General features: G+C 46.5%; 5 protein-coding genes and 2 pseudogenes across 10 annotated transcripts in view; 3 read left to right on the forward strand and 4 right to left on the reverse strand.

Moving 5' to 3' along the window:
* The first annotated feature begins 4,366 nt into the window (after positions 1-4,366).
* Positions 4,367-10,309, forward strand: SELENOV (selenoprotein V). 2 transcript variants are annotated; one of them, XM_054462705.2, is made up of 6 exons: positions 4,367-5,294; positions 7,863-7,887; positions 7,995-8,048; positions 8,158-8,232; positions 8,326-8,425; positions 9,437-10,309. In XM_054462705.2, the coding sequence occupies exons 1-5, from the start codon at positions 4,474-4,476 to the stop codon at positions 8,401-8,403; spliced, it is 1,053 nt and encodes a 350-aa protein (XP_054318680.2). In that variant the 5' UTR covers positions 4,367-4,473; the 3' UTR covers positions 8,404-8,425; positions 9,437-10,309. The 2 variants fall into 2 exon arrangements, with proteins under 2 accessions (XP_054318680.2, XP_063513835.1); XM_063657765.1 differs by having other exon boundaries at positions 4,405-5,294; positions 8,158-8,425.
* Positions 10,310-21,540: 11,231 nt separating this feature from the next.
* On the reverse strand, positions 21,541-23,403 carry EID2B (EP300 interacting inhibitor of differentiation 2B). The gene has a single exon (XM_054462706.2). The coding sequence runs from the start codon at positions 23,342-23,344 to the stop codon at positions 22,862-22,864; it is 483 nt and encodes a 160-aa protein (XP_054318681.1). The 5' UTR covers positions 23,345-23,403; the 3' UTR covers positions 21,541-22,861.
* Positions 23,404-32,995: 9,592 nt separating this feature from the next.
* Positions 32,996-33,619, forward strand: LOC129019668 (putative protein CRIPTO3; annotated as a pseudogene).
* A 3,711-nt stretch (positions 33,620-37,330) lies between these two features.
* Positions 37,331-38,769, reverse strand: EID2 (EP300 interacting inhibitor of differentiation 2). The gene has a single exon (XM_054462707.2). It carries the CDS (start codon positions 38,603-38,605, stop codon positions 37,895-37,897), a length of 711 nt encoding a protein of 236 aa, XP_054318682.2. The 5' UTR covers positions 38,606-38,769; the 3' UTR covers positions 37,331-37,894.
* Positions 38,770-51,668: 12,899 nt separating this feature from the next.
* LOC129021061 (galectin-10-like) lies at positions 51,669-53,819 on the forward strand. The gene is made up of 2 exons (XM_054466138.2): positions 51,669-51,796; positions 53,685-53,819. The coding sequence occupies exons 1-2, from the start codon at positions 51,683-51,685 to the stop codon at positions 53,793-53,795; spliced, it is 225 nt and encodes a 74-aa protein (XP_054322113.2). The 5' UTR covers positions 51,669-51,682; the 3' UTR covers positions 53,796-53,819.
* Positions 53,820-61,913: 8,094 nt separating this feature from the next.
* LOC129019670 (stress-induced-phosphoprotein 1-like) lies at positions 61,914-64,265 on the reverse strand (annotated as a pseudogene).
* Positions 64,266-67,322: 3,057 nt separating this feature from the next.
* LOC129019672 (galectin-16-like) overlaps positions 67,323-70,180 on the reverse strand; it is a 5,837-nt gene continuing 2,979 nt past the window's right edge. For 3 of the 5 annotated variants that reach the window (XR_010124884.1, XR_010124882.1, XR_010124880.1), the window contains 2 exons: positions 69,233-69,362; positions 67,323-68,440 (listed from right to left, as the gene is read on the reverse strand). Coding sequence is in view for 1 of the 5 variants with exons in the window: in XM_063657488.1 (XP_063513558.1) it covers positions 68,324-68,440 (117 nt within the window). In the remaining 4 variants the exon portion in view is untranslated. The remainder of the gene's footprint in view (positions 68,441-69,232; positions 69,363-70,180) is intronic. The other 2 variants (XR_010124881.1, XM_063657488.1) reach the window with 1 other exon arrangement.

Below are 70,180 nucleotides of genomic sequence, written 5' to 3' on the forward strand. Positions count from 1 at the left end.
AGCTGGGATTACAGGCATGCGCCACCACACCCAGCTAATTTTGTATTTTTAGTAGGATGGGGTTTCTCCATGTTGGTCAGCCTGGTCTTGAACTCCTGACCTCAGGTGATCCGCCTGCCTCGGTCTCTCAAAGTGCTGGGATTACAGGCGTGAGCTACAAAGCCTGGCCTAGAAGATTCATCTTAAGGCCAGGCATGGTGGCTCATACCTGTAATTCCAGAATTTTGGGAAGTTGAGGCAGGAGACTCGCTTGAGCCCAGGAGTTCGAGACCAGCATGGGCAACATGGCAAAACCCTGTCTCTACAAAAAAAATTGAAAAAATCAGCCAAGTGTGGTGTCATTCACCCGTATCCCAGCTACTTGGGAGGCTGAGCTGGGAGGATTGCTTGAGCCTAGGTGGTTGAGGCTGCAGTGAGCTGTGGTGGTGCCACTGCACTCCACCCTGGGTGGCAGAGTGAGACTCTGTCTCAAAAAAAATAAAAAGGGCTGGTCACGATGGCTCACGCCTGTAATCCCAGCACTTTTGGAGGCCAAGGTGTGTGGATCACCTGAGGTCAAGAGTTTGAGACCAGCATGACCAATATGGTGAAACCCTGTCTCTACTAAAAATACAAAAACTAGCTGGGCATGGTGGCAGGCACCTGTAGTCCCAGTTACTTGGGAGGCTGAGACAGGAGAATCGCTTGAACCTGGGAGGTGGAGGTTGCAGTGAGCCGAGATCATGCCGCTGCACTCCAGCCTGGGTGACAGAGCGAGACTCCATCTCAAAAAAAAAAAAAGAAATACCTGAGGCTTCTGAGGCTTTGTAATTTATAAAGAAAAGAGGTTTATTTTGGCGCATGGCTCTGTAGACTATACAGGAAGCACAGTGCTGGCATCTGCTTCTGCTGAGGCCTCAGGAAGCTTCCAATCATGATACAAGGTGAAGGGGGAGCAAGCATATCACATGGCAAGGGAGGGAGTGAGAGAGGGGTGCCAGGCTCCTTTATTTATTTATTTGATAGAGAGCCTCCCTCTGTTGCTCAGGCTGGAGTGCAGTGGCACAATCTCGGCTCACTGCAACCTCCGCCTCCCAGATTCAAGCGATTCCCGTTTCGGCCCCCAAGTAGCTGGGACTACAGGTGTGCACCACCATACCAGCTAAGCTTTTTTGGTATTTTTAGTAGAGACGGGGTTTCACCACTTTGGCCAGGCTGGTCTCGAACTCCTGACCTCAAGCAATTTGCCTGCCTTGGCTTTCCGAAGTTCTGGGATTATAGAAGTGAGCTACCACGCCCAGTCTCAGGCTCCTTTTTTTTTTTTTTTTTTTTTTCCGGAGACAGAGTCTCGCTCTGTCGCCCAAGCTGGAGTGCAGTGGCGCGATCTCGGCTCACTGCAAGCTCCGCCTCCCGGATTCATGCCATTCTACGTCTCAGGCTCTTTTAAACAACCAGCTCTCGAGGGAACGAGGGAACTCACAGAGCGAGAACTCACTCATTACTGTGGGGAGGGCACCAAGACCTTCATGAGGGTTTCGCTTCCAAACACCTCCCACCAGGCCCACTTCCAACATTGGTGGTCATTTCAACATGAGATTTGGAGGGGAAAAATATCCACACCAAATCAATACCCGTATAAGAAGCCAGACGCTGGGCACAGTGGCTCATGCCTGTAATCTCAACACTTTGGGAGGCTGAGGCGGGTGGATCACTTGAGGCCAGGAATTTGAGACCAGCCTGACCGACATGGCGAAACCAACCCCGTCTCTACAAAAACATACAAAAATTAGCCAGACATAGTGGCGCTCACCTGTAATCCCAGTTACTTGGGTGGTGGAGGCACAAAAATCACTTGACCCCAGGAGGCAGAGGTTGAAGTTAGCCGAGATCGTGCCAATGCACTCCAGCATGGGTGACAGAGCAAGACTCCGTCTCAAAAAAAAAAAAAAAGGCTGGGTGCGGTGGCTCACAGTGGTGGACCACCTGAGGTCAGGAGTTCAAGACCAGCCTGGCCAATGTGCTGAAACCCCGTCTCTACAAAAATACAAAAATTAGCTGGGCATGATGGCAGTGCCTGTAATCCCAGCTACTCAGGAGGCTGAGGTGGGAGAATTGCTTGAACCTGGGAGGTGGAGGTTGCAGTGAGCTGAGATTGTGCCATTGCACTCCAGCCTGGGTGACAGAGCAAGACTCCGTCTCAAAAAAAAAAAAAAGGCAGAGTGCTAGCTGGCTCTGTTCCTGCCATGTGAGCATGCAAGAAGTTGGTGGTCTGCAACTTGCAAGAGGTCCCTCCCTAGAACCCAACCTTCTGGCACCGTGATCACAGACTTCCAATCTCCAGACCTATGAGAAATAAATATTTAAGCCAGTTTATGGTATTTTTTTTAATAGCAGCCTGAGCCAACTAAGAGAGTTGGGTTTTGCTGCAATAACAAATGTCCCTCAAATCTTACTGACTTACACAATCACAGGTTTCTTTTTTGTTCATGGCACACATCCAGGCCACCAGGCTTTTCGTTTCGTTTAAGAGACATAGTCTTGCTCTTGTTCTGTCACCCAGTCTAGAGTGCAGTGGTGTGATCATAGCTCATGGCAGCCTCAATCTTCTGGGCTCAAGTGACTCTCCTGCCTCACCCTCCTGAGTAGCTGGAACTGCGGGTGCATACCACCATACCTAGCTAAGTTTCAAGTTTTTTGTAGAGAGGGGTTCCTGGTATGTTGTCCAGTCTGGTCTTGAACCCCTGGGCTCAAGCAGTCCTCTTGGTTTGGTCTCCAGAAGTGCTGCAATTACAGGCGGGGTTTCACCATGTTGGCCAGGCTGATCTTGAACTCCTGACCTCAGGTGATCCACCACCTTGCTCTCCCAAAGTGTTGGAAGTACCGGCGTGAGCCACTGCTCCTGATCAGGGGCTTTTTTTTTTTTTTTTTAATCAGTCTCTAACACTGGAACACTTTTCTGCTTCGCAAGTAAAACCATCCAGGCTGTTAGACACAGACACCCCTCTCTTGGCTTCCTTCAAATTACTGAAAACAAGTGTCTCCACCCCCCACCGTACCAACCAACCAACCAAAGACTGGCCAGCACATGCTGTAGTCTCAGAACTTTGGGAGGCCAAGGTGGGAAGATTGCTTGAGCCTAGGAGGTTGAGGCTGCAGTGAGCTGTGATTGTACCACTGTGCTCCAGCCTGGGTGACAGAGTGACAGCCTGTCCTCCCAAAAAATAAAAAAATTTTGTAAAAAGTACATGTCTGATGTACTCATAAAAAATAAAAGGAGATCCTTGGTTAATGGCCCTGCCCCTCACTCCAAGGCCGTATTTGCTGTGCTGTCTGGGCTCTAGTCCTGCTGCCTCCAGCTAACTCCTCCTTTACCTGGCTAACTCCTTTGTCTCTTTATTAATGCCATAAACATTTATTGAGCACCTACTGCATGCCAGATCTTATTCTGGGAGCTGGGAATACAGCAGTAAACAAGACGGACAAGGCCCCATCCTTGAGGAGCTCACAGCTTGACATTCTTTCTCAAAGTGGTTAAGCCCCAGGATGCTGGAGCCTGATGGGTTGAGTTTGAATCCCAGCTCTGCCATTTAACTAGCTGTGGGCAAATGTTTAGCACTTAGTACTGTAATAAATGTAAACTCTCAGCCGGGCGCAGTGGCTCACTCATGTAATCCTCCCAGCAGTTTGGGAGGCTGAGGCGGGTGGGTCACTTGAGGCCAGGAGTTCGAGATCAGCCTGGCCAACATAGTGAAACCCCATCTCTACTGAAAACACAAACATTAGCTGGGTGTGGTGGCGGGCACCACAGTGTAATTCCAGCTACTTGGGAGGATGAGGCAGGAGAATCTCTTGAATCCAGAAGGCTGAGGTTGCAGTGAGCTGAGATCACACCACTGCACAACAGCCTGGGCCACAGAGTGACTGTCTCCGTGGTGCTCATCATCATTCTCCAGATGTCAGTTGTCCCCTTTTCTAGGGAGCCGTCTCTGATTGCCGCAGACTGACTGAACCTATTCTGGGATCCCACAGCTCCTGGGCTCCCTCATTCTGGCCTTGAACGCTCTGGGCTGTAGCTCTTTGGTGATGGGTATGTGTCCCCACTGGACAGGGAGCCTGGTGAGGGCAGGGACCAGGGCTTTCCTGATCCCTGCTCTGTCCCCAAATTCACCCAGCAGAGAAGTGTGCACGCAGCAGGCACTCAGTACACATATGCTGAATACCTGAGTGTCACCGACAGCTGCGGAGGCACTGGGGCAATCTGTGTGTTTCTCAGCCTGGCGTCGGGGGTTAAGGGGGCGGGAGTTACTCGGCGAGGTCCGGAGGTCGCGCGCCCTTCGAGCAGTGGAACCCGGGGGCCAGGTGGAACTCGGTGTAACAGAGCCCCCCAGTGGTCCCGCCCAGTCTCAGAACCCGGTGCGGGAGACGCTCTCCCCGCCCAAAGAGGGAAGGCGGGCGGGACTCCCCAACCGGCTTGCCCGGGTCCCCCTGGGCCCCATGAATAACCAGGCGCGGACCCCAGCCCCCTCCTCGGCGCGGACTTCAACCTCAGTCCGGGCTTCTACCCCGACCCGGACACCGACTCCACTCCGGACCCCGACTCCGGTCCGTACTCGGACCCCCATCCGGACCATGACTCCAGTCCTGACTCCGTCTCCAGCCGGGACTCCCCCTCTGGTCCTGACTCCCGCTCCGGCCCAGATCCCCACTCTGGTCCCCACTCCCGCTCTGGCCCGGATCCCCCGTCTGGTTCCGCCTCCAGCTCCAGCCTGGATCCCTACTCCGGTCCCGACTCCCGTTCCCGTCCGGAACCCAACTCCGGTCCCTACTCCGGCTCGGACCCTGACTACTCCAGTCCGGGTCCCAGCCCCAGCCCCAGCCCCACCCCCAGCCCAGGTCCTGGCAGGGATTCGGGCCGCGCTCCCCATCTTGGACTCCTACCTGGCCCCGGCCCTACCTTTGCATCCGCCCCCGGAACCTGCTCCGGAGCTGCCTTTGTCGCCCGAGGAGGACCCTGAGCCGGCGCCGAGCCTGAAGCTCATCCCGTCGGTCTCCAGCGAGGCCGGACCCGCCCCGGGGCCCCTTCCCGCGCGCACCCCGCAGGCCGCGAACTCACCCGGGCCCACCCTGGACTTCACCTTCAGGGCAGACCTGTCGGCCACCGGGCTGGCGGATCCCCCCATTCCCAGTCCTGTCCCCTCGCCCATCCTGGGGACCACCCCGTCGGCCGTCTCCTTACAGAATTCTACGGAAAACTTCGCCTCCTCCAGCGAGAACTTCGCGCTGGACAAAAGGGTCCTGATTCGAGTGACCTACTGGTGAGGACCTCACACATGCCTCTCCCAACCGCCGAGGACAGGGCCGGCGGTGGGGGCTGGGTCTCCGGGGACGTGGAGGTCAGGGTTGAGGTAGGACGAGGGGAGGGATTCAGGTAGAGCCCCAGAGTTCCAGTTCCCAGATTGGAAACCCGCTCTTGTCTCTCATTCTCTTTGGGGCAGGAGAGCTTCAGGTTCAAATCCCTGCTTTGGATCTGAGCTTCATTCATTCATTCATTCGTTTCTGAGTGCCCCGCGGGCCAAGTGCCAGGCCTGTGCTAGGGATGGGGTGCTGAGCAGAGCAGATCGACCTGCTTTGTTCCCCAGCAAGACCAACCCAAAGACACTGCACATGATGGGGGCTCTGGCTTCCCTTCCCAGCCTCTCTCCTGCCCTGGAAGCCTCTCTGGCCCCTTGTCTCTCTCTCTCTCTCTCTCACTTTCTCCTCTTCTGTCTCTGCCCACAGGCGGTCTCTCCCACTCTCTGTCTCCCCACCTCACTCTCTCTCTCTTTTTTGTTTTTGTTTGTGTTTCGGACAGGTCTTGCTTTACTGCCCAGGCTGGAGTGCAATGGTGCAATCACTGCTCACTGCAGCCTCGACCTCCAGGGCTCAAGTGATCCTCCCACCTCAGCCTCCTGAGTAGCTGGGACTAGAGGTGTGCACCACCATGCCTGCCTAATTTTTTTTTTTTTTTGAGACGGAGTTTCACTCTTGTTGCCCAGGCTGGAGTGCAATGGCGCGATCTCTGCTCACTGCAACCTCTGCCTCCCGGGTTCAAGCAATTCTCCTGCCTCAGCCTCCCAAATAGCTGGAACCACAAGCATGTGTCACCATGCCCGGCTAATTTTGTATTTTTTTTTTTTTTAGTAGAGACGGGGTTTCACCATGTTGGCCAGGCTGGTCTTGATCTTCTGACCTCGTGATCCATCCGCCTTGGCCTCACAAAGTGCTGGGATTACAGGCGTGAGCCACCGCCCCAGCCACCGCGCCTGGCCCCTAATTTTTTAATTTTTTGTAGAGACTAGGTCGGGGATGGGGTGCGGGGGCAGTATCACTATGTTGCCCAGGCTGTTCTTCAACTTCTACATTCAAGTAGTCCTCCTGCCTCAGCCTCCCAAAGATCCGGGATTACATGTGTGAGCCACTGTGCCCAGCCTGTGTCTTTCCTTTCCCAGAGTGTTGTGTGTTTCTCCTTCTCCCTATCTCGGTTCCCTCACCTCTGGCCTCTTTCTCTCCATCTTCTCTTTTCTGTCTCTTTCTCTGACTCCATGTATTCATGTATTCATTCCTTCATTCAACAACTACTTCTTCACCACCCACCATGTTCCAGGCCCTATTGGCATCAGAGACACAGCAGTGAACAAGACCGAGATCCCCGTCCTTGTGGCTCCCATGGGCTGGTGTGGAGGGGCAAGCAAAAAAACAGTAATATGACCCGTAGAGAATGATCTCACATGTGAGGAGGTGATCCGTACTGTGAACAAAAGGCATTTTGGGGGGTTGCAGTTTTAGCTGGGGTGGTCAGGAAGGCCTCACTGAGAAGGGGGTATATGAGCGAAGCCCTGAAGGAAGGAGAGAAGTTGTGTGGATGCTGTGGGGAGAGCATTCGGCTGAGGGAACTGCCAGTGCAAAGGCCCTGAGGCAGGGCGTACCTGAGGTGTTGAAAGATGAGCTAGGGGCCGGGCCTGTAATCCCAGCACTTTGGGAGGCCAAGGTGGGTGGATCACTTGAGGCCAGGTGTTCAAGACCAGCCTGGACAACATGGCAACATGGTGAAACCCTGTCTCTATAAAAAATTTCAAAAATTAGCTGGGTGTGATGGTGCACGCCTGTAATCCCAGCTACTTGGGAAGCTGAAGTGGGAGAATTGCTGGAACCCAGGAGGTGGAAGGTTGCAGTGAGCTGAGATCGCACCACTGCTCTCCAGCCTGGGTGACAGAGCAAGACTCTGTCTCAAAAAAAAAAAAAAAAAAAAAGCCTGGCACGGTGGCTCATGCCTGTAATCCCAGCACTTTGGGAGGCCGAGGTGGGTGGATCACGAGGTCAGGAAATCAAAACCATCCTGGCCAACATGGTGAAACCCTGTCTCCACAAAAATATAAAAAATTAGCTGGGCGTGGTGGCGGCTGCCTATAGTCCCAGCTACTCGGGAGGCTGAAGCAGGAGAATGGTGTGAACCTGGGAGGCGGAGCTTGCAGTGAGCCGAGATCTCGCCATTGCACTCCAGCCTGGGCGACAGAGCGAGACTCCATCTCAAAAAAAAAAAAAGAGAGAGAGAAAGAAAGAAAGATGAGCTAGGGGCTTCTGTGGCTGGCTCAGGGTGAATGAGTTGGGGAGAAATGGGAGAAGATGGGGACAGAGAGGTGAGAAGGCAGATCCTGTAGTGGCTTGCAGGCCACGGGAAGGACTGGTTTTTCCCCTGCGTGAGATGGCACTACTTCGGGATTCTGAACAGGGGAGGAACATGATCTAACTCAGGTGTTCATAGGGTGCCCTGAGCTGGGGAAGATACTGATGCCGTGTTTTCCCTGGTGTCTCTCTAACTTTCTCCTCCTGCTGTTGGCCTCCAGTGGCCTCTGAAGCTATAGCCTTCGGGTGAGTAGTTTTGGCTTTGGAGGTAGGGCGAGCCTGAGGCAGGAAGACTGGGAGGAGTCCCTGTTTCCCCTCCCCTGCGACCCCATGACCCCATCTCCTCCCCTCAGTACATTCTACTGAAAAAGAGCCTGGAGCAGCAATTTCCAAATCACCTACTCTTTGTAAGTGTGTGGGGGTCCTGGGGAAGAGGGGGGTGGTCAGGGATCTGAGATCCCCAAGGGGCTTGGAGGGGAGAGCTTAGCCTCCCCTACCCTCACCATTTCCTCCCAGGAGGAGGACAGAGCTGCCCAGGCTACAGGGGAGTTTGAGGTGTTTGTGAACGGGAGACTGGTCCATTCCAAGAAGGTGATTCTGAGTAAGAGTCCGGGACAGGGAGGTGGGGTGGCGCTAAGTTCCTGGGGTTGGGAGACCTGTGTGCTTTCTCTCCTCTGTGCCCAGAGGGGTGATGGCTTTGTGAACGAGTCCACCCTGCAGAAAATCGTGAGTGTTATCGATGAGGAGATCAAGAAAAGGTAGCCGGCAAGGGGTGGAGCTGGAGGTGAGCGTGGAGCTCCCAAGGCTGCGGTGGGAGGGCTGGGGGCCGGGTAGGAGGATGGGGCAGGGTTCTGTCTCGGTCTTGATCCTAGCTCAGCCGGTCCTCACTGTTAGAATCATGACAAGTCACCTACATCCTTTTCTGAGCCTCAGTTTCCTCAACTGTAAGACCCTGGGGTAGGACTGTGTTCAGTGAGTTTGAAAAATAGCAAGGAGGCAGGGCACAATCCTAGCACTTTGGGTGGCTAAAATGGCAGATCACTTGAGCCCAGGAGTTCGAGACCAGCCAGGGCAACATAATGAGACTGTCTCTACAAAAAAAAAGAAAAATAATAATAAATAAATAAATAAATAAATAAATTAGCCAGGCGCAGTGGCTCACGCCTGTAATCCCAGCACTTTGAAAGCCTGAGGTGGGTGGATTGCTTGAGCCTAGGAGTTAGAGGCTGCAGTGAGCTCTGACCGGGCCACTGCACTCTAGCTTGGGCGACAGAGCAAGACCCTGTCTCTACAAGAAAAAAAAAGTACAAGAAAAAAAAAAGTGACGGGCGCGATGGCTCACCCCTGTAATCCCAGCACTTTGGGAGGCCAAGGCGGGCGGATCACGAGGTCAGAAGATCGAGACCATCCTGGCTAACACAGTGAAACCTCGTCTCTACTAAAAATACAAAAAAATTAGCTGGGCGTGGTGGCAGGGGCCTGTAGTCCCAGCTACTCGGAAGGCTGAGGCAGGAGAATGGTGTGAACCTGAGAGGCGGAGCTTGCAGTGAGCTGAGATTGTGCCACTGCACTCCAGTCTGGGCGACAGAGCGAGACTCTGTCTCAAAAAAAAAAAAAAAAAAAAAAAAGGAAAAGAAAAAATAGTGAGGAAACTAGAATGGGCATTGGGCATTGTAGTCCATGGAAAACAGTATAACAGTGCCTGAGGCATGGTAGACCCTATATAAACACTTATTTTTATGGAGCTGTCATTGTTATTGTTATTTTAAATGTTTTTCTTTCTCTCCCATCTTAGGAGTCTCAGCGGGATGATGAGAAGGGCTGAAATGTTGCCAAGTCAGGTCCTTTTCTGATGGTGGCTGGGGCTGGGGTGAGCTCAGGGAGGGGAAGAGGAGAATACATGCAGAGTCTGCCCCCCTGTGTCCAGTCTGACTGTGTCTGCTGTCGCCACACTCACCTCTGAGGTCTGTGGAAGTCACCTGCTGCACTGCTCCCAGCATCTCTGATATTCTGGCCCCAGGGTGGGAGGGAGGGGAGCTTGGAAGGCTAGTCCTGTGGCTCCAGTCCTCTGTCTGGCCTCCACTCCTCTTGCTCCTGAGGGCAGTTTGTTTCTTTTGTGGCTTCCTCGTTTCCCATGCCCTGGTTCTAGATACATTTTGAAAACCTTCCATCTTACTGGCATTTTCTGGAGTTGTGAGGGAAACAGGGATGGCAGTCAGTCTCAAACCCGTGACACTCCAAATTCGATTATGCTCCAGGGCCCACTTTCTAAACCTGTAAGATCTGTGTTCCAGCCTGCACAACATAGTGAGACCCCAACTCTACAAAAAATAAAACATTAGCCAGGTGTGGTGGTGTGTGCCTGTGGTCCCAGATATTTGGGAGGCTGAGGCAGGAGGATGGCTTGAGCTCAGGAGGCTGCAGTAAGCCATGATTATGCCACTATATTGCAGCCTGGGCAACAGAGTGAGACCCTGTTTCAAGAAAAAAAAATAAAAAAAGGAAAAAAACCCATAGGTTTTAGAATGCCAGTGTTGTAGGGAGCGTCTCTGTGACCTGGGGCTGGAGGAGAGGCATTTTCACATTCATTGGACATTTATGGGCTCCGTACTCTGCACGTGGCATGGTGGGGTCAGTGGTCACATGCCAGGAGGTCAAGGGCACAGGCAGGGGGGGCTCAGACTTTACCACTTAGTTGCTGTGTGACCACCAACAAGGGACTCCACCTCTCTGAGCCTCCATTTCCTCCTCCATAAAATGGACGTCATAGCACTATTTAACTTGTGGAATTTTTGTGATAATTACATACTAAATTATGCTTGGGAAAGGATTAGCAGAAGGCTTATCATAGAATTAGTAAGTTTCAGTTAGTAGTAGATTTCAGTTAGGAGTGCTTTTGCCTACAAGTAACAGCAGACTTGACTGCCAATGGCTCACACAGTAGAAAACACAAATTCTGTTTTGTTTGTTTGTTTTTTGAGATGGAGTCTGGCTCTGTCACTCAGGCTGGAGTGCAACAGCCCAATCTTGGCTTACTGCAACCTCTGCCTCCCGGGTTCAAGCGATTCTCCTGCCTCAGCTTCCTGAATAGCTGGGATTACAGGCATGCACCACCACACCCAGCTAATTTTTGTATTTTTAGTAGAGATGGGGTTTTGCCATGTTGGACAGGCTGGTCTCTAACGCCTGACCTTAAGTGATCTGCCCAACTCAGCCTCACTGCTGGGATTACAGGCGTGAGCCACCTCTCCTGGCCTGATCTTTTCAACACCTGACAGGATAATGTGCTAGCCCTATACATACAATGATATGCTGGTGTGAGTAGGAAATAAGTTATCTATCATGCCTGCTAAGACAGAGTGCTGGAGGGTAGGGAAAAGTCCCAAAACATATATGGGGTTTGTCTCAGTGAAATCTGTATGTGTCAAGCGGTATAAAACATGAGAGGATATTTCCTATGTGAAAGATACTTTCCACCCCCTACAGTTAGGGATTTGTTTTTTTTTGAGACAGAGTCTCGCTCTGTCACCCAGGCTGAAGTGTAGTGGCACGATCTCAGTTCACTGCAGCCTTGAACTCCTGGGCTCAAGCAATGCTCCCACGTCAGCCTCCCAAGTAGCTGGGGTTATGGGCACGTGCGACCATGACAGGCTAACGATTTTTTTTTTTTTTTGAGACACAGTCTCACTCTGTCCCCCAGGCTGGAGGGCAGTGGCGCGATCTCAGATCACTGCAACCACTGCCTCCTGAGTTCAAGCCATTCTCCTGCCTCAGCCTCCTGAGTAGCTGGGATTACAGGCGTGCCCCACCATGCTCGGCTGATTTTTGTATTTTTAATAGAGAAGGAGTTTCGCCATGTTGGTCAGGCTGGTTTCGAACTCCTGACCTTGTGATCTGTCTGCCTCGGCCTCCCAAAGTGCTGGGATTTCAGGCGTGAGTCACTGCACCTGGCAGGCTAATGATTTTTGTATTTTTAGTAGAGATGGGGGTCTCCTCATGTTGCCCAGGCTGGTCTTGAACTCCTGGGCTCAAGCAATCCACCTGCCTTGGCTTTCTGAAGTGCTGGGTTACAGACGTGAGCCACCACGCCTGGCCAGGGGTTTGCTTTAATCACACTTTTATGAACTTGGTGACACCACCCTGGTTCAGAACGCCTAACATAACTCATAAAATATTTTTATTTTTTATTTTTTTGAGACAGAGTCTTGCCCTGTCACCCAGGCTGGAATGCAATGGCGCGATCTTGGCTCACTGCAACCTCCGCCTCCCTGGTTCAAGTGATTCTCCTACCTCAGCCTCCAGAGTAGCCAGGATTACAGGCGCCCGCCACCACGCCTGGCTGATTTTTTGTATCTTTGGTAGAGACAGGGTTTCACCATGTTGGCCAGGCTGGTCTCCAACTCCTGATCTCGTGATCCGCCCACCTCAGCCTCCCAAAGTGCTGGGATTACAGGTGTGAGCCACCACGCCCGGCCTAAAATATATATATATATATATTTTTTATGAAGTATTTATTGATGATTCTTGGGTGTTTCTCGGAGAGGGGGATATGGCAGGGTCATAGGATAATAGTGGAGAGAAGGTCAGGAGATAAACACATGAACAAAGGTCTCTGGTTTTCCTAGGCAGAGGTCCCTGCGGCCTTCTGCAGTGTTTGTGTCCCTGGGTACTTGAGATTAGGGAGTGTGATGACTCTCAAAGAGCATGCTGCCTTCAAGCATCTGTTTAATAAGGCACATCTTGCACCGCCCTTCATCCATTTAACCCTGAGTTGACACAGCACATGTTTCAGAGAGCAGGGGGCTGGGGGAAAGGCCATAGATCAACAGCATCCCAAGGCAGAAGAATTTCTCCTAGTCAGAACAAACTGGAGTCTCCTATGCCCACCTCTTTCTACACAGACACAGCAACAATCCGATCTGTCCTTCCTTTCCCCACATTTCCCCCCCTTCTTTTCAACAAAACCACCATCGTCCTCATGGCCTGCTCCCGATGGTCGCTCTCTGTTTGGAGCTGTTGGGTACACCTCCCAGACAGGGCAGCCGGGCAGAGGCGCTCCTCACCTCCCAGACAGGGCGGCCGGGCAGAGGCGCTCCTCACCTCCCAGACGATGGGCGGCCGGGCAGAGGCGCTCCTCACATCCCAGATGATGGGCGGCCAGACAGAGACGCTCCTCACTTCCTAGACGGGGTGGCGGCAGGGCAGAGGAGCTCCTCACATCCCAGATGATGGGCGGCCAGACAGAGACGCTCCTCACTTCCTAGACGGGGTGGCGGCAGGGCAGAGGCTGTAATCTTAGCACTTTAGGAGGCCAAGGCAAGCGGTTGGGAGGTGGAGGTTGTAGCCAGCTGAGATCAGCCACTGCACTCCAGCCCGAGCACCATTGAGCATTGAGTGAGCGAGACTCCGTCTGCAATCCCAGCACCTCGGGAGGCCGAGGCGGGCAGATCACTTGAGGCCAGGAGCTGGAGACCAGCCCGGTCAACACGGCGAAACCCCATCTCCACCAAAAATACAAAAACCAGTCAGGCGTGGCGGCGCGCGCACCTGCAATCCCAGGCACCGGGCAGGCCGAGGCAGGAGAATCACAGGAGCCCGAGGCAGGGAGGTTGCAGCGAGCCGAGATCACCGCAGTACAGTCCAGCTTCGGCAACAGAGGGAGACCGAGAAAAGGAGAGGGAGACCGAAGAAAGGGGACAGGGAGAGGGAGAAGGGGAGAGGGAGGGGGAGAGGGAGAGGGAGAGCTGCTTTTTTTTTTTTTGAGACGGAGTCTCGCTCTGTCCCTAAAATATTTTAAAAATATTTTTAATGCAAAATTGAGCTGGCGGGAAGGTAAGGGAACTCCTGGAGTCCAGAAATCTTACGGAAATATAAATCCAGAAGTGGTTGGTGTTGGAGTTAGTGCTTGCTGTGAGGAAATCTGCTAATTTTGATGGCGAGAACCTGCATGACTCAAAATGTGAAGGGAAAAGACAGAACCCAAGGCCCAAGCGGGATGAGATGCCAGAGTGGAGACCATGTGGATGCCGGGAACCCCAGGAGGCAGTACCTCCAGTGGGTAGGCTGGGAAACAAATGCCCCTCTCACAGAGGTAGGCAGTTGGGGTGATTAGCCGTCTCCACCTTGTTAGTGAGCAACTGAGTGAAAGAAAGCCTTCTGTTAATAAGCCTGCACTCACACAAATTTGGGACCTAAATTCCTGCCATCTGACAAGTCCGAAATTTCATCTAAATTAATGTCTGGTTAGGAATGTTCCCAAGTACGTGTTACGATTAAACAGAAGTCAACTAAGAAGATGCTGAACCATTCCCCAGGTAGTTCCCAAAGATAATATTTTGAGGAACATGAGTTAGCAATTAAAAGAAGCCAGGCATGGTGGCTCACACCTGTAATCCTAGCACTTAGGGAGGCAGAGGCGGGAGGATGACTTGAGGCCAGGAGTTCAAGACTGGCCTGGGCAACATAAAGAAACCCTGTCTCTACAAAAAATACAAAAATTAGCCCAGCGTGGTGGCATTCGCCTGTAGTCTCAGCTACTCAGGAAACAGGCTGGAGGATTGCTTGAGCCCAGGAGGCCGAGGCTGCAGCGAGCCATGATTGTGCCACTGCACTCCAGCCTCAGTGACAGATTGAGACCCTGTCTCAATAAAGGAAAAAAAAGGCCAGGCGCAGTGGCTCACACCTGTAATCCCAGCACTTTGGGAGGCCGAGGCGGGCGGATCACGAGGTCAGGAGATCGAGACCATCCTGCCTAACATGGTGAAACCCCATCTCTACTAAAAAGAAAAAATACAAAAAATTAGCTGGGCGTGGTGGCGGGCGCCTGTAGTCCCAGCTACTCTGGAGGCTGAGGCAGGAGAATGGCATGAACCCGGGAGGCGGAGCTTGCAGTGAGCCAAGATTGCGCCACTGCACTCCAGCCTTGGGGACAGAGCGAGACTCCGTCTCAAAAAAAAAAAAAAAAAGGAAAAAAATGTTGTTAACATAAAAGTCATTAAAGTAAAAAACAGATATTGTTGTATAGTAGAGAATTTGGTTGGCCTTTGTGTCCAGTTGCTGGGAGGGACTCTTTAAATCCTTGGCATTTCCCAAGTGATAGGGGTGTCACCGTTAACATAGTGGGCCCCTTGGGCCATACTTGATAGTTTTTTTTTTTTTTTGGAGACAGAGTCTCACTCTGTTACCCAGGCTGGAGTGCAGTGGTATGCTGTTGGCTCACTGCAACCTCCGCCTCCCGTGTTCAAGCGATTCTCTTTCCTCAGCCTCCTGAGTAGCTGGGACTACAGGTGCACACCGCCACGCCCAGCTATTTTTTTTTTTTTTTTTGTATTTTAGTACTGACGGGGTTTCACCGTGTTGCTCAGGCTGATCTCGAACTCCTGACCTCAGGCAATCCACCTGCCTTGGCCTCCCAAAGTGCTAGAATTACAGGTGTGAGCCACGGCGCTGGCCCATACTTGATAGTTTAGGCTCAAAAGGTGACTAACGGTGCACTTCCTGTTTATGGTAATTAGGTGAATCAGAATGGCGGCTGTCAGTGACAGAAGGGCCACTATGAGATTATGAGAAAGCTGGACTTTGAGCCACGTGGTATCAGCTTGACAGTCTGAGAGGGGAAGGAAGCTGGAGATTGAGTTCAGTTCCATGACCAATGATCCAGTCTATCACTCCTGCATAATCAAACCGCAATAGGCTGGGTGTGGTGGTTAATGCCTGTAATCCCAGTACTGTGGGAGGCTGAGGTGGACGGATCATCAGGTCAGGCATTCGAGACCAGCCTGGCCAACATGGTGAAACCCCGCCTCTACTAAAAATACAAAAATTAGCTGGGCGTGGTGGCGCATGCCTGTAATCCCAGCTACTCCGGAGGGTGAGGCAGGAGAATCGCTTGAACCTGGGAGGCGGAGGTTGAAGTGAGCCGAGATCGGGCCATTGCACTCCAGCCTGGGTGACAGAGCAAGACTCCGTCTCAGAAAAAAAATAAATAAAAAATAAAACCCCAATAAAAACTTTGTGCACTCAGGCCCAGATAGCTTTCCCGGCTAGGAATACTCCGCCTATCACCACAAATCCATGTGCCAGAAAACTGATGTGTCCTGCCTCCACAGGGAGAGGACATGGAAACTGCACTGGGACCATCCCAGACCTCGCCATGTGTGTCTTTCTTTCTTGGCTAATCCTGATTTTTATCTTTTTTTTTTTCTATAATAAAACTATAAAATCATAGCACTTTCCCCAGTTCTGTGAGTCACTCTAGTGAATTACTGACCCTGAAGGAGGAGTGGGAACCCCCTGAATTTGTAGCCAGTTGGTCAGAAGTAAGGAGGTCTGGGAACACCAGAGCTTGTGGCTGGTGTCTGGAGTGAGGACAGCCTTGTGGAAGACTGAGTCCTTAAACTTGTGGAGACGAATATTCACTCCGGGTAGTGTCAGAATTGCATCGTAGACATAAAGTAGTAACTACAGAATAATAAACATTTTAATTGGGCAGGAGGATGGTACAATTCTAAACTGTATGTACCTATTAACAGCTTCAAAATACATTAAGCAGCCGGGCAGGCGTGGTGGCTCACGCCTGTAATTCCAGCACTTTGGGAAGCTGAGGGGGGCGGATCACGAGGTCAGGAAATCGAGACCATCCTGGCTAACACGGTGAAACTCCATCTCTACTAAAAAAAAATACAAAAAATTAGCTGGGCGTGGTGGCGGGCGCCTGTACTCCCAGCTACTTGGGAGGCTGAAGCAGGAGAATGGCGTGAACCTGGGAGGCGGAGCTTGCACGTGAGCCGAGATCGCGCCACTGCACTCCAGCTTGGGCGACACTGCAAGACTCCGTCTCAAAAACAAACAAACAAACAAACATTAGCTGGGCCTGGTGGTGCACGCCTGTAATCCCAGCTACTCGGGAGGCTGAGATAGGAGAATCGCTTGAACCCAGGAGGTGGAGGTTGCAGTGAGCCGAGATCGCACCAGTGCACTCCAGCCTGGGCAACAGAGTGAGACTCCATCTCAAAAACAAAACAAAACAAAAACAAAATACATTAAGCAAAAGTTGAGAAAACTATAGTTCACATTATAATGTGAAATTGACAAATAGGCCTAAATTAGAGACAGGTGAAACTGAGAAAAAATAATTCAGGATGTAGAAGAAAGAGTATGTAGAACATAAACTACAAGCCTGATCTAATGAACAAATGTATATAATTGTACCTAACAATTGGAGAATACCTTTCTGCACAAATGAAATATTTACAAAATGTAACAATGTGTTGTGCCATAAAGCCTCCATACATTTTAAATAATTTGCATCATTCAAACCACATTCTCTGACCACTATGTACTTAAGTCAGAAATCAGTAACAAAAGAAACATAAAAACCTGAACACCTTCAGGAATTAAGAAACACACTTCTTTTTTTTTTTTTTTTTTTCTGGCAAAATAAGCCAGAAAGTGCTACATCACCCAGGCTGGAGTGCAATGGTGCGATCTCGGTTCACTGCAACTTCCACCTCCCGGGTTCAAGTGATTCTTCTGCCTCAGCCTCCCGAGTAGCTGGGATTACAGGTGCGTGCCACCACACCTGGCTATTTTTTGTATTTTTAGTAGAGACGGGGTTTCACCATGTTGGCCAGGATGGTCTCGAACTCCTGACCTCAGGTGATCCGCCTGCTTTGGCCTCCCAAAGTGCTGGGATTACAGGCGTGAGCCCCTGGACCCGGCCTTTTTTTTTTTTTTGAGACAGTCTTGCTCTCTCACCCAGGCTGGAGTGCAGTGGTGGGATCTTGGCTCACTGCAACCTCCACCTCCCAAGTTCAAGCAATCCTTCCTGCCTCAGCCTCCTGAGTAGCAGGGATTACAGGAGTGCCCCACCACATCCAGCTAATTTTTGTATTTTTAGTAGAGATGGGGTTTCGCCATGTTGGCCAGGCTGGTCTTGGATTCCTGACCTCAAGTGATTCACCCGCCTTGGCCTCCCAAAGTGCTGGGATTACAGGCGTGAGCCACAGCACCTGGCCTGAAAATGCTATATTCTAAGTCAGTAGAGAAATACTACTACTGAGACAAGTACCCTACGAACTCTTGATTTTATCTCACAAGAAAAAGAAAATTATCAATGAACTACTCTCCTAAAAAGCATTAGCTCTGAATGGTTTTCAGAATAAAAATCTGTGAAACTTTAAAAACCAGATAATTCCAATGCCGGCTTTTTTCAGAGCAGGGAAAAAATAAAACACTTCTGTACTCTTCATATGAAATGATATATATGAAATACAGTTGATCTAAATACTGAAAAGGTTGATAAACTGGAAACTAATTTCACTTATGAATTCTAATACAAAATCTTAAATAAAATTTTATTTTATTCCATAAAATAAAATGGAATTCAATATCATACTAAGGAAGAATGTATCATGTCTAAGGGAGGGGCACTTCAAATGCAAGGACCATTACTACAAAACCTATGAACATGATTTAACATATGAATATACTGCCGGGCGCAGTGGCTCATGCCTGTAATCCCAGCACTTTGGGAGGCCAAGGCGGGCGGATCACCTGAGGTCGGGAGTTCGAGACCAGGCTGACCAACATGGAGAAACCCCATCTCTACTAAAAATACAAAATTAGCCGGGTGTGGTGGTGCATGCCTGTAATCCCAGCTACTCAGGAGACTGGGGCAGAAGAATCGCTGGAACCCGGGAGGTGGAGGTTGCGGTGAGCCGAGGTTGTGCCATTGCACTTCAGCCTGGGCAACAAGAGTGAAACTCCGTCTCAAACAAAAAACAAAAAACATATGAATATATCATGGGAGAAAAGAGATCCATAAATGCGGATCTGACCTTTAACAAAATTCTCTACCAGACGGGTGCAGTGGCTCATGCCTGTAATCCCAGCACTTTGGGAGGCCGAGGCGGGCAGATTGCCTGAGGTCAGGAGTTCCAGACCAGCCTGGCAAATGTGGTGAAGCCCTGTCTCTACTAAAAATACAGAAATTAGCTGAGTGTGGTGGTGGGCGCCTGTAATCCCAGCTACTCAGGAGGCTGAGGCAGGAGAATCGCTTGAACCTGGGGGGCAGAGGTTGCAGTGAGCCGAGATGGTGCCACTGCACTCCAGCCTGGCCGACAGCGAGACTCTGTCCCCCAAAAAAAAAGAATGAGGTAAAACTATTGTTCTTTGTATACCAAAGAAAAGTTACTGCAAACAATAAGAGAATAGAGTAACTTTAATAGAGCACCAAAAGAAAAAAAAAAAAAAGAGATATTCAAATTTACACACCACAAAACCTCATTTACAGTAGCCATAAACAGCAAACAGAAAACCAAACAAACCTTGGAATATTTTTAACAAAAATATGCAAGACCTATATAAAGGAAACTTTAAAATACATCTGGGGACAAATGAAAAGACTTACCACATTGCTGGATAGGATGACATCACGAAGATGTCAATTCTCACTCAACAGTATATATATTGAATGCAACCCATATAAAAATACTAACAGCTTTTGTAAAAATTGAAACTAGTCAAGATGATCCTAAAGTTCCACAATAGAAAAAAAAAAAATCAAAGAACAGCCTGAGAAACTTTGGAAAAGAAGAGCAATGAGGGTGGACTAGCACTACTAGGACCTAAAATATTCCAAATGAATAAAAATTGTAATGTTAACATTTAAAACTTAAAAGTATTCCTTCATGAGTGTGGGGGGAAGGTAGGGTGCAACCTGAGGCAAAAAAAAAAAAAAAAAAAAAAAAGAAAATAGATTCCTTTATGATCCTGCAGTGGCAAAGACCTTTCTTTTTTTTTTTTTTTTTTTTTTTTTTTGAGATGGAGTCTCGCTCTGTCACCAGGCTGGAGTGCAATGGCACGATCTGGGCTCACTGCAACCTCTGCCTCCCGAGTGCAAGCGATTCTCCTGCCTCAGCCTCCCAAGTAGCTGGGATTGCAGGTGCGCGCCACCATGCTCAGCTAATTTTTGTATTTTTAGTAGAGCCGAGTTTCACCATGTTGGCCAGGATGGTCTCGATCTCTTGACCTTGTGATCTGCCCACCTCGGGCTCCCAAAGTGCTAGGATTACAGGCGTGAGCCACACCCGGCCCCATGACTCAAAGTCTAGAAACCACAAAAGAAATAAACTGAATATACACAGCTACATTAAACATTTTTCTTTTTTTTCTTTTTGAGAGGGAGTCTGGCTCTGTTGCCCAGGCTGGAGTGCAGTGGCGCAATCTCGGCTCACTGCAAACCCCGCCTCCCGGGCTCACGCCATTCTCCTGCCTCAGCCTCCTGAGTAGCTGGGACTACAGGCGCCCGCCACCACGCCCGGTTAATTTTTGTATTTTTAGTAGAGACGGGGTTTCACTGTGTTAGCCAGGATGGTATTGATCTCCTGACCTTGTGATCCGCCCACCTCGGCCTCCCAAAGTGCTGGGATTACAGGCGTGAGCCATCACGCCCGCCCAACATTTCTGCATGGCAAAAGGATCACAGCAGTCTGAACTGCTGTGAACTATATTCCATGTCATCACAAAGGGCTAACTTCTTTAGTGACTGACACATAACTTACAAGCCAATAAAAAATAAGAATATGGACAGGTAGTTCACTGAGAAGTGAAAACAAATGGCTCTTAAGTATTTGAAAATATGCATCCTCACTCATAATTAGAGAAATTCAAATGAAAACCATAGTGAGAAACCATCTTTTACTGTCAGATGCTCCCAAAGCTGTCAGATTAGCCAGGCTGTGGAGAAAAAGGCACAACTATCCCTGGCTGAATGGAAGGTAAAGTGGTTGAGCCCCAAGGAGGGCACTCTGGTGACACATTAAAAATACCAAGGTGGGGTGGGGCGTGGTGGCTCATGCCTGTAATCTCAGCACTTTGGGAGGCCAAGGTGGGCGGATCACAAGGTCAGGAGTTCGAGACCGGCCTGGCCAACATGGTGAAACCCTTTCTCTAAAAAAATACAAAAATTAGCTGGGCACAGTGGTGCACCTGTAGTCCCAGCTACTCGGAGGCTGAGGCAGAACAGCTTGAACCCAGGAAGTGGCGGTTGCAGTCAGCTGAGATAGTGCCACTGCACTCCAGTCTGGGCGACAGAGTGAGACTCCGTCTCAGAAAACAAAAACAAAAACAAACAAAAAACAAGGTGGCTGGGTGCGGTGGCTCACGCCTATAATCCCAACACTTTGGGAGGCTGAGGCAGGCAGATCACGAGGTCAGGAAACGGAGACCATCCTGGCTAACACAGTGAAACCCTTTCTCTACTAAAAATACAAAAAATTAGCCGGCCATGGTGGCATGTGCCTGTAGTCCCAGGTACTCCAGAGGCTGAGGCAGGAGAATCACTTGAACCCAGGAGGCAGAGATTGCAGTGAGCTGAGATTGCACCACTGCACTCCAGCCTGGGTGACAGAGCAAGACTCCGTCTCAAAAAGAAAAAAAAAAAAAAAGTGTACTATGGAAAACGAGTAAACATGTATAAATGCATAGAAAATGTTAAAACATTTTGCAAACAACCCAGATGTCCAAAAGGTGTCTAGTTCATTATACTAAGATACGGCTTTACACTGTAGTTGTAAAAAAAAAAAAAAAAAAAAAAAGGCCCAGTGGAGTAGCTCACACCCAGCACTTAGTACTTTGGGAAGCTGAGGCAGGAGGAACAGTTGAAACTAGGAGTTGGAAACAAGCCTAGACAACATAATGAGGCCCCATCTCTGTTTCTATATATAAAAAAAGAAAAAAAAAACAAACCCTGATATATAAATCTCTCCATATATAACTGAAAAAACCCAAGATGCTGATAGAGGTATACAATATGCTACCTTGATTTTATATTTTTAAAAATTTATACCTCGTGATACAAGTTAACTACCTTGATATTAAAAGGGAAAATGCACAATATTTAGATTGATGTTTATTTGCATATGCATTAGAAAACTTGAAAGGCATACAGTGAAAAAGCAAAAAACAAGCAAAACCAAGAAAACAACAACAAAACTCCAAGCCACAAGCAATGACACCTGCATGGAATAGTTCTGAGTTTGGCAAAGGACAGCAACAAGAGAGATTTCTCACAGCATCTTTTGATACTTTTTTTTTTTTGAGACGGAGTCCCACTCTGTTGACCAGGCTGGAGTGCAGTGGCGTGATCTCGACTCACTGCAACCTCCGCCTCCCAGGTTCAAGTGATTCTCCTGCCTCAGCCTCCCGAGTAGCTGGGACTACAGGCGTGTGCCACCACACCCAGCTAATTTTTTATTTTTAGTAGAGATGGGGTTTCACCATGTTGGCCAGAGTGGTCTTGAATTCCTGACCTCAGGTGATCCACCCGCCTTGGCCTCCCAAAGTGCTGGGATTACAGGCGTGAGCCAGTGCGCCTGGCCGATACTTTTTTTTGTTGAGTCTTGTGAATAGAATACATATTCTAGAATAAAATAAAAAGCTTAAAATTAACAAAAAACAAGTTTATTCCACACCTACCCACTTTCACATAGACTTGAAAACATTGATCATATAATACGGGTTTTTTCTATTGAATATTTACTGTTCATCTAAAGTACCTCAGAAAACACAAATATAAATCTTACACTAAGATTTATTGACATGACCACAAACTGTGAAATTTCAAAGTCCTCTCAATAGCCTTCCAATCCTAGTAACTCAGGTACACCTGGATTCCTGACAACTCTATTTCTTTGTTTTCTTTCATCACTTAGGTTCATTTCTATGGGTTCTATTATTGGCATTTGTTTTTCTCAGATCTTTGCAAAACCATCCTTTATGGTGAAAGTCATGAAGGATTCTTCACAAATGCAGGAAAATGCATTGCTAACAAAGTGCTAAGTCAGAAATGTCTTGGGACCTGTTTGAAAACAAGATTCGGCCGGGCGCGGTGGCTCACGCCTGTAAAGTAATCCCAGCACTTTGGGAGGCCGAAGCGGGAGGATCGTTCGGGTCCAAGCGTTCGGGACCAGCCTAGGGATGCGATACTCCCTTCTCTATTTAAATAATACTAAAAAAGAAAGAAAACAAGATTCAACAGTCTCGCCTGTTTCCATTTCGGAGTGTGCTTCCTCCTTCAATTGCACATTGCCGTATTCCCTTCCAGTTTGCATTCCCCCTAATGACTGAGTTAACTAAACTGGCACAGCCTGCCTATTCTTTTGATCCGAAAAGGGTCACTTGGCTATTCCTTGCCACCAATCTCATCATCACAGCCGACTCAGTCGGCCAGAGGACTGAGGGCCTCGGAGGCAGTCAGCGCTACCGTAAACGCGACAGCAGCGAAGTCCATCTGCGGGGGATCCGCGTCAAAGGCTGCTTCCCTCGCCTTGCAGCCTTCCACAAACAGCCTGCGGCGTTCCTCGAAATCCCGTAGTAATCTGACCGGAATCATGGAGCTACCATCCAGATACTCGCGGAACAACAGCTGCCGGTTAATTTCTAAGAAAGAGAGCTGCTGATGGGGGTCTGGCGCGGACGCCAGGTCTGGGACGCTGCTGGGGATGGGCCCGGGCACAGGGCCCGGCACCCGCGCCATGGACCGCGCAGCTTCGGCCACTGGGTCCCGGGCCTCCTGCACCCGAACCCCGCCGCCGACTGCCCCCCGCAGTACGTCGCTGACGCCACTCGCTGTGCCCACCTGTGGGACACTGCTGTCTCCGGGGAGCTCGGACATCTCCGACAGCCCAGCCGGCTCCGCCATAGTCCGAGCGTTTCTACAGAGACTGGAATAACGGCACGGCACCGCTGTATGCGGGACGTGCGCATGCGCGAGTCTCGGTGCGCTCGTAAACGCTGTGCGGGCCAGAGTGTGCGCATGCGTAAGCACGGTGCACAATCCTCGAGCGTTCCCTAGCGGTCCTGAGTAGCCATTACGTCTGTAGCCTCCTCTGGTCCTCTGAGCGCCTGAGGACCTGCGGACTGTGCGGTATCTTAAATTACAGCCACTTCAGTATTAATGTAAAGTTCCTTATAAGGTCATTTTCCAGCTCCTGTCTTTTTTTTTTCAGACAAGGTCTCTCCCTGTCGCCTAGGCTGGAGTGCAGTGGTGAGATCTCGGTTACTGCTGCTTTGACCTCCCAGCCTCAAGCCATGCTCCTGCCTCAGCCTCTGGAGTAACTGGGACTACAGGTGTACACCACCACACCCAGCTGATTTTTTTTTTGTAGAAATTGGGTCTCACTATGTTGCCCAGGCTGGTCTCGAACTCCTGGACTCAAGTGATCATCCTGCCTTGGCCTCCCAAAGTGCTGGGATTACCGGCCTGAGCCACTCGGCCTGGCCTGTAAATAATATTTTGACACTGGAAGTTTGGGGGTTTCCCAAAACCGCCTTTAGGCTTGATAATTCCCAGAGCTCATTGAAATCTGTTATATTCACAGTCATGCTTATTACAGGCAAAGGACACAGATTAGAAGAGATGTATAAGGCACAATGTATAAGGATGGAGAGGGTTCCAAATGTGAAGTTCCTGTGTTCCTAGGGATGTTTTACCCTTTGTCGTCCATGTGTGGCAATAAGTGCAGGGATAGTGCTAACGTAGGACTCTCACCCAGGCTTTGGTGTCCAGAGTTTTTACTGGGGTTTTACTCCATAGGCATGCTTGATTAAAGCATTGCCCATTTTGTTGAAGTCAATCTCCAGCCTCCTACCTAGTATCGCATGGCTCCAAGCCCCAACTCTCTAATGCTATGGTTAGTCTTTCTGTGTGGCTAGCTCTGATCCTGATGATAACCCAAAATGTGAAAGTCTATGTTCCATTTAAAATCAGTCAGCTGTGGCTGGGTGTAGTGGCTCATGCCTGTAATCCCAGCAAGTTGGGAGGCAAAGGTGGGAGGATCGCTTGAGCCCATGAGTTTGAGACCAGCCTGGGCAACATAGTGAGACCCCTGTCCCTACAGAAAAAAAAAATTAGGCAGGCATGGTGGCATGTGCACCTGTAATCTCAGCTATTCAGGAGGCTGAGGTGGGAGGATGACTTGAGCTTGGTAGGTGGACTGTGCAGTGAGCTATGATTGCACCACTGCACTCCAGCCCTGTGTGACAGAGCAAGACCCTGTCTCGAAAAAAAAATCCTTTGAATTTAACTGGAATCCAAACATGAGAGTTGCTGGCAACTGAACTTCAGGAGGATCCATCTAAAAATTCTGACCTATCACAGGTCATGTCTGGGAGCTGATTGGGTTGGAAATCATTCTGACTCACGTGTACCTTACTTTGTTTCTACAGTTCTCTTGGAGAGATGGAGTGAGTTCTCCCACATGTGACATATATGCTTCAAAAGGCACATTTGTGATATTCCACAGAAGACAAAAGAAAGGACTTCTCTGGAAGGTAACTTCAAATTAGGTAGATAGCTTGGTCACTGGAGGGAATTTGTAATTATAGGCTAGCCGTAAAGTCTCCAGAATTCAGTGTAGCTTCCATTCTGAATGGCTATAATAATACACTGCTCAGTACCTGCAAGTCAAAGAAAAGAGGCCAGAGAAACTCTCTGGAAAAATAGAAAGATCAAGTAAAAATTCTTAAACTAAGTTTTAATGCTGATTCTCCAACTACCTTCTTTTATTTCTATTTTTATTTTTTTGAGACAGAGTCTCACTCTGTCACCCAGGCTGGAGTGCAGTGGTGCGATCCTGGCTCACTGCAACCTCCACCTCCTGGGTCACTGCAACTTACGCTTCCTGGGCTCAAGCAATTCTCCTGCCTCAGCCTCCTGGGTAGCTGGGATTACAAGTGCCCACCACCACACCCAGCTAACTTTTGTATTTTTAGTAGAGATGGGATTTTGCCATGTTGGCCAGGCTGGTCTCGAACTCCTGGCCTTAAGTGATCTGCCCGTCTCCACCTTCAAAAGAAAGTGCTGGAGGCTGGGCGCGGTGGTCATGCCTGTGATCCCAGCACTTTGGGAGGCTGAGGAGGGCGGATCACAAGGTCAGGAGATCGAGACCATCCTGGCTAACATGATGAAACCCTGTCTCTACTAAAAATACAAAAAAATTAGTCAGGCTTGGTGGTGGGCGCCTGTAGTCCCAGCTACTCGGAAGGCTGAGGCACGAAAATCGCTTGAACCCAGGAGGCGGAGGTTGCAGTGAGCTGAGATCATGCTACTGCACTCCAGCCTGGGCGACAGAGCGAGACTCCGTCTCAAAACAAAACAAAACAAAACCAAAACCAAAAACCAAAAACCAAAATAAAGTGCTGGGATTACAGGCGTGAGCCACCACGCCTGGCTGCCAAAACACAATTTTTGATCATTAGTCCCAAAGAAATTCTAACCACAGTCTCTCCATCTCAACTGAAGGCAATTCAGTCCTTCTAGTTGTTCCAAATGAAAAAATCTTGGAGTCATTTGTTCTCTCATATATGATATTCTCTTTTTTTTTTTTTTTTTTTTTTTTGCGTGGAGTCTCACCCTGTCACCCAGGCTGGAGTACAATGTCACCATCTTGGCTCACTGCAATCTCTGCCTCCTGGGTTCAAGTGATTCCCCTGCCTCAGCCTCCCGAGTAGCTTGGACTACAGGCACACACCACCACGCCTGGCTAATTTTTTGTATCTTTAGTAGAGATGGGGTTTCACCATGTTGGCCAGGCTGGTCTCGAACTCCTGACCTCATGATCCACCTGCCTTGGCCTCCCAAAGTGCTGGGATTACAGGTGTGAGCCACCACGCCCGGCAACATTCTCAAATATGACATTCAATCTGTCAGCAAATTTTGTTGGGTCAGCTTTGGCAATATAATGAGAATCTGTTCACTGTTTACACTTCCTCTGCACCTATCCTGCTGAGTCACCACCATCTCTTCCCCACATTATTATAATAGCCTCCTACTGGTCTCTCTGCTTCTACTTTGCCCCCTACAATCTATTTTTAATAAAATATCCAGAATGGTTATTATTATTTTTCTGAGATGGAGTCTTGCTCTGTTGCCTAGGCTGGAGTGCAGTGGCGTGATCTCGGCTCACTGCAACCTCTGCCTCCTGGGTTCAAGTGATTCTCCTGCCTCCGCCTTCCGAGTAGCTGGGATTACAGCCTCCTCGGCCTCTCCCTAATTCGCCTCGAACTAATCCCTCAGTTCTGGGATTACAGGCGTGATCCACTGCACCCGGCCCACAATGATTATTTTAAAATGCAAGTCAGACAGCTCACTCTTCGACTAAAACCTCCAGTAACTTCATTTTACTCAGAATAAAAGCCAAAATCCCAACAATGGTCTATAAGGCACCACTCCAATACCAGCTTAGGCCAACTTGCTACTTCTCTGACTTCATCCCAATTCCTTTCCCCTTGCTTGCTCTGCTCCAAGTCAAGGTGACTTCCTCACTACTTCTCAAATACCTCAGAAAACTCCTGCCTTAAACAGTGACTGTTTAGTTTGCCTGGAATACATATAACTTGTAATAATATATGACATAAATAATATGTATTGTATACAATAACATATAAAACATATTCTTTATAATATAAAATAATTTATTATGCCTATTTCCTCTATTTGAATAGATCCTAAGTTCCACAGGGCAGGGAATTATAAAAATTTACTATTTTAAGCCAGGTATGGTGGCTCAGTCTGTAATCCTAGCACTTTGAGAGGCTGAGGTGGGTGGACTGCTTGAGGCCAAGAGTACAAGACCAGCCTGGGCAACATGGTGAAAACCCATCTCTACAAATAATACAAAAATTAGCCAGGTATGGCTGTAGGTGCCTGTAGTCCCTGCTACTCAGGAGGCCGAGGTGGGAGGATCACCTGAGCCTGGGAGGTTGAGGCTGCAGTGAGCCATGATTGTACCATTGCACTCCAGCCTGGGTGACAGAGGTGACATCCTGTCTCAAAAAAACAAACAAAAAAACCAGCCAAACAAACAAAAAAGCATTTTAAAGAGATAGCATTCTTTATTTGAAGGCTGAGAGAGATTTTCTTCTGACAACACTTCTGACACCAAATATGTGTGGGATTTTCCGTAACGATTCTCCAAAACAAACCGAGTGTCCCACAATTCCATTCTGACACCAACTATCTGCAGTTAGTGCAGACCCCACAGGTCCCATAAGACTATGCCCACTTCAGATGCCAGTCACAAATGGAGTATGTAGGCTACCCACATTTCTATCCAGCCAAGTACAAATTCAGGAGTTCCCATGACCCCCCAACCTCAGGTTTGATAATTTGCTAGAACTCACACAACTTAGCAAAGTGCTGTATTTACTAGTACTAGTTTATTTAATTTATTTCGAGACAGAGTCTCACTCTGTCACCCAGGCTGGAGTGCGGTGGTTCCATCTCGGCTCACTGCAACCTCCACCTCCTGGGTTCAATTGATTCTTGTGCCTCAGCCTTCTTAGTAGCTGGGATTACAGGTGTGTTACCACCATGCCTGGCTAATTTGTGTATTTTTACTAGAGACAGGGTTTTGCTATGTTGGCCAGGCTGGTCTTGAACTCCTGTCCTCAAGTGATCCACCCTTCTTGGCCTCCCAAAGTGCTGGGATTACAGGTGTGAATCACTGTGCTTGGCCAGTACTAGTTTATTATAAAGGATACAACTCAGGAAGAGTTACGTAGAAGAGATGTATAGGGTAAAGGGTGGGTGTGGGGGTCACGTAGAGCTTCCATGCCCTCTCTTGGTGGGACTCTCCCAGCAACTTGATGTGTTCAATCTGGAAACTCTCAAAACCCTGCTGTTTAGGGACTTTATAGAGGTTTAATTACATAGGCATCATTGATAAATCACTTACCAATGGTAATTGACTCAGTCTCCAGTCCCTTGCTCCTCTCCCCTTACCAGGAGGTTGGGGATGGGGCTGAGAGTTCCAAGCTTCCAGTGAAGTCTTGGTCTTTCTAGTGACTAGCCCCCATTCTGAAGCTATCTAAGGGCCACCAAGAGTGACCTCATTAGAGCGAAAGATGTTCCTAACACACTATCACTCAGTTGATTCTAAGGGTTTTAGGAGTTCTGTGCCAGGAACCAGGGAGAAAGACCAAACACTGTATCTTTCTTATTATAGCATAAAGGCTATTTCTACTTTGAGGATGAATAATTTTCATCTGGTGTTTGCTCCTTTTGGAGCAAACTCGCAACCCATCCATTGCATGAGAAATGGAGGTTTTTTTTTTTTTTTTTTGCTTTCCTTGCATAAAACAATAGGGATGGGTAGATCTTGGTGACAGGTGGAGGTAGGAGCATCTAGTCATTGTAGTTAGCTGACAGAACCACGTCCCACTTTCCTTTTTTGTGTATTCCGTTCAATCCCTGAAGAAAACAGAAACTTACCCACCATCCTAGTCTTATTCACTTCAGAGCTGGTGTCCAATGCCCATTTATTGGAAGGTCTTCCCACACTCAGCATCTGAAGATGGGCATTTCTCCAAAAGTAGTTGAGTCTGGATCTCAGATATAAGGTCATATGTTTAGGTTTGCATAAAGAAACTGAATTCAGTTTCAACGTGTATTTAATTCAAATTCAGTTGGAATGTGTATTTAGCTATTCTAAGGATATGTGTCCAGGAACTCTAGATTCTTATGTGCTGCCCCTCACAAATCCCAAAACTTTGGATGTTTAACCTTTGTAAGATTTCACCACTTACAAGGATGTAGAATGGCTGGGTGTGGTGGCTTACACCTGTAATCCCAGCAATTTGGGAAGCCAAGGGTGGCGGATCACTTGAGGTCAGGAGTTTGAGACCAGCCTGGCCAACATGGCGAAACCCCATTTCTACTAAAAATACAAAAATTACCTGGGCATGGTGGCACATGCCTGTAGTCCCTGCTACTTGGGAGGCCAAGGCAGGAGAATCACTTGAACCCGGGAGGCAGAGGTTACAGTGAGCCGAGATCCTGCCAGCACATTTCAGCCAGGGTGACAGAGTGAGACTCTGTCTCAAAAAAAAAAAAAAAAAAAAAAAGATGTAGAAGAAAGGGAGGGAGGTTTGGGGTAACTTTAAGAGGAACAGAGTGTCGAGTAATATGTCCAGGGACCCACAGGTAATCAAAGCCAGAACTTGAACACATGCAGTCTGATATCAGAAGTGATGCTCTTGACACTTTCCCCCAATCCGCCTCCTTTGCCTCTTGAGAGTCCAACCCTGTTAGGCCAGTGCCCTTTAGTGGGAAGAGTTCCTGATCTGCAGTCAGATGAACTTGTAAAGACTATCAATCCTATGAGCCTCCAGGCTCTTTCCTGGAAAATTAAATGACAAAATATTTGACCAAGCTGTTTAGAACTGTGGAAGTCCAAGTTATTATCATTCTTACTGTTTTGGCAACAACCCTTTTCTCTAGACCCGAGTTCAGCTTCCATCAGGCATAGGAACCTGTGATTTCTTGTCTCTGGCCAAATACTGTAAGAACCCTCAGAAAAAGCAGCCTCCCAGGGAAACCCAATACATAGAAATCCCAGGCTGATTTCAGAAATCCAGGAAGACTGTTTTGACTTTGATATACTCATCATATCAGAGAAGGAGATGGTAAGGCTAAAAGCAAGCTTCATGAAGATTATTTTGGAGAGTTATTACATAACACTTCTCCAAGTTCAACAATCCCTTCTGTGACCATTAAGTAGAAAGGCATGCAATCAAGGAAGTCAGGAAAAATGCTATATGCTAACTCAGTGAGGAAATGTTTGTTTTCAAAGAACCTAAAAATCTATTGCTCATACCATGGGGAAAAAAATCAACAAAGTGGTGAAAGAGTTACTGCCCCTTGCCACCCCAAACACCAGCCTAGATGGTCCCAAAGGGAATTTCTACCAAACCTTAGAAAGATAATTCCAATGGATTTTTAAAGTGTTCCAGAACAAAGGAAACTTCCAAATTATTTATATGATGTAATAACATCACCATTTAAGAGTGACAAATGCTGTATAAGAAAGTGACACAGCAACCTCACTTATGAACATGAATGTGAACGTCCTTTAATAAAAAAGCAGAGATCCGGTAGCACATAAAATAATATGTCATTAGTAAATCTGAAGAATGCAAAGATCATGTATTACTAGTAACTCTAAATATGAGTCTTGATGGTGGTAGATTGAAATAACCCTAGGATTACCTTCATAGATTCTGAAAAGGTCTTTGACCGAGTTCAACAAACAACCATTCCTGATAAAACACACACACACACACACACACACACACACAGACAGCAATAGATAGCTATGTAAAGATTTCTATGAAATTGGTTGGTGCGGTGGCTCACATCTGTAATCCCACCACTTTGGGAAACCAAGGTGGGAGGATCACTTGAGCTCAAGAGTTGGAGACCAGCTGGGCAACATGGCAAAAGCCCATCTCTACAAAAACATACAAAAATTAGCCAGGCATGGTGGCGCACGCCTGTAGTCCCAGCTACTTGGAAGGCTGAGATGGGAGAATCGCTTGAGCCTTGGAGGTGGTGGTTGCAGTGAGCCAAGATTGTGCCACTGCATTCCAGTCTGGGCAACAGAGTAAGACCCTGTCGAAAGGAAAAAAAAAAAAGATTTACATGAAATCAGGAACAAGACAAGGATGCTTCATTATCTTCCAGCATTGTTTAAAAGTAGACAGAAGGTATCAGCCAAAAAACGAATAAAGAGAAAGAAGTCAGAGTTATTAAAAATTGCAAAAGAAACCAGGCACGGTGGCTCATGCCTCTAATCCCAGAACTTTAGGAGGCCAAGGCAGCAGGATAGCTTGAGCCTAGATCAAGACCCTATCTCTAAAAAAAAAAAAAAGTAAAAGAGGCAAAACCAAAACCATCACTATTTGCATATGACTAATGCCTCAACTTAAGAGAATCATTTGAAAAACTACTATAAACGGTAAGACAATTCAGTACATTAAAGGAGGCTATCAAATAAATACGCAGAAATCAATTATCTTCAAATACACAGGCAAGCTTCTATAATATAAATATCTTCATGTACTACAGAAAAAACACAAAAGATCAAGTATCTAGGAATAAATGACTAGACCTAGGAAAGACCTACTTTAGGAACATTAAGGACAAACATCAATACTCTCCTGAAGAATACAAAGGAAGTCTTTTAAAAAATGGAAAATTTGCCAGGCACGGTGGCTCATGCCTGTAATCCCAGCACTTTGGGAGGCCCAGGCAGCAGATCATCTGAGGCCAGGAGTTCAAGACCAACCTGGCCAACATGGCAAAAACCCATCTCTACTAAAATTACAAAAATTCGCCAGGCGTGGTGGCGGGCGACTGTAGTCGCAGCTATTCGGGAGGCTGAGGCATGAGAATTGCTTGAACCCAGGAGGTGGAGGTTGTAGTGAGCCGAGATCGTGCCACTGCACTCCAGCCTGGGTGGCAGAGTCAGATTCTGTCTCAAAAAAAAAAAAAAGGAAAAATTGATCATGTAGATACAAAGACTCATTATTTAAAAGATAGCAATTACCCATGAGTTAATGAAGTGTAATATGATTCTAATAAAAATATTTTGTTTTCAAATAAAGTAAGCTGGCCGGGCACGGTGGCTCAGGCCTGTAATCCCAGCACTTTGGGAAGCCAAGGCAGGCAGATCACGAGGTCAAGAGATCAAGACCATCCTGGCCAATATAGTGAAACCCTATCTCTACTAAACATACAAAAATTATCTGGGCATGGTGCTGTGTGCCTGAAGTCCCAGCTACTCGGGAGGCTGAGGCAGGAGAAGGCAGGAGAATCGCTTCAACCCGGGAGGTAGAGGTTGCAGTGAGCCAAGATCGCACCACTGCACTCCAGCCTGGCCACACAGCAAGACTCCGTCTCAAAAAAAAAAAAGAAATAAGGTAAGCTGACTTTGAGGTTGATATAGTTACAAAATGAATAAAATACCCAGAAGCACTCTGAAAAAGAAGTATAATAAAAGGCTTTAGCATTACCAGATTTAGAACTAGTTAGAAAATCTAAAACATAGTTTTTGTATGAAAAGGCATCTTAAAACAATTAGTGGGGCTGGGCATGGTGCCCAGCACTTTGGGAGGCTGAGGCGGGTGGACTGCCTGAGGTCAGGAGTTTGAGACCAACCTGGCCAACATAGTGAAACCCCGTCTCTATTAAAAATATAAAAAATTAGCCAGGCATGGTGGTGTGTGCCTGTAATCCCAGCTACTCGTGAGGCTGAGGCAGGAGAATCACTTGAACCCGGGAGGTGGAGGTTGCAGTGAGCTGAGATCCCGCCACTGCACTCCAGCCTGGTTGACAGAGCAAGACTACATCTGGAAAAAACAAAAACAAAAACAAAACAATTAGTGGGGAAAAGATGGACTACTCAGTAACTGATGTTAGGGCAACCAGGCAGTCGTCTAAAAAAAAATTGGATCCTTGCTGCTGACCCATCTTCTGGCCTGCCTGGATGTTCAAGGGGACAATGACAGAGCTATGGACTGCAGGAAGATGGCCTGCTTCTCTTCCAGTGTGATTTGGATCATGGCCATTTTGAAGCCTTTGAACTGGGATTAGTTGCTGGGCTGGGCCATCAGGAACTTGCGTGTCCATCTCAGGGAGACCTGGCCTTCAGAAATGACAGCATTCGGCCACAGGAGGAGCCTGCAATTCGGCCTCAGTCTTCCCAGCATGTGCTGCCCATGGGGATACAGGACAGTAAGAAGCTAAGCAGAACCTGCTGCCTGAATGGGGGAACCTGCATTGGGGTCCTTTTGTGTCTGCCCCCCGTCCTTCTATGGACGGAACTGTGAGCACGATGTGTGCAAAGAGAACTGTGGGTCTGTGCTCCATGACACCTGGCTGCCCAAGAAGTATTCCCTGTGTAAATGCTGGCACGGCCAGCTCTGCTGCTTTCCTCAGGCATTTTACTGGCTGTGATGGCCTTGTGATGGATGAGCATCTCATGGCTTCCAGGACCCCAGAGCTACCACCGTCTGCATGTACCACTTTTATGCTAGCTGGCATCTGCCTTTCTATACAAAGTTACTATTAATTGACACTGACCTATTTCCAGAAATACCATTTTAGATATCATGCAAATTTCATGACCAGTAAAAGCTGCTGCTACAATGAAAGATGATAATTTGTTAGTTGCCTTAAAATAATATATTTCCAAAATAGTCTGTAACATTTCCTTACAGTATCAACTACTTCTTACTTCTTTGCCCTGCCCTCTCCCAAAAAGCGACTTCTTTTTTCGAAAGAAAGCCATATCTCCACTGCGCCCAAGTCCAGTGTTTCTTTCTTTTTTTGAGATGGAGTCTCACTCTGTCACCCAGGCTGGAGTGCAGTGGCACAATCTCAGCTCACTGCAACCTCTGCCTCCTGGGTTCAAGCAATTCTCCTGCCTCAGCCTCCCGAGTAGCTGGGATTACAGGCATGTGCCACCATGCACGACTAACTTTTTTGTATTTTTAGTAGAGACGGAATTTCACCATATTGGCGAGGCTGGTCTCGAACTCCTGACCTTGTGATCTGCCTGCCTCAGCCTCTCAAAGTGCTGGGATTACAGGCGTGAGCAACTGCTCAAGGCCTCGTGTTTATTGATCCATGTAATTCTACCAAGGTCTTCTTAATATGTTCTTTTAAACGACTGAATCATATCTTCAGATTACTAAAGACTAATCTTAATGTGGACCTTAGGATACAGTTTTCAGTAGAGTTGATCAAAATCAATGAAAATTGTCTCTTTAAAAGGAAAGACAGCCTCTTTAAGGTGAGGAACCAGAGTGATGAAGGAATGGAAGTCTGTCTGCCTATATGCAGGGAGACTGGGTAAGAAAGAGGAAGCAAATGGGAGAGAGAGGTTGGAAAACATAAAATACGTTATTTAATTGGTGATTAGGTGGGTGTAGAGAAGCAAGTTAAAAGGCTAAATGGAAGGGCAAGTTTCCATCATCTATAGAAAGATATATAAGACAAGGACTCCCCTTTTTTTCCCAAAGGCATTGTAAAAAGAATTTATTTTTAGACGGAGTCTCACTCTGTCGCCAGGCTGGAGTGCAGTGGCGCAATCTCAGCTCACTGCAACCTCCGCCTCCCAGGTTCAAGTGATTCTCCTGCCTCAGCCTTTCTAAAAAGACATTGTAAAAAGTCTTTTTAGAAAAAATATTATACCTCAATGTCCCCAACAAGATTGCTTAATAAATTATGCTTCCTCCAAGCTACGCAATTCTTTTAACTGTTGTAGAAGAGAAAATGTTCAGTGTATTTAGTTGTAAACCAAGTGATAAAACCACATATTGTAAAGCTCATTTTAAAAATACATTGTATATATGTGTATGCACAGTAAAAATGGAAAATATATTGAAAAAAATTTGATCCTTATATTGTACCTGAGAATAAATTTCAAATGGTTCAAAGATTCAAATATGGACAATGAAACCACACACACACACACCCAAGACTACCTTAGGATTCAAAATACTGCAGGTTTATTTATTTTTTATTTTTTGAGACAGGATCTCACTTTGTCACCCATGCTGGAGCCTGTTGGGCTCAAACGATCCTTCCACCTCAGCCCCCAGAGTAGATGGGATTAGAGGCTTGTGCCACTACACCAGGCTAATTTTTCATAGAGACAGGGTTTCGCCATGTTGCCCAGTCTGGTCTTGAACTCCTGAGCTCAAGTGGTCTGCCTGCCTCAGCCTCCCAAAGTGTGGGATTACCGATGTGAGCCACTGTGCCTGGCCTCCTGCAAATTTAAACAAAAATAGGCAACAAAAATTACCATGGCCAAAAGGCTTTCCAAAAAGCCAAAATCTAATGACAAATTGTGAAAAAATATTCGTAACTCATATCCCAAGCTATTATCATACCTCATATCACTAACATGAGTATCATAAATAGCTACTGGATTCAACGAAGAAAGGACAAAATTATCTGGGAGGAGAGTGGATAAAGAATATGAAGAAGGCACGGTGGCTCACACCTATAATCCCAGAACTTTTCGAGGCTGAGGAGGGAGGATCATCTGATGTCAGGAGTTGGAGACTAGACTGGCCAACATGGTGAAACCCCGTCTCCACTAAAAATACAAAATGAGCCAGGTGAAGTGGCATGTGCCTGTAATCCCTGTTATTTGGGAAGCTGAGGCACGAGAATCACTTGAACCTGGGAGGCGGAAGTTGCAGTGAGCTGAGATGGTACCACTGTACTCCAGCCTCGGCGAGAGAGACTTTGTCTTAAAAAAAAAAAAGTATGAACAGACAGTTTATGGAAAACGGAATATATATGACTCTTAAAAGATATTTAACTGGCTGGGTGCGGTGGCTCACGCCTATAATCCCGCCACTTTGGGAGGCCGAGGTAGGTGGATCACCTGAGGTCAGGAGTTCAAAACCAGCCTGGCCAACATAGTGAAACCCCATCTCTACCAAAAATACAAAAATTAGCCAGGTGTGTTGGTGCATGCCTGTAATCCCAGCTCTTGGGAGGCTGAGGCAGGAGAATCCCTTGAGCCTGGGAGGTGGAGGTTGCAGTGAGCCAAGATCGCGCAATTGCACTCCAGCCTGGACAACAAGAGTGAAACTCCCATCTCAAAAAAAAAAAAAAAAAAAAAAAAAAAAAAATTTAACCTCACTCATAATAAAAACAAATTAAAACTGATATACCATTTTTCAACTATCAGATTCGTGAAAGCCAGATATTATTGATGGTTTAGTGTGTTGGCTAGGCTGTAACAAAACATCCATGATCATTAATTGCTGGTGGGAGTGCAAAGCAGGACACATACAGAATGCTGCATAGCAATATTCATAAAATCTCAAAGGAGTACCTTTGGCCCAGAATGCTCATTTCTGGGGCATCAGCCTACAGATATTACATGTAAAAAGGAATCTAGGTAGCTATTGATTATGAGATACATCATTAGGGCTGGGCGCGGTGGCTCACACCTGTAATCCCAGCACTTTGGGAGGCCAAGGTGGGCGGATCACAAGGTCAAGAGATCAAGACCATCCTGGCCAACATGGTGAAACCCCGTCTCTACTAAAAATACAAAAATTGGCCGGGTGTGGTGATGGGCGCCTGTAGTCCCAGCTACTCGGGAGGCTGAGGCAGGAGAATCACTTGAACCTGGGAGGCGGAGGTTGCAGTGAGCCGAGATTGTGCCACTGCACTCCAGCCTGGCGACAGAGTGAGACTCCCTCTTAAAAAAAAAAAATCATTAGTTTCATGAAAACCTAAGGAAAAAATGATTTATTACAGCATCAAATATAAGATGCACCCACATTTCAGAGATGTTCAAATATGAAGTGAATTTTGGATTGAAGCAATACTATATTTGTGCACATACCACACGATATACAAGATGAACTACTCTAGCAATTTTTTATTCTGCCCCAAAAAAGAGATGGGAAACAACCTAAATGTCCGTCAATATATCCCTGGTTAAGTAAATTTCGACATAACCTCAGAATGGAATAAAATGCCACTTTAAAAAATAATGAGGAAATACAGTGGTTTGGAAGGGTCAACATATGTTCTTAATGAGAAAGCAATGTATAAACCAGTAAATATAATATGCTGACTTCTGTGAAGAAATAAAACAAGTAAACCCAGATTTATATGTGCCTGTGTACACGTAAAGAAACTAGAAGGACGGAAGGTAAACTGTGGCTATTAGAGGTCATGGTTGGTACTGGATGGAGGAAAACAAGAATGGAAGGCTTTTCACTGTATATTTTATATATTTTTTGGCTTGTGAATGGATTTTTTTATATCAAAAAAACTTTGAAAATTAAAAATTGAAAGAAAAAAGTCCAGAAATTTGACGTTCTTGAAAACATGATTTATCACATAATATATACATTTACTTTGCTTGTCACTTGAAATGCCTAAGAAAACACAAAATCAATCTTAAACTAGAAAATTCTATTGAATATGACATGAAGAGAGCACATATTCCGACAATTTCAAGTTCTTTTCATAGCCTTCCAGTCCTAATAACTCAGCGTTAACATCTTATTCTGTTCAGCACTATTTGATAATTTCTTTCATCCTCATGGGCTCTAGCATTGATGTTTCATCAAGTCTCAATTTTATAAAACCATCCTTTACTTTGTAATAAAGCAATGCTGAGAGACATTTTCCATAATGCAGGGGGAAAAACGTGGATCAATCACAAACTCAAAGAACATTACAGTTATAATGCTTTCGACATTTTTTTCTACTTCTGTGATGCTTTTTCAAGATAAGCTTCCCCCTCCCCCTTTTTTTCCCCTCCACCTGTGCACTGTCTTATCGCGATATACTCTTGACTTCTGAAAATCAAGTTGCAGGATTGGTATGACTGGAATGCAGAGGTTCTCTTGAAGTAGTGTCACCACATAACTATTCTCTATTGATAAACTTATCGCAACCAAGTTCTTCTATCAGAGGGTTGATAACTTCAGAGGCAGTCAGAGCTATCGTAAAGGTTAAAATATCGAGGTCCACCCTGTGAGGATTTCGCTGATATTCGGCATCAAACGCTGCTTCCCTTGCTCTGCAGGCTTCCACGAATCGCCTGCGGCGTTCTTCAAGCTCTTGTATTCTGCCTGGAGCAATCGGGTAATTTTCCAGATAGTGGCGAAGAAACTGCTGGTAATTGATTCCTAAAACGCTAAGTGGGTGGCGGAGACGGAGATAGGGCAACGCAGCCAGGCCTCCGTTCCCGTGCCTGGACCTGGGCCTGCCCTCGGGACCCTCTTCGTCCACTGGCTCCCCCAGCAAGCGGGCGACCTCCGCCATCCGGGCTTCCCTGGCCGCCGCCGCCGCCGGGCTTTCCCTGCCCGCCGCGGCTGCCCTGGCCAACGCCGCCGCTGCCACCGGGGCTCCCCTGGCTGCCGCCGCCGGGGCTCCCCTGGCCGCCGCCATCCGACCTTCCCTGGCCGCCGGCACCGGGCCTCCCCTGGCTGCCGCCATCGCGCCTTCCCCAGCCTCCTCAGGCTGTGCCGGGGCCGGCTCCCGCCTCCCGCGGCCTACCTCCGCCTGCGGGACGTCTCTGTCACCATTCGCCGCGCCTGTCTGCGGGACACTGCTGTCTGCGGGCAGCTTGGACATCTCAGACCGTGGGGTCAACTCGGGTGCTCCCAGAGAAACTGGAATAACTGGACAGCGCGATGCGCAGCGGACACCCCAGTGCGCGTGCGTGGGCGCTATGCGCACTGTAAATGCCGTGTGCGTAACCGGGCGCGAGAGCGTAGATTCTACCGCAAACCCTGGGAGCAGTGCGCATGCGTACTTTCCGGGCGCCCGCAGTTCTCCAGATGCCCCCTCGAGGACGGGAAGCGCCAACGCATCTGAAACAGCCCAACGACGAAGGGCGGGGCCGTATGGGACATTTCAACCAGTTTGATGTTTATGAGGAACGCTTACAAGATCGCTTCTTGTAGGCGTTCTCAAGGTTGTGTCCTAGGGTGTTTCTCTTTGTTCTCCAGTGATTATGTGCCACCTCTATTATATATCAAGATATTTTAGATTCATGGTCTTTTCTGGATTTTTAAATTGTTTTTCATTCATTCCATTGCCTGTCTTCACCCATAGGGATCGTCCTAGCTACTAAAGCTTTGTAATTATAGTCTTTTCGTGTTATCTTTAACATTGCATTGACTACCTTGGACATTTGTTTTTCGAGTCTTATTTGTGCAATATAACATGCAGAAAAGTAAACAAAACATAAATATACAGCTGAATGATTTATCACAAAGTGAACATCCGTTTAACTACCACACAGGCCAAGAAATGGAATATTTCCAGCATCCCAGAACCCTTCCTCTTCTTCTTATCACTATCCTTTCCTTTCTACGCAGAAGTAACAACTATGCTGATACTTACGGTAATCACTTTCTTGTTTTTCTTTTCATTTTACCACCTAAGGGTGCATTCCTAATGCTGTAGTTTAGTTTGGTCTGTATTCCGAACTTTATCTATGTGAGAAACACACTCACCTGCGTAATTTTTGTATTTTTAGTAGAGACGAGGTTTCACCCTGTTGGCCAGGATGGTCTCGATCTCTTGATCTCGTGATCTGCCTGCCTCGGCCTCCCAAAGTGCTGGGATTACAGGCGTGAGCCACTGCACTGGCCGCTTTCTTCCCTTTTATGGACTGACCCTGCCTCTACATTCTGTTCCCTTATTGTGACCTTCTAGATGGATGAGCCCTGCGGTTTGTTACATTTGCAGGCTGGCTGCCAGTACTTAGATTTATCATGCCTCAGAAACGGACCATTTAAAATGTTTTCTCACATATACTCTTGTATCTGTTTTTCTGTGCATTATTTTTATGAGATTCACCCATTCACATTTTCTCTTCTTCCCTCCCTCCCTTCCTTCCTTCTTTCCTTCTTTCTTTCATCTCATTCTGTTACCCAGACTGAGAGTGCAGTGGCACAATCACAGCTCAACGTGGCCTCGACCTTCTGAGTTCAAATAATCCTCCCACTTCAGCCTCCTGAGTACCTGGGACTACAGGTGTGCACCACCACACCCAGTTAATTTTTAATTTTTTTGTAGAGACAGGGTCTCCTTATGTTGCCCAGGCTGGTCTCAAACTCCTGGGCTCAAACGACCCGCCTGCCTCAGCCTCCCAAAGTGCTGGGATTATAGCGTGAGCCACCGCACTCAGCCTCCAGCCTACATTTTCATTATGGTTTATAAATACTTTATTTTCTTGATAGTTATTATATTCATTACCATTTTTTTATGAAGTCTCGCTCTGTCGCCCAAGCTGAAGTACAGTGGTGTGATCTTGGCTCACTGAAACCTCTGCCTCACGGTTCCAGTGATGCTCCTGCCTCAGCCTCCTGAGTAGCTGGGATTACAGGTGCGCGCCACCATGCCCAGCTAATTTTTGTATTTTTAGTAGAGACGGGTTTTATTATATTGGCTAGGCTGGTCTCGAACTCCTGACCTCATGATCCGCCAGCCTTTGGCCTCCCAAAGTGCTGAGATTACAGGCGTGAACCACCGTGCCCGGCTTTTTTTATGGGTCTTGTAATATTAAAACATGCATCTTATATACTGGCTCTCCAATTACGTTCTCTTTGTTCTGATTAATGTGAACAAACAAAATCACTTGATTTGATTTTGCTGGTGGTGGTCCCCGTCATGATGCCATGATTCATGACCATCAACAAATGACTTAAGTGACTTATCGTTCTCTGCCCTATCAGAAGTAGCTATTCTGAGGCAGTAAGGTCTCATCCACAGAGCACAAGACTGCATTTTAATTTTCCTGGTCCAAGCACCAAACTAATAAAACACAACAGCTAGTCTACTTGCTGCTTCCCACCAGCATCTCTGCAATCACTAAGTGTGTGGCTCCTTTAAGGCAGCTCCCAGGCTAGGCTGGAGACAGATCTATTGTTCTCACCCTCAGGCTGCCTGGAGAGTCACAAATATTTAACAAAGGAAGTTCCAGACTTAGGTGACAACATATATTATCACAGGAAGAAGTAGAAAGCATAGTAATTTGCTGTAATCCTACAGAAGCAGATATAATCTTGTTCTCTGGACTAAGAATCACCTTACAGCAGAAGCTGAAAGGCCCTCTGATTTTCTAAGAATAGAAATTGCTCTAAGTAAAATGATGGTTTATTAGACAGAAGTGATATAAAAATGGTTCTAGGAAAATGAAGTGAACTAAAATAAGAAGCTACAAATAGAGGAAGGCAGAAAAACTTGGTGATAATGTGAGGGGATACAAACAAAAATTTGAGAGGTAGTCCGGGTTTGCTGTTGCTCCCAAGACTGTGCCTGCCGTGGCTGCAGCATCTTTGTAATTCAAGTATTTCGGGATGACTTGAGGATGACTGCAGCCATGTTGCAGACTAAACCATTAAGGCAGCTGGGATCGGGGCTCCATATTGCTTAAACTCTTTACAGCAGAGGTGTGTGTGTGTGTGTGTGTGTGAGAGAGAGAGAGAGAGAGAATTTGAATCCAATTAATATATATATTTTGAGAGAGTCTGGCTCTGTCATCCAGGCTGGAGTACAGTGGTGCAATATCTTGGTTCACTGCAGCCTCCACCTTCCAGGTTCAAGTGACTCTCCTGGAGAATCCCGCCACTGCACTCCAGCCTGGGCGACACAGTGATACTCTGTCTAGAAAAAGAAAAAAAAAAGACATAGATTCTTGGCTGGGCATGGTGGCTCACGTCTGTAATCTCAGCACTACGGGAGGCCAAGACAGGAGGACTGCTTGAGGCCAGGAATTCGAGACCAGGCCTGGACAACATGGCAAGACCCTGTCTCTAAAAAAAGAAATTAGCCAGACATGGTAGCGTGTGGCTAGCTACTTAGGAGGCTGAGGCAGGAGGATCATTTGAGCCCAGGAGTTCAGGGCTACAATGAGCCCATGATTGTGCTACTGCACTCCAGCTTGGATGACAGAGTAAGACTCTGTCTCAATAGTAATAAAAAAAAAGAAGTAGATTTTTTTCTCCATCCTTTGAATGAGAACTGGTTTATGACTTGTTTGACCCATAAGATGTGGTAGAAATGATGGTTCATCAGTTTCAAGACTAGTGCTCAAGAGGAATTTCATACTTCTCATTCTCTCTCTAACTCTGTAACTCATCTCCACCATGAGGACAAGTCTGGACCGGCTTTCTGGAGGGTGGAAGACCATTCAGAGTGGAGGAATGTAGTCTCAGACAAGGCATTCAAGATCAGTCAGTCTGGCTGGGCTCAGTGGCTCACGCCTGTAAACCCAGCACTTTGAGAGGCCGAGGTGGGCGGATCTGAAACCTCGTCTCTCCTAAAAAGTACAAAAATAAATTGGGCTTGGTGGTGCATGTCTGTAGTCCCAGGAGGCTGAGGCAGGAGAATCGCTTGAACCCAGGAGGCAAAGGCTGCAGTGAGCCAAGATTGCACCACTACACTCTGGCCTGGGCAACAAAGTAAGACTCCGCCTCCAAAAAAAAAAAAATCAGTCAGTCCCCAGCTGACTTACCAACTGGCTCTTAGATGCATAGGCTCAATAAGTGCTTATTGTTTTATGCCACAGTGTTTGATATGATTTGCTATGCAATATCATTGCGGCAACAGATAACTGTTAGCTAATGGTTGCAGAAATTGGTACCAGGAGCTGGGCACTGTCCTAACAAAATCCTGAAGTATGTGCCAGTGGCCTTGGCACTGCATAGTGGATGAAAGGTAGAAAATCAGAAAGGAAACTGTTAGCAAAGCTGCAGAATAGTGAGAAAATTGATATTGGAGGCAGAAAAACTGGTGACCTGTGTGATGATGTAGTGAAACAATTGCTAAACTATCGCCCGAGGTTACTTAGAAGACGGAAAGTATTTCTGATCAACTGTTGTATTTGGATAAGGAAACCTCCAGACATAATGCTGGCTGCTCATATGGCTGAGTATGATAATGCTTAGCAAGAGTGGGGTGAACTATAGAGGTTGACTGATTTTCTGGAAGAATTCAGGGGAAATATAGGGGGACTATGACTTGCTAGGATGGAAAAGAAAACTTTTTCTCACTTCCAGTCTCTCCACCCACAATTTTTTTTTTTTTTTTTTTTTTTTTTTAAGACAGAGTCTCATCGCTCTGTTGCCCAGGCTGGTGTGCAGTGGGGCAATCGTGACTCACTGAAGCCTTGAACTCCTGGGCTTAAGTGATCCTCCCACCTCAGCCTCCCAAGTAGCTAGGACCACAGGCACGTGCCACCCTGCGCAGCTAATTTTTAAAACATGTTTTGTAGAGATGGGGTCTTGCCATATTGCCCAGGCTTATATTGAACTCCTGGGCTCAAGCGATCCTCCCGCCTTGGCCTCCCTAAGTGCTGGGATTATAGGCCTGAGCCATCGTGCCTAGCCACAAAAGATTATCAAGGTGAAAAACAGCCTGTGACTATAGATCAAATTAAAGGTGTGGCCTTCTGACCCTTTGTTATGACTGTTGAAAATACAAAGGTAGTGCTTGGTGAAAAGCCGACCAGTCAGACAAAAGGGTTTCTAGGAAGATTTAAGGGCATGGTCCCTCAGAAACCAGATCTTAAAATAGGAAGAAGTTGGTCTAGAGAGAGAGGTTATTTCTTGAAAACAATAGCGATGTGGTTTCTGGAGGATGGAGTGAAGTATAAGCTGATACATAGCAAGCTTACAAAGTTTGAAAGGGAATTGTATAGGCAGGACTGCCAGCATAGACTTTAAAATTTTTTATTATGTACTTTTTTTTTTTTTTTTTTCGAGACAGGGTCTCTCTCTGTCACCCAGGCTGGAGTGTAGTGGCACAATCTCAGCCTTGCTGTAGCCTCCGCTCTTCAGGCTCAAGTGATCCTCCCACCTCAGCCTCCTGAGTAGCTGGGACTACAGGCATGTGCCACCATGCTCGGCTATTTTTTTGTATTTTTAATAGAGATGGAGTTTTGCCATGTTGCCCAGGCTGGTCTTGAACTCCTGAGCTCAAGCAATCCACCTGCCTTGGCCTCCCAAAGTGCTGTGATTATAGATGTAAGCCACTGTGCCTGGCCCATTTTTAAATTTTAATTCTTGGCTGGGTGCAGAGGCTCATGCCTATAATCCCAGCACTTTGGGAGGCTGAGGCAGGCAGATCACCTGAGGTCAGGAGTTCAAGATGAGCCTGGCCAACATGGTGAAACCCCGTCTTTACTAAAAGTACAAAAATTAGCCGGGTGTGATGGCACGTATCTGTAATCCCAGCTACTCAGGAGGCTGAGACAGGAGAATCGCTTGAACCTGGGAGGCGGAGGTTGAGGTGAGCCAAATTTGTACCATTGCACTCCAGCCTGGGTGACAGAGTGAGATTTTGCCTCAAAAAGAAAAAAAAATTAAATTCTTTTAGAGGCAGAGTCTTGCATTGTTGTTCAGACTGAACATGAATAATCAGGTTGTTTGTTTCCTTGCTATTGGGTTGTTTGAGTTCCTTATAAACTTTGGATATTAACCTATTATCAAATGTATGGTTTGCAAATCTTTTCTCCCATTCCATAGGTTGTCTTTTCACTCTATTGATTGATTCATTTGATGGGCAAAAGCTTTTTAGTTTGATGTAATCTCACTTGTCTATTTTTGCTTTTGCTGCCTGTGCTTTTGGGGTTATATCCAAAAAAAAAATAGTTCAGATCAATGTCAGTAGCTTTTATCCTATGTTTTCTTCTAGTAGTTTTACAGGTTTAGGTCTTATATTTAATTGTTTAATCCATTGTGAATTGATTTTTGGATGTGGTATGAGATCAGGGTCCAATTTCATTCTTCTACATGTGGACTTTCCATTTTCCCGGCACCATTTACTAAAGAGATTGTCCTTTCCCTATTGTGTGTTCTTGGCAACTTTGTCAAAGATCAATGGACTCTAGATGTGTGCATTTATTTCTCTCTTCTGTTCCATGGGTCTCTGGGTCTGTTTTTATGGCAGTACCATGTTGTTTTGATTATTCTAGATCACACTGAAGACTCTGACTCTGAGTAGGATGGTATGACTGATGGAAGATAGTTGCAAATTCTTGGACACTCTTCCCTTTGATGGGTGGAGTTTAGTCTCTCTCCTCCTGAATCTGGGCTGGCCTTAGGCAGTCACTTACGATGAAGAAAATGCAGTGAAAGCAACACTGTGTGACTTCAGAGACGAGGCCAAAAGCACTCTTGTAGCTCTGAGATAGGAGGTGGGACTTGACTCCATAGGCGGGGCTTGGACACTGGACCAGACTGAAGACTAGGTAAAACAAGGCCAGGCAAAAGCAGCTTTTAATCAGACACACCCACCAGTGTACCATGTCAATTTACTGTTGCCGTGGCAACACCCAGGAGTTACCACCCCTTTCCATAGCAATAACTCAATGATTACTACCCCTTCCCTAGAAATTTCTGCATAAACCGTCCCTTACTCTGCATGCAATTAAAAGTGAGTATAAATAGGACTGCAAACGGCCCAAGCAGCTACTCTCTCTAGCCCTGCCTTGCAGGAGCAGTCACCGAGCTGTAACATTGCCTCTTCAATAGAGCTGTTTTCTTCTATCTCTGGCTTGCCCTTGAATTCTTTCCTGGGCAAAGCCAAGAACCCAGTGGGCTAAGCACCACTTTGGGGCTCCTGGCCCTGCATCAGCTTCTGCCTTGCTCTCTTCTGCCTTGCCTACTCTTCAGACCTTCTCTCTTGGGTTGCTTCGTCTAGGAACCCGGCCCTGTGGAAAGCCCAAGCCACAGGGAGGCCACATCATGCGCTCTTACTTTTCTTCCACCTTATTGGCCACTCTTACCATCATTGCTGCATTTATTCCAGCACTACTCTATGTCGAAAAGCTTTACACACATAAGCTCATCAAATCTTCATCTAATGATCTCTGTTCCACCTATAATCCCTTCTTATATACTTTGTATTGATTTTGCAGAACATGGAAGCATATCTCTAATGGACTTCAAGCTCTAAAGGACATGAAATTGTCTCCATCCTTCTTGTCTTCCCCTTGCTTGGTAGCCGTTGAAGGACACCCAGGATCTCAACTCAGGGGAAAACAGAAGGTTATGCTGGAGTCTCAGAACTCTTAGTATAAACTCTCTAACTCCTGGAGACACTGTTAAGAATTATTGAAAGCTTGGAAATAAGGCTGGTCTGGAACTCCTGACTTCAGGTGATCCGCCTGCCTCAGCCTCCCAAAGTGCTAGGATTACAAGTGTGAACCACTGCGCCTCCCTAGAATTTGACCATTTATGCTAAGGCATGTTGAGACAGATTTTAGCCTCAGATCTTCCAGGCCAATGGACCCCTCGCTTCTAAAAGAGTTCCAGCGTTGGGTTCTGATCATGTCCCAGTTTTTTTTTTTTTTTCTGTAGATACAGGGTCTTGCTATGTTGTCCAGGCTGGTCTCAAACTCCTGGCTCAAGCGATCTCCCGCCTCAGCCTCTGAAAGTGCTGGGATTACTGGTATGAGCCCCACTGTACTCAGTTTATGTCCCAGTCTTATTGGTTCCTAGGGGAGGAATTGTTGGTTCCAGGTGTAGTTAGAGGTCAAAACGTTTTCTATTTTGCATACTCAGGCAACATGACTTGCAATTTTGGTTCTGTTATACCTACAAGGTAACTTGATTTTTTTTTTTTTTTTTTTGAGATGGAGTTTTACTCTTGTTGCGCAGGCTGGAGTGCAGTGGTGTGATCTTGGCTCACTGCAACCTCCACCTCCTGGGTTCGGGTTCCAGCGATTCTCCTGCCTCAGCCTTGCGAGTAGCTGGGATTACAGGCATGTGCCACCACGCCCAACTAATTTTGTATTTTTAGTAGAGGCGGGGGGTTTCTCCATGTTGGTCAGGCTGGTCTCGAACTCCCAACCTCAGGTGATCTGCCCGCCGCAGCCTCCCAAAGTGCTGGGATTACAGGCGTGAGCCACCGCGCTCGGCCGACATTTTGTTATCAACAGAATAGGCCCAGTTTGGGCTGGTCCCACAGCTACAGCAACCTTTATTCAGTTTATGTATCCTCAATTTCTCAAATTTTCTTTGAGCCAATTTTACCATCTTGCCAGCTCCCTGATAAATGAGTTAAATAAGTCTCTGAACCATGGGTCACATTGTGTTTACATGAGATTTTTTTTTAATTTTTAATTTTTTTTTTGAGACAGAGTCTCACTCTGTCACCCAGGCTGGAGTACAGTGGCATGATCTCCGCTCACTGCAACCTCTGCCTCCTGGGTTCAAGTGATTCTCCTGCCTCAGCCTCCCCAGTAGCTCATGCCTCAACCTCCTAAATAGCTGGGATTACAGGCATGCGCCAACACCCCTGGCTAATTTGTGTATTTTTAGTAGAGACGGAGGTTTCACCATGTTGGCCAGGCTGGTTTTGAACTCCTGACCTCAAGTGATCCACCTGCCTCAGCCTCCCAAAGCGCTGGGAGTATTGGTGTGAGCCACTGTGCCTGGCCAGCCTTATACATGCTAAAGAACATTACCTGCTTATTATTTCTTTATTTGAAAATAAAATCAACTTAGGCCAATTCATCATTTTTTTTTCTTTTTTGACACTGAGTCTCGCTCTGTCACCCAGGCTGTAGTGCAGTGGCACTATCTCGGCTCACTACAGCCTCTGCTTCTCAGGTTCAAGTGATTCTCTTGCCTCAGCCTCCGGAGTAGCTGGGATTACAGGCCCCAGCCACCTTGCCCAGCTAATTTTTGTATTTTTAGTAGAGACGGGGTTTCGCCATGTTGGCCAGGCTGGTCTCAAACTCCTGACCTCAGGTGATCCGCCTGCCTTGGTCTCTCAAAGTGCTGGGATCACAGGCATGTGCCACTGCGTCTGGCTTATCTTTTCTTTTAGTGAAAGAAATAAAATGCAAGAACAGAACTTATCCTAAAGTTAAATCATCCTAGTTCACAAAAGGAGCCTGAAAATGATAGAAGCATAAGGTATAGGAGAAGTCCTTTCCCCTAAGTCACTGCTGCGAACAGATCCTGGAAATAAACATTTGCACATAAACCTCTAAGTAGAGGCCATGATCAGAACCCAACACTGGAACTCTTTTAGAAGCGAGGGGTCCATTGGTCTGGAAGACCTTTCCCTGCAGGTTGAAGAGGAATAAATACCACCTCAAATAAGGTGATTTGAAAAGGTGTTAAACAGGCAGGGCGCAGGGGCTCATGCCTGTAATTCTGGCACTTTGGGAGGCTGAGGCAGGAGACTCTTTGAAGCCAGGAATTTGAGACCCACCTGGGCTACAAAGCCAGACTCTGTTTCTACAAAAACACACAAAAATTAGCCAGGCATGGTGGTGCACACCTGTGTGGTCTCAGCTACCATATAAGGATGACAAATAAAAGGAACAACCTGGCTGGGTACGGTGGCTCGCACCTGTAATTCCAGCACTTTGAGAGGCTGAGGTGGCAGATTGCTTGAACCCAGGAGTCTGAGACTGGCTTGGGCAAGATAGCAAGACCTTGTCCCTATTATTTAAAAAAATAAATAAAAAAGAAAAGAATTACCTATGGTAGGTATTTTTTTTTTAATTAGAAAGGCAGCCAACTTCCAGAAGAAAAATAAAATAAAATAAAATAAAAGACAATTAAATCCCTTGTAGGGGCCAAGGGCTTTGGTCCTCTCAAGGTTGCTGACAAATCAATTTGCAAAGGGCAGATTAATTGGAGAAAAGGCGTACAAATTTATTTAACATGTATACACAAGCACTTTCAGATTGAAGACCCAAAGATACAGGAAAAATGGTTCATTTTTATGCTTAGGTTTGAAACTACCTTTGCATGAATGATAACAGTGAGAAAATCATGACAGTGGAAGAGATCTGATCTAACAAATGCCCATCTTGCGATTTTTTTTCTTTTGGTTTTGTTTTCGAGATGATGTCTTGCTGTCTCCCGGTCTGGAGTGCAAAGGCACGATCATGACTCACTGCAGCCTCGATCTGGCGACCCTCCCACCTGAACCTACCAAGTAGCCGGGACTACAAGTGGGTGCCACCATGCGTGGCTAATTAATTGTTTTTTAGCAGAAATAATCTTGATATGTTTCCCAGGCTGTTCTTGAACTCTTGGCCTTTGGTGATCCTTCCCCAGTCTGCAGTCAGCCTGCTTCATCCTTTAAGGTGCTAGAATTACAAGTGTGAGCCACTGTGCTCGGCCTCCTCTCCTTTTTTGTGGCTATCTTGACACTGAGTTTTTGAATAGTCCAGGCCAGTTGTTTTGTATAATGTCCCATACTTCTGGGATTGTCTGATTGTTTTTTCCTTTTTTTTTGAGAAGGGGTTTTGCTCTTGTTGCCCAAGCTAGAGTGCAATGGCATGATCTCGCTCACTGCAACCTCCACCTCCCAGCTTCAAGTGATTCTCCTGCCTCAGCCTCCCGAGTAGCTGGGATTACAGGCATGCGCCACCATGCCTAGCTAATTTTTTGTATTTTTATAGAGATGGGGTTTCTCCATGTTGGTCAGGCTGGTCTCAAACTCGCGACCTCAGGTGATCCGCCCGCTTCAGCATTCCAAAGTGTTGGAATTACAGGCGTAAGCCACGGCGCCTGGCATCTGATTGCTTCCTTATGATTAAACTGTCCTTTCCCCTAAGTCACTGCTGCGAACAGATCCTGGAAGTAAACATTTGCACATAAACCTATAAGCGGAGGCCAGGACTCAGCCAGGCGCAGTAGCTCACGCCTGTAATCCCAGCAGTTTGGGAGGCCAAGGCAGGTGGATCACTTGAAGTCAGGAGTTTGAGATCAGTCTGGCCAACATGGTGAAACTCTATCTCTATTAAAAATAGAAAAAAAAAATTAGCTGGGCGTGGTGGCACATGCCTGTAATCTCAACTACTCGGGAGGCTGAGGCAGGAGAATTGCTTGAACCCAGGAGGCGGAGGTTGCAGTGAGCCAAGATCGGGCCACTGCACTCCAGCCTGGGTGGCAGAATGAGATTCCACCTTAAAAAAAAAAAAAAAAAAAAAAAAAGAGGCCAGGACTCAGAGCATCCTGGAAACGGTTGTGCAGAATCCACACTCCAGCTAGGAACACTGGGGAAAGTGGAGCCCACCGTTTTCTCTCTCCTTACCGTCGGGTCAGGCTTCTGCCCACTAGAGGGCAGCCAAGTCAAAATCTTGATAGAAACAAGTTCTAAAGACGTATCCAGATTTGCTATCTCTTCTGAGATAGTGTTTTTTAAAAATTTTTTTTGAATTAAGGCCTGGCTCTGTCGCTCAGGCTGGAGTGCAGTGGCACGATCTCGGCTCACGGCAACCTTTGCCTCCTGGGCTCAAGCTATCCTCCTGCCTCAGTCTCACGAATAGCTAGGATTACAAATGCATGCCACCATGCCCGGCTAATTTTTGTAGAGACGGGGTTTCGCCATGTTGTCCAGGCTGGTCTTGAACTCCTGGGCTCAAGAGATCCACCTGCCTTGGCCCCTGAAAGTGTTGGGATTACAGGCGTGAGCCATCAGGCCCGGCCTTCTGAGATTGTTAATGTGAAAAATTCTATCGAAGTTGTCTATCAAAGTTGTCATGCACCATTTGTCTCTTATGAGTGTTCTTTTATTAGAGACGGAGTCTTGCTCTGTCACCCAGGCTGGAGAGCAATGGTGTGATCTCGGCTTACTGCAAACGCCTCCTCCCAGGTTCAAGTGATTTTCCTGCCTCAGCCTCCCGAGTAGCTGGGATTACAGGCGCTCGCTACCATGCTGGCTAATTTTTGTGTTTTCAGTAGAGGTGGGGTTTCACCATGTTGGTCAAGCTGGTCTGGAACTCCTGACCTCAGGTGATCTGCCCACCTCTGGCCTCCCAAAGTGCTGGGATTACAGGCGTGAGCCACCGTGCCTGGCCCTTTTGAGTGTTCTTTTGGGACCCTGTCAGAGCAACTTACTAAGTACTTCCTCTATTGTTAACTTGTTGAGTCGATGTCTCCTCTGAAATTTTGTGTATATTTTGAGGAGATGGACTATTTCTAGAGGTATCTCCAGAACTGAAACTGTTGTTTCCTGTAAGTCTACGAATACTGACTTCTCTTTTTTTTCCCTTTGAGACAAGGTCTTGTTCTGTCACTCAGGCTGGTGCAATCATGGCTCACTGCAGCTTCGACCTCCTGGGCTCAACTGATCCTCCTACCTCTGCCTCCTGAGTAGCTGGGACTATAGGCATATGCCACCATGCCTGGCTAATTTTTTTTGTTTTTGGTATATTTTGTAGAGATGGGGTTTTGCCATGTTGCCCAGGTTCTGACTTTTAATAAACAAAAAATTTGGTCTCTGTATGTTTCTTTTCCCCTTTATATTTCACTGAAGAAAATGAAGGTGGGCTTATTCATGGGGCTGGGCCAGTAAAATTAGGCTACACTCATATAAGCATTTCCCCAAATCCTCCTAATACCTCTTGTGGAAAACGGCATCCGCCACATAATACCATCAATTCTGTGACAAATTATTCTAACCTGCTGGTTCTCAATCCTGTCTGCACATTGAAATCACAGGGGAATGACATCTACTGATGCCCCCGTCTCTCTCTCAGAGATTCTGAGCGGGGAAGGAATTCATGTTGGTGTAAGTGTGTGCCCCACAAGGGAAGGACCTGCCCAACACACTGTGTGCTTTGCCCTCAGCAAGGAGCCACAGCTGCAGGTGGATTTCCACACTGGGTTGGATGAGGACTCAGACATCGCCTTCCATTTCCGAGTGCACTTTGGCCATTGTGCGGCCATGAACAGCCATGACTGGGGGGTCTGTAAGTGTGAGGTGAAATCTGACAATGTGCCCTTTGAGGATGGCCAATCATTTGACCTGCGCATCTCAGTGCTGGACAGTGAGTACCAGGTGAGCACCCCAGGAGCTCCCAGCGTGCAGCCTCTGTGGACCCCCAGAGCAGGAGGTAGCTGTCCCTGCCCTGGCCCCACCAGTCCCTCGGGGTCCATCTGCCATAACTACTCCTGCCCCAGGCTTTTCATCACAGAGCACCCTCTGCTTGCACTGCCACCCTCAGCTCTTTCCCAAATCTGACCAAGGTCAAGGTTGGTTCACCTGCCATTTCCCCCAAGGTGGAGAATCATTTCCATAGCTATCATTTCTGCTCATGCTGTTATTTACATTTTCATGTGGCCAAATAGATAAAATACATATATGAATCAAATTATTTTAGTCAGTCAAAAATTAACTCTTCCTTTCACTCCCGAACCTCACTCCTACTCCCCAGAACAGCACTACCAGCTTCTCTGCTCTCCTTCCAGAGATAATCTACCATTAGAGAACTGTATATTTCCTCTTCCTCATTTATATAATATGCTTTCATTCCTTTTTGTATATATGCCTATACACATATTCATATATACATATATACATATATGCTTTCATTTCTTTTTAAACAAATGCTGGTATAAATGTCTTTGTACATTACACTTGAGAAGCTAGAGTCAATTTATAGTCAAAGAACATATCTTGGAGAATTCATCTGTCTATGGTGCTGCTTCATTTTCCTTTTTTTTTTTTTTGAGATGGAGTTTTGCTCTTGTTGCTCAGGCTGGAGTGCAATGGTGCGATCTCGGCTCACCGCAACCTCCACCTCGCAGGTCCAAGCGATTCTCCTGCCTCAGCCTCCCAAGTAGCTGGGATTAAAGACATGCACCACCACACCCAGTTAATTTTTTGTATTTTTAGTATAGATGGGGTTTCTCCATGTTGGTCTGGCTGGTCTCGAACTCCTGACCTCAGGTAATCTGCCCACCTCGGCCTCCCAAAGTGCTGGCATTACAGGCATGAGCCACCGCGCTTGGCCTGCTGCTTCATTTTGTAAAGATTGCATAATATGCCAGTAGAAGGATTATCCAAAATTATTGAACTTAACCCTTTTGATGGTTACTGCGTGGTTTTTAGTATTTTGCTCTCACAAAGGGTGCTGTACTAAGTTTCTAATCAACTCTTTTGTAATTATCAACCTACCAATACTTATATTGGAGGATACTTACACAGACATAAAATAATTGGTTGAAAATTGTGTGAAAATATCTGGTTAAAATTTCATAAATTAATACCTTTAAGATGACTTTCTTCATAGCTACAGCAATACAGATTATATTCAGACTTTCTCCCCTTCTCTAACGGGTAGGCCAAAAGATGAACATAGGGTTATTCGCTCTAAGTGAGGCATCTTTTCATATGCCTACTATAGGCGGCTAAAATAACATCCTATGTTTTGCAACATCTGTCCTGTTCCACCTCTCTAAGAACACTTGGGTTTCATTCTTGGCCACCTCCAGCCCAGACCTGGGCTACTCCAGAGAGAAACTGGGACATCAGCAGTGAATGGGAGTCACAGTTGGTGGAACTTAAAAGTACGCACTCAATAAACATTGTCAAGCACTAACCTCGTGGTAGGCTCTGTGCAAGATGCAGGAATTCAAGGTCATGAGACACAATCCCTGGCCATGGGGATCTTCCAGGCTAGAGGGGAGATCCAGCAAACATGGACCATGTGACAAAGAGGGGTAGAGCCTCACTGGAAGAATGAGAGGAAACATTGAAAATGCAGTGAGCAACTGTCTCAGATAGCCAGAAAATGTAGTCTGTAAACAGAAGTGAGTCTGCCGGGTTTTGATGTATAATTAGGAGTTTTCTGGGTGGATGTTTTAGGTACTAGGGCAGAGTGGAGGGGAGGCTGAAAGCTTGTTTGGTGAAATACTGTCTTTCTGATGCATTTTTCCTCTTGCAGGTAATGGTAAGTGGCCAACACTGCTACAGCTTTGCCTATCGACTCCTGCCAGGGTCTGTGAAGATGGTGCAAGTGTGGAGAGGTGTCTCCCTGACCTCAATGTGTGTCTGAGATTGAGGTGATGACCACACTCCCCATTGTCAAGGAATCTCTCTTTCTACGTGACCATGCGGTTCCCAGAGCCTGCTGACAGCATGATCCCTCCTCACTCCTTCCCCTACACTTGCTCATTAAAACTTCACCAAACTTCACAGGATTTTGGCTTTTGCTTGAAGGGTAAAAAGCGGAAGTGATCATCACCAAGAGGGCCTGAGGGGTTTCATGGGAGGATCAAAAGAAATCAAAGAGGATAAAGCTTCCTGTGGCACAAGGAGTGATTGACAAGGTCCCTGGAATGTCTGACACTACATTAGGAACAACGTCCATCTATAGCATGTAGTTGACGTCAGAGATTCTGACCCAAAATCCTTACCCAGTTTCAGATGATGGACAGCCCTGAAAGGTTAGGTAGCTGTTAACAGCCACACAGGTGTAACTGGAGGCTTTGGGAGAAACCTTTTAATTTGGGGAAAATTAGATGAAATTTCCTAATTTTTTCAGTTGTTCCAAGAATGTTGTATATCAACACTTGCCTGGCTTTATGTGGGATACCCAGATGGAATTGAAGGAAAAATATGACAAAGTTAGCATCAGAAATTTTCAATCCAAGTAATCATTAGAGAACCACAGAAATTCAACAATTGCCCTCAAATAATTCCTTTTTCCCCCCCTTGTTTCAAAATAATTGCAATCTCGGCAACTTAATGAGACCCTGTCTCTACAAAAAGAACTTTTTTTGTGGGCGTGGTGGCACCTACTTGTAGTCCCAGCTTCTCAGGAGGCTGAGCCCAGGAATTGGAAGCCGCAGTGCTAATATTGTCCTTGATGTCCAAGACCCCTAAACTTGTTCTTTCTCTGTGGTGCTGTCCATAGTGTTGAGTATGGGTGCATCTGGGCTTCTGTTTGCAAGAGAAGGATGAACAGGACAGAATAATAAAGGTTTCTTTTGTTTTTGATGAATTATAGCTCAAAATCTCTATGATGGATAAAGCATAAATAGACTTTGGATTTTCAGACCAAAGTTTATGAATTGTTCTATATTTTTCTAGCATGAGTTCTTATGCAACAGAGTTTAAGGTTGGAGAAAAACTGAATTTTCGTTAATAGTCGTATGTGGATCACTCAATAATTATGAAAATGTTTTCCTTATATTTATTCCTGAAAAACAAGCTTCTATTAACATTGCTCCTTATTTTATAAAACTACAATGGTAGTTTTTTACTGGCCTATCGTGGTGGCTCACGCCTGTAATCTCAGCACTTTGGGAGGCCGAGTCAGGTGGATCACATAAGGTCAGGAGTTCAAGACCAGCCTGGCTAACATGGTGAAACCCCGTCTCTACTAAAAATACAAAAATTAGCCAGGCGTGCTGGTGTGTGCCTGTGGTCCCAGCTACTTGGGAGGCTGAGGCAGGAGAATCACTTGAACCCGGGAGGCAGAAGTTGCAGTGAAACGAGATCGCACCACTGCACTCCAGTCTGGGCGACAGAGTGACACTCGATCTCAAAAAAAAAAAAAAAAAAAAAAAAAAAAGAAGTTCTTGTAAATATCAGAAAGGGAAGATTTCCACCAGAAAGACCTTAAGTGCCCGTGTAAGAGGTTTGTTTACACTTTGTTCTGAAGACATTGATGAGCTACAATAGAGGAAGGTACCATAACCATCTTCTGACAATAGAAATCTCTTATTGAATGGGACAATGAATGAAGGCCAAGTGTTCATCACACCTGAAAATTCAATGTAAAATTCTCTGCAGTGTGGAGAGAAATCTTAATATAGGAGTTGGGGGATGCCAATTTCATGGGGCCAGACACAGAGAGGATGCTCAAAATGTGTGTGTGAAGGGAGTACAGAAATGAGTGTCTGAGCAAATGTGCCCAGTTATTACCAGAAAAACTAAGGGAGGCATTGTTTCTTATGTATCTCTGATACTTCCTCCCATCTCACTTGGTAGTTGCTATGGTTTGAATCCATGCCCCAAAGTTCACGTGTTGAAAAGTTATTCCCCAATGCAAGTGTTTCAAGGTTGGGTCTAATGCGGGGTGATTAGGTCATGAGGGCTCTGAATTATAATTAGATTAATGTCATTTCCAATGGAGTGACTTACTTATTATGAAAGTAAGATTGCTGTAAAAGCAAGTTTGGTCCACAGGTAGTCTCTTGACCTCCTTCCTTCTTTCCCTTTCTCCTTCTGCCATGGGATGATGTAGCACAAAAGCCCTGGCCAGATGCCAGTGCTGTGCTCATGGATTTTCCAGCCTCAAGAATTATAAGCCAAATAAATGTTTGTTTATTATAAATCATCCAGTTTGCTATAGCAGCACAATATGGACTTAGATGGTGGTGAAGCACTGTTGCAGGCCAGCAGAACAGAAATCACTGGTATAAGGAGAAATTCTACAAGATGACCCAGACCCTACCAGGGGCTTACCTTCAGCCTAGCACCTGAATATGCTGAGGCAAGTGAATCAGGAGGAACTGAGGACAGAATCCAGGCTTCACTGGCTGCCTCTGTATTGGTGACAGCAGAAAGACGAGTATAGGATGGTGTCTTCTATCCCATGGTGGCCTCTTTACCAGCACAGCTGACCAGTGCATGGGTCCCTCCACCTCTCAAGATACAGGCACAGTGATGAGAAATAGTGCCCATGTAGGTCCTGGAGAAAAAAAAAGTCAAATCCAAGATATGTAATGTCCAAAAATGACTTTGGAAGTGCCATTTTTTTTTTTAGATGGAGTTTTGGTCTTGTTGCTCAGGCTGGAGTGCAATGGCGTGATCTCGGCTTACCGCAACCTCCGCCTCCCAGATTCAAGGAATTCTCCTGCCTCAGACTCCTAAGTAGTTGGGATTACAGGCATGCGCCACCACACCTGGCTAATTTTGTATTTTTAGTAGAGACAGGGTTTCTCCATGTTGGTCAGGCTGGTCTTGAACTCCCCACTTCAGGTGATCCACCCACCTTGGCCTCCCAAAGTGCTGGGATTACGGATGTGAGCCACCGCGCCCGGCCTAGAAGTGCCTATTTTATTGTGTCCAACACTTGAACCCTTTACAATGCTATTATAATTATAACAGTGTGGTGCTTGCTTAAGGAGAGACACATAAATCAATGGAATATAATAGAGATCCCAGAAATAAACACTCGCATACACAGTCATGTGAGAGTCCACAGTGGGCCAAGACCATCTCACTGGGAAAGGACAGTCGTTTCAACACATGATGCTGGGGAAACTGGACTTACACATGCAAAATAATGCGGTTGGGGCCTTTACCTTATAACATATGCAAAAATTAACTCAGAATGTATCACAGAATACATGTAAGACCTACAACGATAAAATTCTTTGAAAAAAACATAGACGCATATCTTCATGACATCAAATTTGGCAATGATTTCTTGGGGATGACTCCAAAGGCACAAATAACAAAGGAAAAAACAGATAAACTGGACTCCCTCAAAACTGAAAACTTCATCAAAGGCCATTCTGGAAAGACTAAACAGTCAACTCACAGAATGGAAGATAATTTGCGGATCAGCTATCTGATAAGAGATTATTATCTAGAATAAATAGAGACCTTCTAGAATCCAACAACAATGGCACAAAACTCTCCCGATTTAACAATGACCAAATAGCTTCAACAGACATGTCTCCGGAACAGATATAAAAGTGGCCAGTAGGCACATGAAAATATACTCAACTTCACAGTCATTGGGGAAATGCAGAATCAAAGCCATAGTGAGATAGCACTTCACTCTCCCTAGGATGGCTGTTATTTTAAGGTGCAAAATCACAAGTGTTATGGGGATGTAGAGATACTGTAACCCTTGAAAATTGCTGTTGGGAGTGTAAAATGGTGCAGCTGCTGTGGAAAACTATATGGCAGTTTCTCAGAAAGGTTACCATGTGATCCAGCAACAGCACTTCTGGGTATACACCCTAAAGAATTGAAGAAAGAGACTCATGCTGATATTTGCACAGCAATGTTCATAGCAGCATGATTCACAACAGGCAAGAGATGGGAACAACCCCAATTTCCATCTATAGATATACGTATGACGGAAGATTATTAGCCTTAAAAGTGGATGACATTTTGACGCTTGCTATCACGTGAACGAGTCTTTAAAACATGCTAAGTGAAATAAGCCAGACTCCCCCTGAGGCTGTAGGTGCAGGCTGTGGGGAGAAGGTAATGGGGCAGGAGTAGGGGCTATGGACATTTGGACCCTTCCTCCTGCAGCTTTCTTGTGCCTTCAGGACCTGTGTAAGCCTGATCTCCCTGCCCAGTGAGTCCCCACTTCCATCCTGAGGCTATTTGGTCAGTGTCAGGTTGCAAAAGACACACAACCATGAAATGTGACTTGACAGATGCTCTGCAGTACTTTCACTTTCAGATAGCTCTGGCTGAACTTGTAACCTAAATAAAAATAGGATTTTGTTTCCTTTTCACTGCTAGTTATGATTTTCAAGAAATCCATGGTTTAGAGGAAAACTATTTTGTAATTTGTGCTGAATTCTGATGCATGCTATCTTGTCAGTATTTCAGACGAAAATGATAGGAAAGACACTTGTTTATTGAGGGAGCAGTTAGCAAGACACTCAGAGTAGATACACAATGGCCTGCCCTAAGTGAACTGGTGGGAAATAAGAGTTGTTCGATCCTAGATTTTTTATGAAAGTAGAGCCTAGGACTTTCCATAGGTGTGAGAAAGTGTGTGATGGAAAGAGGAGGATCAAGGATGGTATGGAGGTTTCTGACCTGAGAGAGGGGACTTGGGGACTTGGGGACTTGAGTCCCCACATCCATCCAGAGGTTACTTACTCAGTGTCAGGTTGCACAGGACACACAACCATGAAAGGTGATGTGACAGGTGCTCTGCAGCACTTTCACTTTTAGATAGTTCTGGCTGAACTTGTGATCTCACTAAAGACAGAAATAGATTTTCAAGAAATCCATGGTACAGAGGAGAATAATTTTGTAATTTATTGCTGGATTCTGATGCATGCTATCTCATTAGTATTTCAGACAGAAGTGATAGGAAGGACACTTACTGAGGAAGCAGTTAGCAAGACACTCAGAGTAGACACACAATGGCCTGCCCTAGGTGAACTGGTAGGAAATCAGAGTCACTCTATCTGTGGTTGGCTTACGAAAGTAGAACCATAGGACTTTCCATAGGTGTGAGAAAGCGTGTGAGGGAAAGAGGAGGATAATGGATGGCATGGAGGTTTCTGGACTGAGGGAGGGGATTTGGGGCGTGAATGAGAGAGTAGCAGGGTGGAAGGGGCTGTGTCTGAGCTGAGCGGGGCTGTGTCTGAGCTGAGCTGGGCTGAGTGGGAGTCACGGTCTATACTGAAAACAGAGTAGGGGTCTCATGGGGGCTCACTTCCTTCTACCTGGACTCCAAAACTCACAGGTCCCTCCACTCAACCAGGAAAAAGAAGTGGGAAGCTCATATGCTCTTCGCCCTCAGTTCAGGAATGGGGGATGAACCATTTCATTTCTGGAAATGCTGAGACCCAGATTTAGCAAAGACCAATTTCCTCATTTAAAGAGTGCACCCACATGACCGTGTCCTCCTCCCATCCTCCTTCCTGACTTAATGGGAGAAGTCGTGTCACAGAGGAGGGGCTGAAGCCTCAAATAATGGACAGGGCAGTCAGTACTTTTCAGAGTGCAAATCTTGGTCAGAGATAAATACAAGGCAAACCCTTTGATCAGGATACACAATGCCATGGCTTCATGAGAGACATGCCAAATACATTTCTGTTTGTGATAAATCATGGAGTCTGTTATAGCAGCACAATGTAGACTAAGGTGGAAGTGAAGTCCAGGAAGCTGGGCTGCACAGCTCCTCGTCCTCATTCCGTCATTTCCATCTGTGCATTTACCCAGTGATGCCCTGCCCCTGGCACATTCCTCACCCTCGGTTCTGCTGCATCACAGTCACAGGCCTGCAAACAGAAACTGAGTCTATTCTTGTCACCCCCTACTCACACTGCTGGGAAATCTTGCTAGGAAGGGCTTGGAAACAGGAATAAGGCTGGGTGTGGTGGCTCATGCCTGTAGTCCCAGCACTTTGGTAGGCCAAGGCAGGCGGATCATGAGGTCAAGAGATCGAGACAATCCTAGCCAACATGGTGAAACCCCATCTCTACTAAAAATACAAAAATTAGCTGGGCCTGCTGGCATGTGCCTGTAGTACCAGCTACTCGGGAGGCTGAGGCAGGAGATGAACCTGGGAGGGGCGGAGGCTACACTGAGCCAAGATCGGGCCACTGCACTCCAGCCTGGTGACAGAGCGAGACTCCATCTCAAAAACAAACAAACAAACAAACAAAGAAAAAAAAAAAACAGGAATAAAGCCAGAGGTCAGGGCCAACAGGGACCATGTAAGTGCTGCAACTCAGACATTCCCATAGAAGACCGGACGCTATTCTGAAGAGCTGCCCAGAGGGAGATGACAATGTCACTGCTATGTGTGAGTTGAAAGGCACAGCCTTCAATCACCTCAAGTCACATAAACCCAGAAAGAACCAGGGGCAATTTTATGAGATGAAAACCTGACCATCAGCTGTGCTGGGGAAGAGGTCACTGTGAGACAGGAGACACTTCTCAGTGCCCAGGAAACACTTCCTGGTCTCCATCTTCCCGTGACCCAACATCTCACACCCACCACCCACACTACTCTTTCTGCTGTCACTAACAAAGAGGTACTGAGTGAAGCCTGGATTCTATTCCCGCTTCCTTTTCGTCCACTTGCCTCTGCACATTTAGGTGCTAGGCTGAAGGTGAGCTCCTGATAGGGTCTGAGCCACCTTCTAAAATTGCTTCTTATACCAGTGATTTCTGTCCCCCTATCCAGCGCCAACCCTTCACTTCCATCTTAGCCTATGTTGTGCTGCTATTACAGACTAAACGATTTACAACAAACAGGAATGTATTTGGCTCACAACTCTAGAGGCAGGAAAGTCCATGAACATGGCGCTGGCCTCTGGCCAGGGCTTTTGTCCGGCATTATCTCAAGGCAGAAGGAGAAAGGGCAAGAAGGAGTGAGATCAAGCTTGCTTTTATAACACACTTACTCTCACAATAACGAACTCAATCCAGTGAAAGTGACATTAATGGAATTATAAGGGCAGAGCCCTCGTGACATAATCACCTCTAAGTAAGTCCCACTTCGAAACATTTGCACTGGGGATTAACTTTCCAACACATGAATTTTGGGGTACACATTCAAGCCAAAGCAATCACCTAGAGAAGTGAAAGGAAATATTACAGAGATCCAGAAGAAACAATGTCGCTTAGTTCTGCCAGTACAGATGGGCATATCTGCTCACACACTCATTTCTGGACTCCTGTCACTCCCATTTGTTGAGCATTCTTTCTGCGCCTGGCCCCATGAAATCGACATCTCCCAACTCATCAACGTGTCTGTCCACACAGCGGAGAAATTCACAGTGAATTTTCGGGTGTGGTAGATACTTAGCATTCGTTCTTTATTCCATTTAATAGGTAGTTGTCAGAAGATGATCAAGGCATTTTTCCCTCTTGCAGCTTCCCAGAGCCCACAAATGTATTCAGAACAAAGTGAAAACATTTTATATTGGCAAACCAGGTTTTTCTGATAGGAATGTAGCCTTTATACTTACAAGAATTCTTAACTCATCCTGTGCTCCCTAAAAATAACATATTAACGTGGCAGCAAAAGCATGTCGTGGCATATCTCTTCTGGGTTTTGATACTGTTGCCACTTTTGCTTAATTCTTTTTTTTTTTTTTAAACCACGCCCAGCTGGCTTGTTTCATTGGAGAAGGGGACGCGGAATAACGTGAGACAAGCTGGGACCTGAGGCTGGGAAGAACCCCCTCCCCTCCCCATACATGCCCACTGCCCTAAATAAAAAGTAACCGACTCTGGGAGAACAGCCGAGACAGGGAGTCCGGGCAGCGGAAGGAGACGCGGAACTCGAGGGCAGCGGTGAAGCCACCATTACGTGTGCTGGGAGGGCCCAGAGGCAGCGGCGGCACGAACAGCGCAGGTACGGGTGTCTGTGTCTTCCCCTGGGTTATGTATAAACATAGAGAGATGAGGCCTTCTCTCCCCCTGCTCTCCCTTCTGCTCGGTGCTGCTGGCCGCGGTCCCAGCTCCTCTTTCCACATGAGGGCGAAGGGAAGAAGGAATGAACAAGTCATCACCGAATTGCAATCAGACCAACATCCATCAGCTTCTGGATCTTCTGTGCTACTACAGGATTCTTTAAGTGTTCGCTGAGTGTCTGGGGGATCCTTCTGCATCTGTTTCAGGATAAGGCTCATGACTGGGTCACTCATGATCTGCTGCACCTCGGGGTCGGCCACGGCTCGTCGCTTCACATCTTCGGGGCTGTGGTGCCGGTTGCACTGCGCCATCATGCAGCGCTGGTAGCCGTCTGCCCCCTCCTTACAGCTGGAGTCCAGATCTAGCGCCTTCTGGTTCACATCCATGGGTTTGGTGCAGTCCTTCATCGCTTCCAGGGCAGCGGCTTTGTGTGTATAACCCTTGATGAAGGTCGGCCCCGGCTGGATACATTCCTCACAGTCCTTGAGTACCAGCTGGAACTCCAGGAGTCTGGTGTAGCAGGCAGCTCGATTGCTGTGTAATTTGGCATCTTTTGGGTTCCTTTTGATGGCTTCTGTATAATGCTTCATGGCCTGGGGGTAGTCCCCTTTCTGAAAACACTGGTTGCATTTGTTCTCCTCCAAAGCCAGGTGGAGGTTTACGTAGGCCTGCCGCTCTTGCTCCTTCAGGATTTTCTCTGCCTGCTGGCATTTCTTTTTTCTTTTCTTTTCTTTTTTTTTCTTTTTTTTTGAGATGGAGTCTATCTCTGTCGCCCAGGCCGGAGTGCAGTGGCGCGATCTCGGCTCACTGCAAGCCCCGCCTCCTGGGTTCACGCCATTCTCCTGCCTCAGCCTCCCGAGTAGCTGGGACTACAGGCTCCCGCCACCACGCCCGGCTAATTTTTTGTATTTTTAGTAGAGATGGGGTTTCACCGTGTTAGCCAGGATGGTCTCGATCTCCTGACCTCATGATCCGCCCGCCTCGGCCTCCCAAAGTGCTGGGATTACAGGCTTGAGCCATCGCGCCTGGCCTGTTGGCATTTGAACACATCTGGGGTTCAGTGCTCTGCCAGAGACTTGTTATAGAAATGGATGGCATCCCTGTACTTTTCTTCTTTGAAGTAGGAGTTGCCAGTTCGAGCATAGGCTTTGGCAATCTGTGGATAGCCTTCTCGGTTTTCTCGCCCCACTTCAATGGCCTCCTCACAAAGCTCCCGGCACTTATTGTAGTTGCCCTTTTCAAAGTATACCAATCAAAGCTGCCTGATTGGTAATGGAAGTCACGTTGGTGGGGTCCAGCTCCTTGGCTTTGTCTTAATGCTTCGAGGCTATGTCAAAGTCTTTCTTCTTGTAGGCATCGTTCCCCAGCTCTTTTTCTTTCAGTGCCTGCTTCTTATTCTCTAGAAGATCTTCTTCCACTGGCTCTGGCTTGGTCTACTTTTTTGGGAGGGGGTGGTGGTGGAGGTGTTGCAACCTCTTCCTCCTCATCCATACTGCCCAGATCGACCCCAGGGAGAACACTGAGAGTGGTCATGATCCGGGGATCTTGTAGTTTCATGCCCAACTCAGAAGGCTTGTTTCGTAGCTGCTCTATCAGCTGCTGGTAGGTAGGATCACCGAGCATTGTCCTTGTCCTGGGATCACTCTCCAACTTCTGATAAAAATTGGGCATGTTGAAAGGGTTCATGGAATTTTCTCTGCCAACCTGGCCTCCATATTCTGTAAACCCTCTTTCAGCTGAAGGGTATTTGCCTCGGTTTTTTTTTTTTTTTTTTTTTTTTTTTTTGATTGAGCACGCTCTGTCGCCCAGGCTGGAATGCACGGCGCGATCTCGGCTCACTGCAACATCTGCCTCCCGGGTTCAAGTGATTCTCCTCCCTCAGCCTCCCAAGTAGCTGGGACTACAGGAAGGTACCACCACGCCCGGCTAATTTTTTGTATTTTTAGTAGAGATGGGGTTTCACTGTGTTAGCCAGGATGGTCTCGATCTCCTGACCTCGTGATCTGCCTGCCTCGGACTTCCAAAGTGCTGGGATTACAGGCATGAGCCACCGAGCCCAGTCGCCTCGTGTTTTAAGCCCTCTTTGAAGGTTCGCTTGGCTTCTTCAAATCGGTTTAAGAACTCAAGAGCTGCTGCTTTTCGTGAACAGCCCTTGCCCCAGTCAGGCTTTAGGTTGACGGTCTTGCAGCCGTCCTTGTAAGCCTTCTGGTAGCCTCCTTTCTTGGCATAGGTGGCAGAACGGTTGCTGTAGAGCACATGGTTGTGGGGCGGGGTGGCGGGCATCCAGTTTAATGGCTTCAGAGTAGCACTGTGAGGCATCGTCAATATTAACCATGCTCAGGGCCTTGTTGCCCTTCTCTTTCAGCTCATTGACCTGCTCCATAGCGCAGCACAGCCCAGAACCCTGTTGAATCGAATCCGTCCGCTCTGCATTCCCAACCACCACTTTTGCTTAATTCTTACCTCCACTCCATACAAATAGAACATACTAGTATTTTAATTTTAACTGCCACCTCTTGCTGAATTACAGCCACAGTGATATTGTGTTTATTTTGGGGGGAAGGTTAAAGAGATTCCTGTCCATCTTAATATACGTTACATGAGTGCCTTGCATGGGGGCGTAGGTCTATTTAACCACTGTAGTTTTACGAAATAAAGAACCGTTTTTCTAGCAGCTTGTTTTTCAAAGAGAAAAATTGGAAAAAGATGGGAATAATTATTGAATGATCCATAAATGGAATATTAATACAATTCAGTTGTTCTCCAATCTTCAACTCTGTAGCATTAGAACAAATGCTAGCAAAACACAAAATGAATCAGAAATTTTGGTCTGAAAATTCAAACAATTCGGCTTCGTCATACAGATTTTGAGCTATAATTCATGAAAAACAAAACAGAAAACTCCTCTCTTATTCGGTTTTGTTGGCCCCTCACTTGCAAATAGAGGCTGAGATGCATCAATACTCAGCATATAGAACAGCACCACCGAAGAAAAAAAACCAGCCGGGCGCGGTGGCTCACGACTGTAATCCCAGCACTTTGGAAGGCCGAGGAGGGCGGATCACCTGAGGCCAGGAGTTCTAGACCAGCCTGACCCACATGGAGAAACTCCGTCTCTACTACAAAAATACAAAATTAGCCGGGCTTGGTGGCGCATGCCTGTAATCCCAACTATTCGGGAGGCTGAGACGGGAGAATCGTTTGAACCCGGGAGCCAGGAGGTAGCGGTGAGCCTCCGTTGCACTCCAGCCTGGGCAACAAGAGTGAAACTTCGTCTCAAAAACAAACAACAACAACAACAACAACAAAAACAAAAACAGCTTTGGGGGACTTGGACATCAAGGACAGTATGTTCACAGAGGAGATGTATTCTTTTGGGGACTTCAGGAAAAACTGAATAGACCTAAAGATCTTTTAGAATGGAAGGCTTTAGAGTTCAGGAATGATGTTCTGTTTTTTGAGCTGAGCCCTATTTGTTGGGAGAACATCAGGAATTTTGATTGAAGAGGATGGAGAAAGATATTCAGTAGGTCCATATGTCGTCTCTTTGTATCTGAGATGTCACTTCTGGCCACCACGAGCACAGAGTAGTATCTGAGATAAAGACGAGTGTAAGCAATGAACCGCATGAACTGAACTGAGATGATGAATATCATTCAAGAAAGGGCCGTCACTCTGTGTTGCTTTAACAGGGCCTACATGTGGGACCGTGTAGGTTATTGAAATGCAGTAGCCACCAGCCAAGGGGCAAGTCGATATGAAGTCAAAGTCATTTTCTGCTCAGTAAGCCATGGGTCCAAGGATACTTTTCATCCACTCAGAGCAAGAATTGCCTAATTCCACAATAAATGAACTCCATACAGGTGATGAGGCCTATGATCTATTATCAAAATAGAGAAGTGAACAACACTGAGAGCAGAAAGGTGTAAGGAGGAGAGTGGACCTAAACTGAACCCAAGAGTGTCCAGTGAGAGAGGAGGGAATTTCATTCCATATAGGAATGAAACATGGAAGAAAGGCATGAGGAGTAGCACTGGCTGTGTGTTGGCACCTCAGGTATCTGGGTGTTAGGTTGAACGCGGGTAAGGAGAGGAGCATACCCATGAGTAAGGCTGGAGGTGAACAAGCTTCAGCAATGAACATGGGGAGAGAGGATGAGGATGATCACAATGATGCCTGACCTGGGCCGTGTGGAAAAAGAGGCTATTTGACAGGACCTTATTCAATCTGCCTTCATTAGTTTGTAGGTAACATGTTGTTTCTCCTAAGTGGTTCTCCAGATTTGCTATGAAGCAGATGATCTCAGCTCTTGTAGAGGGAAAAGGACTGTCATTCTGCCATCTTGGTGGAAACTCCAAGAAGGGAAGAGTGGAGGGTGAAGCCAATTGTTGCTGAGAACCAGTCCCAGAGAAAATGATAAATAGGTGTCTGGCTGGCTTCAGCAATGATATGGCCCAGTGACTGCTATTTTCTTCTTCCTCTGTTCAATTCATTCTCTTTTTAAAAATCTTCGTGTCCTTTTGATGTAAAATTCTTTTTCTTTTCTTTCTCAAATAATGCTTAAAATAGGTATGTGAATTGCATTTTTCCTATGTGTGTTTCAGTATTGTGTGTTTGATGTGTTAAGGGCCAATAATTTGTCTCTTCAGTGCACACATTGAGAGAAAGTGCACCTGACAATGTGTAGTCACCTCATGGACACCAGGTCCTGATTAGATGATCAGATACTGGACTTCACTCTGAGCCTCTTCCTACAATGGTATTGCTTTCTGCAGTTGTTTCCAGGGTTACTGCTCTTGGTATGTAAACAGTGTGTAAGCCAGTGGAGACTCAGTGGAACTTGGTTCCAAAAATGACCCCATCATGACCAATAATCAAAACAATCACAGCTCGTGGAGACCTTCCTCATGATTTGGGCTATCTGTGTGACTCACCTTAATCAATATAATGTCATAGAAAAGCTAAACTCTCCAATTTTCAAAGCTAAGTTCTATGATGCCTGGCAGCTTCTTCTTTGGTTTTTTGAAAGTCCTTCTTTGGTGGAAGACAGTAATCATTGATTAAGTCCAACAACTACGAGGCCTTCATGATTTCAGAAAATTCAAGACACTCATGTGGAGGGGAGGTAGGGAAGGAGACAACCAGCCAGCCCCCAGGTGTTCACCCACCCTTAGTGTCGAGTCAAACATAAGTGAAGAATCCTCTGGGATCCCAGCCTGTAGATCCTTCAGAAAACGTGACTCCCACCACATCATCTACCACCCGCATGAGTCCAGTAAACCTGCAAAGCTGGGAGACATCAGAATAAATGGTTGCTTTATGTGAATATGTGTTGGGGAGTTTTCCTGTTCTGCAATGCCAGCGGTAGCAGCAGCAAAGCAGGGTCGGCTCACTGTGTCCATGTAAATGAATTGTGTTCATTCCACCAATAAATGACATATTTTCTGATAGAAAACTATGACCATTTATTTCCAAAGAGGAGATCCAGGATTCTGCCCACATAAAATAGAAAAATCTGGCAGTTCTTTGAACATGACAAAGGGATTCTTTGAGGGAAATTATTGAACTCTTGTGGTTCTCTAACTATGGCTTGGATTGAAATTTTCAGGTACAGGCCAAGCACAGGGGCTCACACTTGTAATGCCAGCAATTTGGGGGGCTGAGGTTGCTGGATTGCTTGACTTCAGGAGTTTGAGTCCAGCCTGGGCAACATGGCAAAGCCCCATCTCTACAAAAAAAAAAAAAAAAAAAATGCAGAAATTAGCTGACCATGGTGGTGCTCACCTGTGGTCTCAGCTACTTGGGGGGCTGAGGCAGGAGGAATTTTTGAGCCCAGGTGTTGAGGTTGCAGTGAGCCTTAATGGTGCCACTGCAGTCCAGCCTGAATGACAGAGCAAGAACTTGTCTCAAACAACAACAACAACAAAATTTCAGGTGCAAACTTGATCAGTATTTCCTCGATTTTTTTCAGTGCTTCCTGCACAAAGCCAGACACAGTGTTAAGACACAAGAAACATCCTTAGAATGAGTGCAAGAATGAAGACATTTCATATGACTTTCCTCAAATTACAAAGCTTCTCCCCAAAATCAATTATGCCTGTGAGGTTGTAAACAGCTACCCAACATTTCACTGGAGTGAGTCATCTGCAATGAAGGAAGAATTTTGGTTCAGGGTATCTGACGTAAAATACGGGCATAGGTAAAAGGATGCCTTCGTATGTCATCTCAGACATCCCAGTGGCCTTGTGTCACTTGTGTCCTTCTGCCACTTTGTCGTTTTCCCCATGAAAGTAAGAACCAAATTCTGGAAAATTTGGTGAAGTTTTAATGACCAAGTGTAGAGGAAGGGCTGAGGAGTGATCATTCTGTTAGCAGGCTCTGGGAATGCCATGGTCGCAGAGAAAGAGGGATTCTTTGACCATGATGAATGTGATCATTTCATCAATTACAGACAGACACTGAGGTCATGGAGACATCTCTCCACACTTGCACCATCTTCACATAAGATGGTGGGAGTCGGTGGGTAAAGCTGTAAGCGTGTTGGCCATTTACCGTTACCTACAAAAGAAAACGTGCATCAGAAATACAATATGCCATCAAATAAGTTTTCAGTCTCATCTTCACTCTGCCCTAGTGCCTACAGCATCCAACCAGAAAACCCCTAATTATACATCAGAACCCAGTAGACACACTTCTTCCTGCAGACTACCTTTGTGCCTATTTCAGACAGTTGCTCATTTATTTCCAATGCTTCCTCTCATTCCTCCAGGGAGGTTTTACCACCCTGTGTATCACAGAACCTGTTTGCTCAGCCTCTCCTCTCACCTGGAAGATCCCTATGACCTGGGCCTGTCTCTCATGAACTTCAATCCCTGCGTCTTGCACAGGGCCTACCATGGGGTTAGTGCTGGACAGTGTTCATTGAATGTATACATTTCAGTTCCATGAACTATGACTCCCATTCACTATGACTGCTGCTGGCCCAGTTTCTCTTTGGAGTTGCCCAGAGCTGTAATGGTGGTGGCAAACAATGAAATCCAAATGTTTTCAGAGAGGAGGAAAAAAACAGGTGTTGCAAAACACAGGATATTATTCTGAACGGCTGAAAGGCATATGAAAAGGATCTCTCACTTAAGTATGAACAAGATGTTAATCTTTGCATCTGCCCATTTGCAAAGGTTGGGAAGGAGGCCAGGCGTGGTGGCTCACGCCTGTAATCTCAGCACTTTGGGAGGCTGAGGTGGGCGCGTCACGACATCAGGAGTTCGAGACCAGCCTGACCAACATGGTGAGACCCCGTCTCTACTAAAAATACAAAAAAAAAAATTAGCCAGGCGTGGTGTCGTGCACCTGTATTCCCAGCTACTCAGGAGGCTGAGGCAGGAGAATCGCTTGAACCCGGGAGGCGGAGGTTACAGGGTTACAGTGACACGAGATTGCGCCATTGCACTCCAGCCTGGACGACAGAGCCAGACTCCATCTAAAAAAAAAAAAAAAAAAAGAAGAAGAAAAGGTTGGAAACTTTGGATATATTATTTATTTATTACTAAAGCTATAGAAACAGTCACCATTTAGGTGTTAATTTATGAAATTTAAAATGCATACAATTTTGAAGCAGTTATTCCATTTTTTGTAATTATCCTCCAATATAGAAATTGGGAGGTTCATCATGACAAAGGGTACGATAAAAAGCTTTATTTGTGAGAGCAAAATACTGGAACCAACCTAACGCCCATCAAAAGGATGAAGTTCAATAATTTTGGGTAACCCTGCTACAGGAATATTGTATGATGTTGAAAAACTGAGGCGGCCCCATGGATGGATGATTGCTCCAATATGTAGCGTTTGACAACAAATCCACCCCGGTTTCTAAAGTGTAATGTGTAGAGAAACTTAAAACAGCATTGGTTTAAAAAGAAATGAAACCACAGATCTGTATGCTTCCATAAGCATACATTACATTATCTCTGGAATTTGTGTAGAGAAGCTAGTAATACTGTTGTTCTGGGGGTAGGATTGGGGTTCAGGACTGAGAGAAAGACTACATATTGGACTGATAAAATAACCTTATTCATATGCATGTTTTATCCACTTGGCTGAATGAATATGTAAGTAACAGCATACATGGGGATGAGAACTATGGGTGAAGACAGACCAGATTCTCCACCTTGGGGAAAATGGCAGGTGAGCCCATCTTGACCCTGGGTCAGATCTGGAATAAGAGCTGAGGATGGCAGTGCAAGCAGAGAGTGCTCTGTGAGGAAAAGCCTAGGGCAGGAGTAGTTACGGGAGATCGGC

The sequence above is a fragment of the Pongo pygmaeus genome, chromosome 20 (assembly GCF_028885625.2).
Source record: "Pongo pygmaeus isolate AG05252 chromosome 20, NHGRI_mPonPyg2-v2.0_pri, whole genome shotgun sequence".
NCBI lineage: Eukaryota > Metazoa > Chordata > Mammalia > Primates > Hominidae > Pongo > Pongo pygmaeus.

Bases quoted from the DNA above. Each gene is read 5' to 3' on its own strand.
- EID2 (XM_054462707.2), bottom strand. From the start codon at position 38,605: ATGTCCAAGCTGCCCGCAGACAGCAGTGTCCCGCAGACAGGCGCGGCG.
- LOC129021061 (XM_054466138.2), top strand. From the start codon at position 51,683: ATGAACAGCCATGACTGGGGGGTCTGTAAGTGTGAGGTGAAATCTGAC. The intron at 51,797-53,684 runs GTGAGCACCCCA...TTCCTCTTGCAG, and splicing joins TGCTGGACAGTGAGTACCAG to GTAATGGTAAGTGGCCAACA.
- EID2B (XM_054462706.2), bottom strand. From the start codon at position 23,344: ATGGCGGAGCCGGCTGGGCTGTCGGAGATGTCCGAGCTCCCCGGAGAC.